The sequence below is a fragment of the Helianthus annuus genome, chromosome 14, assembly GCF_002127325.2.
Source record: "Helianthus annuus cultivar XRQ/B chromosome 14, HanXRQr2.0-SUNRISE, whole genome shotgun sequence".
Classification (NCBI taxonomy): domain Eukaryota; kingdom Viridiplantae; phylum Streptophyta; class Magnoliopsida; order Asterales; family Asteraceae; genus Helianthus; species Helianthus annuus.
In genome coordinates, this window is record NC_035446.2 from 117,618,226 (window position 1) to 117,690,314 (window position 72,089).

The window sequence follows — 72,089 nt, forward strand, 5'->3', positions numbered from 1 at the left end:
AGGAACATTCAAGAGCCATTTCAAAGCTGATCCTGTCAAGGTTAAACCAAAACCCTTGCACAAGCACGCTTCCTTGAGATCTGGAGGGATAGGGTTGATCTCCATCCTTTCCCTATACTGGGCAATATGCTCTTCAGGATCCGTGGTTCCGTCGTAAAGCTTCATGTTCAGAGTCTGAAATCTTTTTGGGATTTCAGCATCACATATAGGATGCACGAACCGAGATATCCTGTGGCTATCCTGGGATACTTCAGGAATTGGTTGCACCACCCCAGGTACACTGGATATCATATCCTTTAATTTCTGAAGCTCCCTGGATAATTCTGACGTTACAGTTGTATCCTGCAAAGATCCAACACTGTTAGTGGCAATAGCATTATTATTATTTGATACGTTACCCGTTAGAGGATTTTGCCCATATCCTGAAGCATATCCTGAGCTCCTCATGGTTGATATCCTGACCGAGGAGGGTATTTCAGGAGTATGATTCTGAGGAAGGCTGGGCACAATATTCCCCCTGTTATCCTCAGTATACACAGCTGAACTAAAGTTCAACGCTCTGGGGTGTAATGGAGTGACATTATCCTCAGCAGATCTGCTCGAGCCAGACTTCAGGAGTTGTATTTCCCTTAAAAGCATTTGGTTTGTTTCCTGTTGCTGCCTCATTTGTTCCTGCACACTTCCAAATAAGGTTAGAATTTCATCGTTAGAAGCTAAAACAGTAGCAGATCCCTGGACACTCCGAGTAGGGATAACATCTTGAGATTGTGTAGAGGCTGGCATCCATGGAGGAGGTGGTGGAAACACCGAACCGGTAGTGGCAGAAGTCACAGCAGACACAGTAGAGGAACTCATGTTTGATCTAGAGGCCATTACGGACAATGTGGCAAAGAGTTTTGAAAATAGAAAACCGATTAGCGATTTACCAAAAATTTTTAGCAAAGAGAGCACCACTTGCCCCACGGTGGGCGCCAAATTGTTTTGGTCAAAAATTACCGAAGCAATTAAGTGATCAAATTAGTTAAGTGAGGTAGTGTGCTGAAAAGTGTGTTGAAAATATGCTGGTTATGTTGTTTGGAAAAACAGTGTTCAGGATACGGCTCAGGATATTGAGTTGTATCTACGATCAAACAATGAGCAAAAAGTAAAGGGGTTGACACGAGATGTATGAGGAAAGCCCTTGATCAATCTAGATCGCCGGCACAAAACCTCGGGAGCTGACAATCGCAGCTGCCTTGTTCTTCTTATTGCTTTAAACTTCAGGATACAGTGCAGGATATAGATCAGATCGCTAAGTGTTACAATGAATTTGTATGAAAGTGAAAATTGCTAAAGAGCAAGTGTTAGAGTGTAGCGAGTGTGATTGTTGTTAGGGCTGGATTTTTATTATAGGCGATCCTTACACATGATCCTAACCAGTGATCCTTGTTTCTTTGGCAGACAGTGATCCTCCGCAGAACTTCAAGATCAGGATCATGGGGAATTATGGTGATCCTCATACTAACGGCCACTTCCACTCAATACAATATTGTTTTGCAGGAACATCTAGCAGGATATGCTCTAGACATCATGATCCAGGAACGCGTCTTCACAAATATGGCAAGAGCTTAATCGAAGAAAGACGTTGCACAGGATATGGAAACTAGGCTTGATTTATGGGCAGCAATTTAGGCTAGATTGTCTTTATTTCTAAAGGGGTAATGAGCTGATAATTAGTCATTTTACCTAAAATAGGTCACCTACACACATATAAGTACCACCCTTCTTCATTCGGAAGAACACACACGACATACGACACAACTCTCAAGCACTTAGACACTCAGTGATCCTTGTACTCAGCTCATTATCATCCAAAGTTGTAATCATATTTTTGTTATATTGAAGTTGGTGATCGGTAGTTGCCATCACCCGAGGTTTTTTATGCCGGAGATCATTCATTGATCAAGGGCTTTTTCCTCGTATAAATCATCGTGTCTTTGCATCTTTATCACAGAAGTGATCCCTTACTTTCATAATTAACCAAGCATCATACCCCGTTTTCATAAAGTTTGGTTACATTATCCTTGTGTGATTTTTGACCAAAACAGTTTGGCGCCCACCGTGGGGTAATTGGTGCTTCATTCATAAGAAAATCTCTTGTTCGAAATCATTTCAGAGAGTTACATGGCTTCATCATTGAAGAACACGTCCACAGCGATGTCTGCGGTCACTTCATCACAGATCACCTTGCCTCCTCCACCGGCAGGATCTCAGAGAAATACTGAGAAGAGATCAACTCCCACTTCCTCTAAACCTCTATCTTCTTCTGCTATGAATTCTTCTATTCCCAGTACTAGTGATGTATTTGCTTTAATTTTGCAGATGAAGGATCGTATGCAGCGACAAGATGAAACTAACGAAAGGATCCTCAGGGAAATCGGAGATCTCAAAAGACAAAAGAAAGCGGCAGAGGATCATTCTCCACTGATGCCCAAATCCTTGAGCTTTGATACTCCAATGATCACTTCCCAGCCATCAGGGATCCCGGACGTGCAGATTATAGGGGAGTCAAGAGGATCACATCTCAACTCGGCAGCAATGACTCAGACATCAGGCTCACATTTTCAGCCCGTAGGATCCTATCCTCAGTACATGGGATCCTTCGGGAATTCGGGAGCCTATCCGGAGACACAGCAGTTTCCAGGATCCTCCTTTGTTCCAGGATCATCCCAGGTTCAAGGATCCTCCTTTGTTCCAGGATCATCCCAGGTTCAAGGATCCTCCTTCGTTCCAGGATCATCCCAGATACCAGGATGCTTACAGATGCCAGGATCCCTAAAAAGTTTGCAAACAGGAAGTCTAGATGTCCATCAAGGGGACTTCATTCCAATGCAGACCATTGCTTCCACTGGTCCCTCCGTTGTTCCAGAATCCCAGCAATATGGATTCCCTAACTTGAACCCAATGGGAGGTAACACTTTAAATAATTATCCTACTACTAACCTTGGATTCATGCAGGATACAGGTACCAATCATGCTATAGCCAGGGAATTACAGAAACTAAAGGACATGATCTCAAGTGTTCCAGGGGTAGTCAAGCCTATCCCAGAGATTGCAGATGGAAGCCACAAGGTATCTCGTTTTGCACCACCAATTTGTGACGCAGAGGTACCCAAAAGGTTCCATATCCCTACCATGAAGTTGTATGATGGCACAACGGATCCGGAGGAGCATATAGCACAATACAGGGAGAGGATGGAGATCAATCCTATCCCAGAAAAATTGAAGGAAGCATGCCTATGTAAAGGATTTGGATCTACTCTTACTGGATCAGCTCTTAAGTGGCTGCTAAGTCTTCCCCCTTACTCTATTACTTCATTTGCCAATTTAGTTAATTTATTCAATAACCAATTCTCTTGTAGTAGAAAATTTGAAAAATTAACTAGTGATTTGTACAGGATAACTCAAAATCATAACGAATCATTAAGGGATTATATAACTAAATTTAGTAAAGAATCCTTGGACATTCCCAACTTGGATATGGCTACGGCTGTTGAAGCCTTCAAAATGGGACTGCTTAAGGATTCATTATTCTATGATGATCTTGTTATGACACCATGCAGGAATTTAGATGAAGTAAGAACTCGGGCACTCAGGTTTATCCGGCTAGAGGACGACAAGAGGATCCAGGAAAGACAAGTAGGATCCTCAAAACAAGATAAGCAAGGATCCTCCTTCAAAAGCAACAAGTTCAAATCCTACCATAGAAACGAGAACAAGAATGTGCATGCTGTTGACCAAGAAGAGGATGATGAAGAATACCCTCCAATCTCAGAATATTGTTTTTCCGTTGATAATCATGAACTGATCCTTGCAATGCAGAACCTAGGTGAAAAAGCCAGATGGCCCAGGAAGAATGATAAACCATCCGGGACTAAGGATAAGTCCAAATGGTGTGCATACCATGAGGATTTCGGGCATCTAACTGAAGATTGCATAGCCTTAAGAAAATAAATTGGATACCTGCTAAGCAAGGGGCATCTAAAAGAATTGTTGGGGAGAAAAAAGCAAAGGACCCAGGATCCTGAAAGGATCCCTGAAAAGGCTCCAGCACCTCCGGCAAACGCACAAGTGATTAACTTCATATCCGGAGGATCAGACATTTGTGGTACATCCTTTTCAGCGGCCAAAAGACATGCAAAAGAATCAAAAATGGATAATGGAGAAAGGCCTATTAGAACCTCAAGTATCTCAGAAGGGAAGATGATAACATTTGATGAGGATGATCGCATTAACGTTCAGGATCCTCACCATGATAGCTTAGTTATCACTCTCTTTATCTCTAATCATTTTGTCCGCAGGATCCTTATTGACGGAGGGAGCTCAGTGAACATTATCCAGCTTGATGTCTTGAAGAAGATGGGAATCCCAGAATCAGACATCATACCAAGATCCTCCGTGCTTGTTGGATTCAGTGGGGAAACGAAGAAAACTCTGGGGGACATCAAACTCCCAATCTACGTGGAAGGATTACATAATTACCAAAAATTTTGTGTTATTGACTGTTTATCCTGTTGCAACGTTATCCTTGGCAGGCCTTGGATACATGACATGAAAGCAGTTCCATCTACCTACCATCAATGTGTGAAGCTCCCTAGCCCATGGGGGATAATCAAGATCGACAGTGATCAGCAAGAGGCTAAGGATTGTTATACCTCATCTATGAAGCCAACCTCGAAGCCAAGGGAACAATAGCAATTACAGTATCCTCCAAGGAATGTCTTGGAGGCAAGGGAACAAGATGTAGATGAAATCCTCTTGGATCCTAGTGATCCTGAATCAAAAATCTATATCGGATCAGGGATCCTTGGCAACATGAAAGAAGACATGATATCCTTCCTCAAAAGAAGAAAATCTACCTTTGCTTGGAAACATGAAGATATGACAGGTATATCTAAGGATATTATTACTCACAAACTTGGCATTGACAGGTCTATCAAGCCAATCCATCAAAAAAGGAGGAAGTTTGCACCAGAAAGGAATGCCATTATCCAAGAAGAAGTAGAGAGACTACTTCGAGCAGGTATGATCAGAGAGGTAAAGTATCCAAAATGGTTAGCCAATGTGGTTGTTGTCCAAAAGAAAAACGGAAAGTGGAGGGTATGTGTCGATTTCACTGATTTGAATAAGGCATGTCCCAAGGATCCTTTCCCATTACCCCACATTGACTCTATGGTGGATGCAACAGCGGGGCATGAACTGTTAACTTTTATGGATGCATCATCTGGATACCATCTGACCAAGAGGATACAGCCTTTATGACCCCAACCGGTTTATATTGTTATATTGCCATGCCTTTTGGACTAAGAAATGCAGGTGCAACATATCAAAGGCTGGTAAATATGATGTTCAAGGATCAAATTGGAAAAACTATGGAGGTGTACATAGATGATATGGTGGTCAAGTCAAAGAAAGCTGAGGATCACCTAAGGGACTTGGAAGAAGCATTCGATATCCTTGATAGTTACAACATGAAACTTAATCCTTCAAAATGCCATTTTGGTGTTAAAGCAGGAAAGTTCTTAGGGTACATGGTAACCCAGAGGGGCATTGAAGCAAGCCCGGAACAAATCAAAGCATTAATAAATATCAAATCTCCTGCCAATGCCAAGGATGTTCAAAGACTGACAGGCAGGATAGCAGCTTTGAACAGATTCATATCGAAATCCTCAGAAAAATGCAGAGAATTTTACGATATCCTAAGGAAGAATAAGAAGTTCGAATGGACTGAGAAGCATGAGAATGCTTTACAAGCCCTAAAAGAGTATATGTCCTCAGCACCAGCATTAGCAAAACCGGAAAAAGGAGATGTGTTATCCTTATATCTAGCGGTATCCTCAACCGCTGTAAGTGCTGTCCTTGTTAAGGATCACGAAGGTACACAATATCCTATCTACTATGTAAGTAAAAGTCTACTTGATGCCGAATCCAGGTACTCACACCTCTTAAAACTTATCCTTGCATTAATCATGGCATCGACTAAGTTAAGGCATTATTTTGAAACCCATGCTATTGTTGTTAAAACTAATTTTCCAATTAAGAATGTCCTTAGGAAACCGGATATGTCAGGAAGAATGGCTAAGTGGGCAGTGAAACTTAGTGCCCATGATACAAGATACGAACCAAGAACAGCCATTAAATCTCAAGCATTAGCTGACTTTGTGGCTGATTTCAGTAGTGATCTACAAAAGGAAGCAGAATTGGAGGTCCAGCAGCTGGATGAGACCAAGGATCCTTGGATCCTACACACTGACGGATCCTCAAATATCAAAGGCACAGGGCTAGGGATCCTACTAAAATCGCCACAGGGGGACATAATACCCCACTCCATAGCTTGTGAGTTCCAAGCGACTAACAATGAGGCTGAGTATGAAGCCCTAATTGCTGGCTTACAAATCGCTAAGGATATGGGGGTAAAGTATCTTAACGTATATGTAGATTCATTATTGATCACTAATCACTTTAACGGATCCTATGCTGTTAAAGGTGAAAAACTAACCAAATATTTAGAGATAGTCAAAGAATTGGCACTCTCTTTTGTTTCTTTCAGCTTGACACAGGTACCAAGGGAGGAGAACACAGGGGCTGATGCATTGGCCAACCTAGGATCATCCTTGAAGATTCCAGAAGATATAAGTATCCCTATCATCCATATCCTGGCTCCTGCTATTGAAAATCAGGTGGCCATGGAAATAGTAGAGGATACTGCAGTAATCCCTAGTGAAGAAGCTCAACCTTATTCAGGATCATGGATCCCACCAATAATGAAATACTTGCAAAACGGAGAGATTCCAATGGGAGAAAATCCTAGAGCTTTCAGGATCAAGGTATCTCAATTCACAATCTTGAATAATGTGCTATATAAACGATCCCTTGCAGGACCATATTTAAGATGTATTGAGGATCCTGAAATTGAAGAAGTGTTGAGGGACTTCCATGAAGGAGATTGTGGAAACCACACTGGGGGCAGGGCATTATTCTCAAGGATCCTTAGAACAGGATACTACTGGCCAACCATGAAAAGGGATGCTATAGAGTATGCTAAGAGGTGTGATCCTTGCCAAAGACATAGCAATATCCTTCACCAACCAGCCGAATTACTACACCCCATACCATCCTCTTGGCCATTCATGAGATGGGGAATGGATATAGTTGGCAAGCTCCCTAAAGCACCTGGTGGAAAAGTATTTATGCTTGCCATGACTGACTATTTTTCCAAGTGGATAGAAGCTGAAGCCTTCGCTCAAGTCAGAGAAAAGGAAGTCATATCCTTCATTAAAAGAAACATTATAACTAGATTTGGCATTCCCTCTGAAATTGTATGTGATAATGGCTCCCAATTCATTGGAAGCAGAACCACTAACTTTTGTGACAGTTGGGGAATCAAGATGATCACATCAACACCAGTTCACCCACAAGCCAATGGTCAAGCAGAATCATCCAACAAGATCATCATCAACAATCTGAAGAAGAAGCTAGGATCCAAGAAAGGGAAATGGGCAGAAGAGTTACCTTATGTGCTATGGGCTGATAGAACAACTCCCAAGAATGCCACCGGTCAAACACCCTTCTCTTTAGTATTTGGGGCAGAAGCAGTGATCCCAACAGAGATGGTGATCCCAACTGCTAGAACAAGTGCTCGTGATCCTGAAGAAAATACTACAATCCTAACTCAGGATTTGGATACTATTGAGGAAAACAGGGATCTAGCTAGGATAAGGATGGCAAGTTACCAACAAAGGATGGCTGGTGCCTACAACAAGAATGTCAGGATAAGGAAGTTCCAAGTCGGAGATATGGTGTTGAGAAAAGCATTTCAAAATACTATCAATCCTGCTGACGGGAAGCTAGCACCAAAATGGGAAGGTCCCTACTTGATTGAAGCTGAAGCAGGAAAGGGGGCATACAGGTTGCTAACCATGGAAGGAAACTTGTTACCAAGAGCCTGGAATGCTGTTCACTTAAAGAAATATTTCATGTGAACATGATCCTTCCTGCATGTGATCCTTACATTGGAGTATCCTTGAAGGATCCTGGAGATATCGGTGATCCTTACTCTGGTAATATGCTTATCCTAAAACTATTGCATTTTCTTACTTTTTGCCTAAGGATGAGGATCATGTATCCTTCATCCTCTACTCACAAACCATTTGAGTTATGATAGTTCAGGTATCTTCAGCAAATCGTCAAAGATCTCCAAAAGCACCACAGATCCTTGGGTACAACCCCAGTTATCCTTGGGATTATCCCCAGTTTCCGCCAGCAGCGCACGATGATCCTGGTATAGTTCACGTCTTTGGGACCAGTACCCACTTTCGGGGCTGACAACCTCATCGTACTGGCTATATTTAGGATCCTACGTATAATGGTGGACGCACCATACATCCGTTCCTAAGGTTTCTAACGTTTTCACGTTAGCTAAGGTTTTGACATTTTCATGTCACTAAGTTTGGATAGTTGCCAGAAAGGGCCATACTCCAGTTTACATACGATCCTTTGGGCTTGTCCCCAGTTATCCTTTGGGCTTGTCCCCAGTTATCCTTTGGGCTTGTCCCCAATTATCCTATGGGCTTGTCCCCAGTGATCCTCTGGGATCATTCTCAGTTATACTTTGGGCATGTCCCCAGTTACTAATTTATCTTTTACATTGGCTTAGTCCCAAGTTATATCTCACTTTTCAGGTTTTGGAAGTCTAAACATATAAGGGTCCTTAATCCTTATTAACTATCAAAGTCTTATCTATGATTGTCTTGATTGAAGGATAGGATCCTAACGTGGATCCTCAGGTATGATCCTTGACTATTTTTGATTATACTCTTTATCCTAACCAACCCTGATACTTTGACAACCGAACCTATGATCCTTGAACTAAAACACTTTGAGAATTTTCAATATGAGGATATTTGATCCAGGATCATATCCTAAGTTTATTAAACACTTTGTCAACTCTTGTTATTTTAACAAATATAGCAATTGAGAAATAAGAGGATTATTGAAGGATAACAACACAAGATAAGCCAGAAAAGTTAAGTTATATTATTAAACAAAAGGATCATTAACCCTTTCAAAAAGTTGTCAAAATTGCCAACCCACATTTCTACCAGCAAAACGTGGCCCGTCCACATGGGTTGGCAAAGGGTGTCCATTGTCTATGCGGTCTTAGCATTTTGCAGGAAATAAAGGCGGCAGGATCACAAAGGCTTCATCCCCCAAACAGAGGATCCCTCCACCTTTTGTAATCCTACCTATTGTTCAAAGGATCCAGGATCCTTAACCCTAAGAAACTATTGTTCAGAGATTACAGACCATAATTGTTTCAAACATCAACAACCTCAAAAAACCACTACCAATCCTAAAAAATTGGGCTCCGGCCTAGTCTCGAAATATCCATCATCGCCCAATCATGCAGCCTACACCTTCGCTGCTTCATCGCCACCAGCATCTCCACCTTGATCCTTCTCAGCATCACCACCTTCCAGCATGGGGATCTCCTCAGCCTCATCCTCGTCCTCCAGGTCTGCCAGCCTTGCCTTCCAACCTTCAACATCCCACGAGCTTTTGTCAAAGGTAGGATCCTGAGCCTCCTCGGCCATCTGAAGTTGTATCTTATACATAGCAATTGCCGCGGAGACCTTAGCATCTTGGGTGATCTCCTGCTTCTCGTTATCCATATCAATCAACCTCTGAGCAGCCTCAGCCTTCATGACCCGGAGTTCCTTCTCAAGATCTCCTATCTTGAGATCCTTAAGCACGCCCATTTGTTGAAGGTCAGCAATCTGGCTCTCTTGGTCCTCAACATGGCCAAGATAGGTCTCAATCTCGGCAAGTTTCTGCAACAGGAGAAGAAAAAGATAAGCATAGGATCATATGATCCTCAAGAAAAGCAGGATATGCTAGGCGGATAACCTACAGGGGCAGTGATCCTTACCTCATTCACATAGTCAAGGAATTGCTGACGGAGGAGGGGAAATCCTTGTAGATCTTCAGTAGTCTTCCTCTTCTTCCCCTTGCCCCGGATAGACGCTTTGGGAGCTGATGCTGAAGGACTGGCAGCAGGAGCCTTCTTCTTTGAAGACGTAACATTGGCAAGATCACTTAACCCAAATTTAGAAGCTGATTTGACAGACCTGGCAGACTTTCCGGCACCTACACAATCAAAAAACAAGATAAGTTGCTTTATTAATCAAACAATCCTACATATAATTTATTTTCTGTAAGGATACTTACTTGACATAGTGGCAGATGCAGAGGATACTTCTTGAGAATCTTGGACGGTGACCTGGAAACTTCTGACTTCAGGATTAAGCTTTTTAAAAGCTAGAACTCTCTCTTTTGCAGCAGGACTTAATTTCAGATGAGCAATGGATATAGCTGCACAAGAAATAAAAAGAGATATTAGTGATCCTCATCATATGGGACAAGGCTGACAATGATCCTTAGAGGATCCTCTATCCTACCATGAGTGGCCCATTCTTTGGGCAGATCCTTCCCATCCGGGATGGAATCCCTTCTAACAAAGAAAAAACGACGCTTCCAGTTAGGATCATTCTTGGTGACCTTGAAGACAGGGTGATCCTCCCCGGCTTTCCGTTTCAGCAGATACCGGTAAGAGCCAAAAGTGGTAAGATCGTAAAACTCGGCCAACTCCGTCATCCCCAGATCAATCCCTCTCTGCTCAATGATCCTTTCGAAGGTATACAGAACCCTCCAGATCATCGGCATAGCTTGGATATAAGAGATGCCGGTTAAAGAAAAGAAGGATTGGGTGAAGGATGGAAAAGGATATGAATACCCTATGGTGAATGGAGTAGCAGGAAAGGCCACCCAGGTATCCGAAACAGAATCACTCAGAGCGGTAGGTGTGAAGGACTTGAAAACCGCATTCGCCGGAAAACAATGACGAATTCTGTCTATGTGAACATCAGTAAAACAACACCTCTCCGTAGGAGAATCCTTGATAATCCCCTGGCTTTTTAAAGGACTATCCTTCTTAGAATCCTTGTGTGGAGAATTCCGGAGCAACATGTTTATGACAAGACGGAAACAGAGTAGAAGCAAAAAACAGAGCAAAGGGAAGGAAGAAGGGAAAGAGAGAAGAAGAGGATACCTGATCAAGTCTTCGGTTGTGATTATAAAGGGAAGATACCTCGAATTTAAATACCGAATGATCCTAACCCTATCTCCTATTTATAATGATGATTTGCAGGGATTGTCACATCTGTGACGTAATTATCACAACGGCTAGTCCATGTGTAACGGCTAGTTATCCGGAATCGCCCGTTAGAGATAAGATCAAAACAAAATATAACTCGTCTATTTACAATTAACTCCTTATATTTTGGGGGCAATTGTTAGGGCTGGATTTTTATTATAGGCGATCCTTACACATGATCCTAACCAGTGATCCTTGTTTCTTTGGCAGACAGTGATCCTCCGCAGAACTTCAAGATCAGGATCATGGGGAATTATGGTGATCCTCATACTAACGGCCACTTCCACTCAATACAATATTGTTTTGCAGGAACATCTAGCAGGATATGCTCTAGACATCATGATCCAGGAACGCGTCTTCACAAATATGGCAAGAGCTTAATCGAAGAAAGACGTTGCACAGGATATGGAAACTAGGCTTGATTTATGGGCAGCAATTTAGGCTAGATTGTCTTTATTTCTAAAGGGGTAATGAGCTGATAATTAGTCATTTTACCTAAAATAGGTCACCTACACACATATAAGTACCACCCTTCTTCATTCGGAAGAACACACACGACATACGACACAACTCTCAAGCACTTAGACACTCAGTGATCCTTGTACTCAGCTCATTATCATCCAAAGTTGTAATCATATTTTTGTTATATTGAAGTTGGTGATCGGTAGTTGCCATCACCCGAGGTTTTTTATGCCGGAGATCATTCATTGATCAAGGGCTTTTTCCTCGTATAAATCATCGTGTCTTTGCATCTTTATCACAGAAGTGATCCCTTACTTTCATAATTAACCAAGCATCATACCTCGTTTTCATAAAGTTTGGTTACATTATCCTTGTGTGATTTTTGACCAAAACAATTGTGATGTCCTAGTTGATCTGATATACCCACCTATTTATAGTAATGAATTACAAACAATAATCCCTACAAATATGGGCTACTCCGAATATTCCATTATGAATGTTATGGACCGAGTAATACGGCTTCAACGTCTTCATTTGAACGACTTGGACCGAGTCTTCCGTGGAATAAGTCTTGTTAACGTTGCTAGCTTCTAACCCACGTACCTGCACATAATCCATTAGTAATCCCGAGGATACCATTCAGGATGTTACCAATATCCTGAACTAGCATCCCGGATGTAAACAGATACTACATAAACAAGATATATATCAAGATATTTTCCAGGATATGGGCTCAGAATTTCACCCATAACACAGAATATAATCGTTGACTCCCGACAAAGAAAAAGAATACCTAAGTTATGTAAATTGGTGTATATATAAAAATAAATTACTTATGTAAATTTGTGCAGACATTATAAAGTTACATAATTTCTATCTTTAACTATGTGTAATACACAGGTTTATAATCTTGTATTATAATAAAAATGTTGGAAATTTAGATATTATGAATGGATATTAATTTAGTGAGATTATAATTAATTGAAATTATGATTATTTACTAGACTATTCATATGAAACATAAACTCTTAAGTAGAGTTTTTATGTCAATTTGTTAGTTTTTATTACAGTTTATGTCTCTAATAAATCTCTAATTAAGTACTAGACTCTTCATATGGAACATAAACTCTTAAGTAGAGTTTTTATGTCAATTTATTAGTTTTTTATTAGAGTTTATGTCTCTAACAAATCTCTAATTAAGTGAGACTTTTCTCTACCCCATGTCTTTTGTATTAAAAGTAGGCTATGTGTCTAACTTGATGGGTTTTCATATATAAAACTACAAAAGTAAGAATACAAGAAGGTGACATAAAGTTATGCATGAAGAGTCCTTGAAGAAGAAGTACTTGATGACCCATATGTTGGGAACATATAGAGATAAGTTTCTCTACATGATTCAACTACAATTCTATTCTTAATTTCCAAAAGGTCTAACACTATGTTTTATCCTGTGTAACCTCGGGCGCGTGGCCTTCTCCGGCAGTACAAACTGCTTCGGCTGTTGTACCCTGTGAGACAGACGCGTCGTCTTTAGTAGAGACGCGAAATCTGTTTTAAGGGAAGCATGTTGAACACGTGCCTCAACCACAACCGTCAACATTTGTTTGTTCTTTTTGTAGGAAATTATTGTACAAGAAGACGTGGTTCAAGACCTCGTTGAAGCCTACACAACGGACTGAAAACACAACAAACCATACAAGTAGACGCGGTTAAAGATCAAGTTGAAGACTTTATCTTTTGAAGATATTGGTTTGAATCGATTGTTTTATTAAATATGTTGTAGTTCATATTTATTTTCGTTTGAATTTGTACACGGTTCATGTACTACAATTTCCCAAATGTTTAAAGAGAGTATCTTTATTTTTTTATTAGTTTTACTAATAAAACTGTGACCCATTTCCTACAAGCTTAAAACAGATTTCGTGAGATTGTTTCTACAATCTTAAAACCTTATTTATAAGAATTTTGGGTTCACGAAAAGATTTATAATAAAAAAAATATTTTTAGAGATTATGATCTTATAAATATTTTTTTTTGGGAAATATGTATGTAGTATAACTTGTTGTGTTTGGATTTCTTTAGATTGAGATACAATCTTAAATCCTATACCGTCGTACAAAACAGATAGTTTTGGTTCAAACGTTTGGTTTTGAAACGATTTTGGGAATCGTTAATTTTTCTAACTTTTGTGTTAGATCGGGTTTATTAGTGTAAACCATACGTTTTTTGTAAACGTTAAATTCTCTAACATGTGTGTTAGACCGTAATTATTGGTGTAAACCATACGTTTTTTGTAAACGTTAAATTATCTTAAGTAGAGTTATCTATGTCTTTAAATAAGAGTTTTATGTTACTTGATTAGAGTTTTATGTCTCTAATTAAGTCTTTATTTAAAGTAGACTCTTCATCCATGTAACACCCCGAAAACGGGTTTGGTAATCAAACTCCATTAATACTAAAAGACGGGTAAAGTACCGTTAGTGGTAAAAAGTAACCCGGTAAATATTAGGATTTTGTTGGTGCACTTGTGTCTGTACTTTGTCTGTATTCAGTCACGATGTAAACGATGTCCTTGTCAGTCCTGTAAGTTGACCAAGTCAACCGTCCTCCTGGTTTGACTTGGCCAACAGTTAGAATATGTTTGTATATGGTTGTCTGTCTCGAAGGATAAGAGATCGAAGGATGATGTGGATCCTTCGATCTCCTCGAAAGATATGCTTCGATTGATGGACCTCGAAAGATCATCCTTCGAGGTCTCTGTGAATCCTTCGAAGGCTTTGTGATCGATAGATGATCCTTTGACCATCTATCGGATCCTTCGGACAAGGCAACCTGTGCTGGGTATATATATACCCATGCATTGTGTGTTCACAAGCTAGGAGAGACTTGATAGAAGAAGATGCACACAGAAAGATAGAGAGACACTTGAGAGCATTCTGTCCGAAACACACACACACACTTTGAGAGTTTGCAAAACACATTTGTGAACATTGAGCTTGTAACCGGAACCTTTCATTCGTATTAATACAAGTGGTGTTAATCGGTGAATCTTTGTGTGTTTGTGTTTGTGCTTGTTTCATCCCGGTTTGCTCACTAGCTTGGATTCCGCACTTGCTAGTGGGTTAGTATAACAAGGTTAAGGTTGAATCTCATCCTCCGAGAGGGACCTACAAGTGGTATCAGAGCTAAGGCTCTTTACCTTGTTTAAAACCGGGTTTTGTTCAAGTCTTGGGTTAGTTTTCGTCAAATCTGGAAAACTAACAGTCGCTGTGTTCTTGATGTTCTTGGTGTGTTCATACTTCGAAGGATCAAACTGATTTCGAAAGATCAATCACAACCTCGAAGGATCAAAACAGTACTTCGAAGGATCATTTATCTTTTCGAAGGGTCATCTCACAAGATTTCGAAGGATCACCTTTTCCAGTCAACTACTTCGAAAGATCAAACCTGATTTCGAAAGGTCATCTTGAGATCTTCGAAAGATCAACAACTTCGAAAGATCAACATTATCCCAACAACTTCGAAAGATCAAGATATTTGTGGGATTCAGATCAGATATATTCGAAGGATAACTCTCACCCTCAACTTCGAAGGATCATCATATTCCCAACAACTTCGAAAGATCAAACAAGATTTCGAAGGGTCATCAACAACTTCGAAAGATCGGATCTGATATGTTCGAAAGATAGCAACTGATGTTTGTGAGATCCAGATCTGACATGTGCTCGAAAGATCTATGACATGTGCCCGAAAGATTTACGAAAGATCTGTTAATCATTTTTCGTTTGTATCAACTTACGAAAGATCATCTTTCGAGACCGGTTTGGTGTTTGTCTTTCGTGTGATCCTTCGGTTGATCCTTCGATAAGTTGATCCTTCGTCAATCATCTTTCAAGCTATTGATATAGAATTTATTTTTCTTATCAAAGATGAATCCGAGTTGGTGGGGAACTCCGGCTCCAGACAGTGGAAAATATACAAGTTCGGGTTCCACTCCCTCATGGTTGGGTACACCGACTCCAGACAGTGGAAAATACACGTGTACAAGTTTATCTCCATCATGGGCCGAATCTCCCACAACACCTCGAATTACAGCAGAAATGTGGGCATCGGTTACTAATCAAAAGCAAAGTGAACCGAAAATAACGACAGATTGGTTTGGCAATCCAATACAAGTTCCTGTAAAGCCAGCTCCAACCACAGACTTGTATGGAAATCCATTACCCCCAGTTGGTTTACAACACCATCGTTCTACTGTAGAACCATCATCTCTTGATCCAAAGAACAGTAGTCAGACAAAATCGGCGTTGTATGCTGAAATTGTCAAAGATGCAAGCATTGGTGAATCCTCGGGAAATGATGACAGTTCTGAACATGACAGAAATTCAGATGAAGATGTCTCAACTTCAGTTGAGGGTGATACAACTTCAAGTTCAAGTTCGAGCGAGGATGGATCTAAATGTGAATCATCAAGGGAGGTTATTAATTCTGATGCAGAAAGGCCAACACCTGAGAGTGATTCCAGTCAGGTATGTGCCGATAAACCCACTGCTGTAGATTGTGATAATTGTGCTAGATTAAGAGTTAAGTGTGCTGATCTAGAAGCAAACATGTCTGAGTTGCAAGGCAAACATGATGCTTTACAAGCTAGTTTGTTTGACTTGCAAGACAAACATGTTTCATTGAATGCCAAGTGGTGTGAATTGCAAAGCAAACACGAAGCTTTGCAAGAGAAATATGATGTGACATTTATCCACAACCAGAAGTTGACCGTGGATCTTTCAAAATGCACTGAAGCCAACATGTTTTATGAGAACCATGAAAAAGAGTTTAAGTCGGTAATTGAGAACTTGAAGAAAGATAAAACCGAATTAACAAAAATGGTTTCCAGAAAACAAACTGACATAAATTTGTATATATCTCGCCTTGAGACTATGCAAAAAGAGATGGCTTGTGTGAAAACCGAAAGTGAGGCGATCCAACTTAAGCTAGACAGTTATTTGAGCTCTAGCTATGTGTTGGATCACATCATTGACGTTCAGAAAGAAAAACGGGATGTCACATGCATAGGCTACAAGAAATGTCCACCACCAGTGAGACACAATTATGATGCATTGCCTGACGAGGAGGATAGAGTGTTCTTTGAACCATCTGTTCCTCTAGATGTAAAGGAGTTTGCAACAGGACTCGGATATAAGAAAGATGTGTCATCCAATTCAGATGTATCAGCAGATACATGTGTGTCTTCTGCTGAACTGAATCAGGATCCTCCAGTCATTACTGAGGATGCTGATTCTTCTGATGATGAATCTGATGATGCTGTCCCAGCAAAGTCTGATGCGGAAGTCAAAGATGGGGACATACCTCTCGAGAATTACATTCTATGTGATCCTCCTGCAAAACCCGCTAAGACTGTTGCAATCGAGTCCTCGTCTGCACAAGAGTCGGAGGGTGTGAACTTGCTGTACACTCTTGTTGGTGATGATAAAATTTATTCAGACAAAGATTTTCCGATTAAGAATGTTAATCAATCATTAATCAGTGAAGTCTTTCAAAATTCGACAAGTAAGTTTTTGGGAAAGACAGGATCACGTGTTACAGTTACACAGTGTCCTCCTATTCCAAAGGCTGAAATTCGAAAACAATATGGCAATCAGAAATTACCAACAGAGAAAAGGCAGCCAAATCATACCAAACCTAAAGGAAAAGCACCGACTCAGGGTCAGAAGAAACAGACCCAAAAGAAAAACAAGAATGTGAACTTTGTGAAATCTAAGGGACGGACAAAATCGAAACTTTTGAGAACAAATCTAATTTAGATTTTGTTAAACAAGCGACAGTGTTGAAAAGAAATGATCCAAACTGTTCAAAACCTAGTACCTCGGGATCACAAAGTTCATCATCGTCGGCAAGACGATCACATGATGCTTCGGGGATTGTTGAACGAAGATATTGTTTTGAATGTGGTACAATTGGACATATAATTCGAAATTGTCCATATCTTCATAAGTTGAAAGCAAAGGTTGATGATCCCCGTGAACAAAATCATGCCGCCCAAGAGAATAGAAAAGGCAAACAGGGCGAAAACAAGAAAAAGGATCGGAAGATAAACTTGGTGAAATCAAGAGGGACTGATAAAATTGATACTTTCAAAAGCAAATCCAATAAGGATTTTGTTAAACAAAGTAAAATTTTGAAAAGAAACAGTCAAAACAACTATACACAACACACAAACGGTTGTGATGTAGGACCAAGTACCTCAAGATCACGAAGTTCATCATCCAGCTATTACAGTTATGATACTCCGAGGTTTGTTGAGCGGAGATCATGCTTTGAATGCTGTGAGTATGGACACATCATTAAGAATTGTCCATATCTCACCAAGAGAAAGTCAAAAATTGATGCCCCCCATGGTAACAATTACCATAAAAGATCTGTTTCACCAAAACAGGACCCTCGTCTTGTTAAACAACGAGAAAAGAAACAGAAAAAGAAACAAAGAAAAGAAGCTGAAAAGGTTTTAAAACCGGAGGTCATCCAAACAAAATCTGTTAAATCGGATGTTAAACATGAAAAACAGAAACAGATTTGGATACCAAAACCGGTAACTGTTTCAGGGGGAGCTGCATCAATTCCGAATCATTGGGAAATGGATGTTACAATTCTCGATGATGACGGACGACCCAAGTCTGTGAAGGCTTGGGTCCCCCTCTCCAAATAATCTCTGAGTGAGTGTGCAGGCTGTTCCAGGAGGAACTATTGATAGTCTTACGATTGTTGATAGTGGAGCGTCCATGCACAAGATTGGCGACATAAGGCTCCGAAATATTGTTACAAACTAGGAGAATGTTGTTGCCATTGATGGAGAGAGAGGAAAGAAAAAGAAAAAGAAGAAGAATATGTTGGTGAAAAAGGAATGAAGTTGAAAAATTCGACCAGATGAAAAATGTGCCAAAATTTGGTTGTTATGGTTCTTGATCGGGTACTCAGGAAAGATTCGAATAAAATGTACGCACTAGAAGCACGTCTGAAGTTCACAATCAGCAAGATAAATGTGCAGTGTACATTTCTTCGCGGTGTGATTGAAGAAAATGTGTTTGTTGAACGAACTACACCGGATGTGCAAATGTCTTGGCGTGGATTGAACAACCACACACTACTTCTCAAGAGGAAGACAAAGACCTTCGCTGGTGCAATGTGGAAGACCAGCCGGAACCAAAGGTTTTTGATCATGTTGCTGTGAAAAGATTCTCCAGTAGCTACAAAATCGACTTTGAAGTCCACACCGGGTGGATATCCAGTTTGGGAGAGTGCTCAAATTCCTTGCAATGCACGAAACAGTTGCAGGATACGGTTTTTAAAATTTCTAATCTCTCCTATACTTGTTGATTTTTAAGCTGCTTTATGAATTATTATCATCTCATACAGCACTCTTTGACCTGACACTTTGATCTCGAATATCACCTCACACGTGATTGAAAGTTGTCATGGTCCGCACCGCTTACCGACATGCCAACTGATTTTTCCAAATTCAATAAAATCATTTCTGATTAAAATTAGTTTTGGTAAACGGCATTGAGGTAAAATAACTTTGTGTTTTAAATTTGTCTTAGTTTATTGATTTTAGGGGGAGTAAATCCAAAAATCTGAAAATCCAAAAACATCGAAAAATTTCAAAAACACAAAAACAATAGAAAAGCAAAAATGAGTTTCCTGGTGAGCAAAAGAGAAAATGATAGTACATCAGTGGTCTATCCAAACCTCTTTAAACCTTAAATGAAAAACGGTAAGCAGCTCTATATAAGATGTATCGGTAGGCTCACAATCATTTTAAAGTGTGCAGGGTGATATAAATCTTAATCGACTGAAGACCAGGTGGGAACCATTCATTGGCATATGGTCTTAGTACCGAAATTTCGTTTGATAGATTGCCGAGGTTCTGAGATATTCGGTCTTTATGCTGCTTATCATCTGGGTATCATGGTTGTATCTTTTACCGAAAAATAACGGGGACGCAAGTCTAGATCTTCCATGATACTATACATACGTGTACATATTACATATTACATACTGCATTCGACCTCAATAAGTGATAAACAATCACATGTCCAAACAAATAAGTGATAAAATATCACATTTATCCGGGAGTCAAGTTCGTCTCTCTGCTGTACGAAAGTACTGACCTGTTCACGGACTTGCTCCTGTGCCCTCATGCATATGAAAATCAAGTTCCTCATCAATAAGTGATTACATCACATAGGGCTTGTTTTCAAATAAAAATAAGTGAGAATCTCACATCATATACGGTCAAACAGATGATAATCGGTATACTCACCGGTAAGATGAATTCTCGTGCATACCTTGATACGGGAATGTGTCGTGATGTGGATGAACACCGGTCGGTAAGTATAAATCATACCTTAACGTATCCCTTCGCCATGATTACATCTGATAAGTTGAGCTTAAGTGGACAACAATACCGATAATTGTTATAGGATGCTTATCTTAATGTTAACTAACTAAACAACAAGAGCGTTTTGGCATGACCGTACACTGATATGATTCTCTTACCCTCGAAACTCGCAAAAAGAATGTCTGTATATATTTATTTATTGCTTTCAGTCTTTACATTTGAAAAATTCAAAAATACAAAAAGATTTTATTTCTGCTTTATTTTCGATCGTATGATGTTGGAACTCGAGTCTTCGTTACTTGAAACCTGAACGAAAACCGAATTGACTAAATCTTCATAAACGGTCGAAATTTGCAAATTTTGAAAGTTAGAATTTAAAATTGACAAATTTATTAAACTTTCAAACTGTCGGACGGTGTTTGATTGTGACATGGTCATTAGTGTGTCATTTGTTTATGTTAACTATATTCCAAGCAGTTGTTCTCATTACGCGTTTAGATTTCTTGCATGTGCAGATTCTAAAGGCTAGGAGAACATAGTCGATGACAAGCTTTGGGATGAAGACACGACGTGAAGGCACTCAAATGATGAAGTTGATCGAGTTGCCGCTGACCATCATCAACACCACAAGGATCTCACTTCATAAAGATCAAGTATTTCACGAGCATAACTCAAGGGGGAGCTTATGTTAAGGGGGAGTTTGTCAACACACTTCCTACATGATACGGGTAGTTTGTTGATACACTCTCTACTTTCAAGACGTGAAGACTTTAAAGATCCTCCGACATTGAAGACTTGAAAGGACATCAGAGTCTTGAAGGCATGAAGATCGAAGATGATCAAGATCGAGACAAATTTGCAAACATCGTAGATCGAGACAAAGCTACAGCCAAGGGGGAGTTTGTTGGTGCACTTGTGTATGTACTTTGTCTGTATTCAGTCACGATGTAAACGATGTCCTTGTCAGTCCTGTAAGTTGACCAAGTCAACCGTCCTCCTGGTTTGACTTGGCCAACAGTTAGAATATGTTTGTATATGGTTGTCTGTCTCGAAGGATAAGAGATCGAAGGATGATGTGGATCCTTCGATCTCCTCGAAAGATATGCTTCGATTGATGGACCTCGAAAGATCATCCTTCGAGGTCTCTGTGAATCCTTCGAAGGCTTTGTGATCGATAGATGATCCTTCGACCATCTATCGGATCCTTCGGACAAGGCAACCTGTGCTGGGTATATATATACCCATGCATTGTGTGTTCACAAGTTAGGAGAGACTTGATAGAAGAAGATGCACACAGAAAGATAGAGAGACACTTGAGAGCATTCTGTCCGAAACACACACACACTTTGAGAGTTTGCAAAACACATTTGTGAACATTGAGCTTGTAACCGGAACCTTTCATTCGTATTAATACAAGTGGTGTTAATCGGTGAATCTTTGTGTGTTTGTGTCTGTGCTTGTTTCATCCTGGTTTGCTCACTAGCTTGGATTCCGCACTTGCTAGTGGGTTAGTATAACAAGGTTAAGGTTGAATCTCATCCTCCGAGAGGGACCTACAGATTTAAATAACTAAAACTAATGTTAATTAAAAAGAAGAATAAACACTTTGAGAAACAAAAGTTTATTAGAGGCCCGGGTTAACGGGACTTAAAATAAAACGGGATATATACCCCGAAACTCACTAGGAAACTAGGAATATCAACCTAGTTAGTAAATTGTTTAGTAAAACAATAATGAGAAACATGAACTAATGATCCTCTTTAAAAATCCTTGAAACTACAAGGACCAAAAGGGTCCTAGTGTGAAAACATGATTTTAAGTAAAAGACTTAAAACACCAAAACACACACTCATGTGTGTGTTTGGTCGATTATCATCAGGAGCAAAAAAGGGGCTCTCACAAAAGCCCTAAAACTCACAAGAATCTAGCAAAATCGAAGATGAATCAAGCTAAAATTTGGGGCTTTTAATAAAATCGTGATCACCAAGCTTAGGGGATCACAAGGTATGTTGAATTTTGATGTTTAGTGATATTTTGAATTTTGTGATAAACATGCATGAACGAAATTCTTGTTTGAATGTTGAATGTTATAGTGATATTGGGTTGAATCTATGTCTAGAAACAAACCCTAGATGCAAACTTGTAAAATTGTGCCATAAACTAGTGATTAGTCAATTAACCAAGTATGAGCCAAGTGGGTTTTGACTAAATAGTGAAGATGATGATATGTATGTGCTTAGAATCATCATATTTAATAGTTGGAGCAAAATACTTGAACAATTTATAAGTTCGAGTGAATGCTCATATGTGACTTGAAATGGGTTTTTTTGTATATTATGATGAAATTAGTGTTTTTGTTCATATAAATAGGTGTTTGGAATCATGATGTCTACTAATTAATTTGTAGAAGTTGATTATATTAGATGTTCGGATGAATGTCTAATGCTATGATGAAACGGGTTTTTACATATAGATAGAAACCTTTAGTTCTTGCTTAACAAATGAATAATTAACTTTGATAATCAAGAGCTAAGCTAAATTGGTGTTAATAATAGCATGAACTTAGACTTGAAAAGTAGTTAAAACGGTGGCGTAAGAATAATGCCTATCGGATACTTGACAAAGTGCTTAAATGAATTGTCGAGGTTTATAATATAATCACTTATGTTAATAGGCAGTTTGACCTTTAAAAGTCAAACTGACCAAAATGAAATCAAATGGTGAATTTTGATGTAAAACCCGTAAGATGGAATAGTTATAATTAATGATGACTAATCTAACCGTCTTACGAATTACGATGATAGTTTGACGCTTGACAAGCTAGGTGGAGGCTTGGAAAGGAAGCGGGTCAAACGAAGCAAGCAAGAAGGAAAAGCGTAATTCGGATGCAAGGTATGAATATCTTACACTAGTCATATATTTTAGAATATTCTTTTGTCGTGTTACGAAAAAGACAATTATGACGTAAGCCATAGTAGGCCAAAAAGTTTTAAGAAATGGAATTATAAGTAAAGTGACCCCACGTTGTAAATCGGAGCGAGTCATATATACGAGGTGGTAATAAATGTCATCTCGCTAATATAATTGGTCATTTAGACCAAACGGGTCAAAAGGTGAAAGTATCACCCTTGACAATATCGACTAATGGGTTGTCGAGTTGTATGATTTTAGGGAATAAATAGCACATGGATGTTTGCAGCGCTATCATTTAGCAGCCACTAAGGCAAGGTATTGAAATGGGTCAATATATTGACCCCAGCCAGGTATGTATAATAACACAACTCATCATGTAGAATTTGGAGCTCTATAAGAGTTAGACAAAGTTAAAATATAGATATTCGGTTATCTTTTAGGTAAGCCGAATAAATTGAGTTATGATTATAGTGTTTTAGAAGCACATGGGTTTACAAACAAGAACTATAGTTAAAAGGTCGGATTTTGAGTCAAACAAGTATTTAAAGGTTCTTGTAGTAAAAGAAGGATGAAAATTTATCAAACTGCCCTTGTAAGCTAATTCGAAGGAACGACCCTTAAATGTGGTTCGGAAACGAGTCTTAGGATTAAATAAATGCTTAGAATGAGAATAGGTAGTGAAAGATGTAAATTCTTGGGTTGAAAGACTTTATATGAGTCCTTGCCGTAAAATGATAATTCGAGGGGTAAAACTCGGAATATATAGATCTCCACATTAAATCCACCACAAATATAGTTGTGGTGGAACATTACTTGGTAAGAAATGTGGAAATATAAGGCTAGATACAAATGAAAGCGAACCATGTTTAAAATATACTTAAATACCCTTACCGGGTCAAAATAAGTATACGAGCGAAAACGGATTAAAATATATAAGAAACCCGCAATTAGTACCTAACATGGTAGAAAATATTGAATTGAAGTGGTTCATGTGAAATAATGATCAAACAAATATGTTTGTTTGATAAATGCGTAAACGGGTCAAAATTTTGTAAAAAGGTAATAAGCCGAAGGCATAAAAGTCTCAAAATTTATTAAGCCGGATGTCGGATTTTAACTCCATATGATGGAGAATCAAATTACAAACACGTAGGAAGAAAAGGTAAGTCAAACGGACAAGCGGATTGAAAGATACGAAAGTTTTCGTGTCAAAAACGGAAAAATGGAAGAGTCTGATACAGGGGCCACCGTAACTTACGGTGGGCACCGTAAGTTACGGTGGGGACTGAAATTGCTACGGCAGTTATCTCCTGTCTTACGGTGGAGTATTTTAAAACAGGGGCTACCGTAAATTACGGTAGCCACCGTAATTTACGGTGGACCCTGTACAAAAATGTATTTTAATCATGTTTTGTTTTCCCGGACTCGTTTAGATACGTTTTAAACCCCGTATGAATAAAGCATTTCATGTTTATGAAATGTAGGTACTTTTTGGATGCCGGAAGACGATCAAAGCTCAACGAAGAACCGAACACGATAAAGATACATGCTTCCGCACATTGCCTCATCATAAATTTTTAACGACGAATCTGATCACGTTATGTCGAATAACTTATGATTTGTAAAAGTTTTAATAAATCCATACTTTTATAATATGTGTAGTCTTAACTACACATCTAATTGTTGGTATTTACATGTAAAACTGTTAAATAGCAACTAGGGTGTTACAATCCACCCATGGATTGATATGAACAAATAAGTCTTATACTGATTTTTGTAATCATTTGTCTTCTAACATGTGTGTTAGAAACGTTCATGAAAAGCGTTAGTTTGGAAGCAATTTTTTAATTGTTTAGTTTCTAACGTGTGTATTAGAAATGACTTATTTATTTGAACCATATATGTGTTTTTAGCAAGTCAAATTAACATTTTGTGGAAATGTTAATATTTCTAACGTGCAGGTTAGAATTTCTTTCATTTTAACATGATTGTTAAAAATGGTTAAAATACAAATGCTTTGAAATGTTTTATGTAAACATTTTATATAAGTAATTTGTTGTAGCATTGTTTTTAATGCTTTGTATGATTTAGAAATAAAAGGTCATACATTGAAGTTGATGTTTGATTGACTTCAAGAATTAAATCACCATAAAATGATGGTATAGTTGTGTGGGATTTATCACAAATTTTAATTTGTGATTTCTAAATCCATTTGAGTGAAATTATAATTACTAATTAAACTCTTCATATGGTGAAACTCTTGAGTAGAGTTTTAATGATGACACTTGATGAGTTTTATTAGAGTTTAAATCTATAACTATTGAGACTCTTAACTCTTCATATGGTGAGACTCTTGAGTAGAGTTTTATTGATGAAATTTGATGAGTTTTATTGATGAAATTTGATGAGTTTTATTAGAGTTTAAGTCTATAATTATTAAAACTCTTAACTCTTCATATGGTGAAACTCTTGAGAAGAGTTTTATTTTTGACATTTGATGAGTTTTAGTGATGACATTTAATTCTTTAATTTGGTCATATTTTGTATACATAAAATGACTTAAATTTTCTAACACGTGTGTTAGAAAATGTGTATCATGAATACAAGGTTAGAGATTGTTCATAATGAACAGGAATGTTTTATGTAAACATTTAATTGCATATGTGTGTATTAAAAATGATGAGAAATGGTTTATTTTATAAACTATATCTTTGGAAAACGTTTTATGTAAATGTTCGATTCTATAATGTGTTCGTTATAACATTTTTTTCTAACATGTGTGTTAGAAAATATTTAGTACATGTGTAGTAAGACTAAACACCATTTGATATTTTGGGTTTTGATCTATGTTTTCATAACCCTAATTGATATTATTAATATTGTGTATTGCAAAATTGTTTTGAATAATTTTTAAAACAAAGTTTTTCATAACATTGATAATTCAAATGGTCCGCTACTCTTACTAGAAGTAGCATGTGGTGAATAAAAGAGAAACTCTTGAGTAGAGCTTCTTGATGACACTTAATTAGTCATTTATTTGGTGAAAAAAAAAACAACATGGTGTTGTTGTGAACAAATTTAATTGTTCAAGTTTATTACTTAAATGTAGTCTTTGTAACAACTTGGTGTTGTTTTGAGCATAATTGTCCAAGTTTAAAGTTTCAAGATGAAATGGGGAACTTGTACTTACAAGTGCATGGAGTCTTATTGAGGGAGTACCTCAAGATATGCCATAGGATGATATCGTTGAGAAGTTTTCGGTCAGATTATAAAGTGTTGAGGATCAAAGAACTTTGATATTTGATGTCTATATATCGTCTATACTTCCGTTTAAATTTCAAAAGTGTTCGGCACTTATGATTTAATTTTCAATGTATTTTATTATTTTGTGTTCAATATCTTCGGATAACACATGCAATTTTTTACAAAGAAATAAATCACTAATGTTTGTGACGTATAAATTATTTTTGTGAAAATAATTATAACGCCAATTATACATTGTTTAACAGAATATGGTTTTAAACGGATAGTACATAAAAATTCTTGAACATAAACAACTTAAGAGTTGTTGCATTGACTAAATGTCAAAGACAAGACATCAAATGTGTAACCACATCATGAGAGAATAGTGAAAGAACGTACTGAGCGTATTGAGATGAAATACACAAACGAGATTCATGTCGACATACTTCGTTAGAAGTCATTGGAAAATTCACAAGTGTGAATAATAAAGCTTGCGAGATTTGTTCCAAGTGATCTACACGTAGATGCGTCTACCACTTGATTATTGTTAGAACTATATGGAGATTTTAGCTTCGTTTGGGAGAGCATCCTAAATATACATATCTCCTAATAAATAACAATAATTGTGTGCAAATCACTTATGGCAAAATTATGAATGCCATGTTGTTGAGTGTCAATCTAGTTGACTCTATGTCACACATAATAGTGATTGTAGACGAGGAACATTCATCTTGTTGGTGATGAATGTGTTCACCAACTGACTTGGATTAAGACTTATGTTTAAGTCCTTATGAGTCAATGGTAAAGTGTTGGAGATCAAAGGTAAACAAGTTATGTTCTTTAAATAAATGATAAAATTTAGTTATGTGTTATATACTATAATTTGTGAGACCTTCCTAAATATTGATGTTTTAGGATTATGAATAAGTCTCATTATTTTGTCTTAACAAGGGATGAATGTTGCAAAGTGATATTATGATATCCTTAGGGCTGTGAAGAATCAGAATGATGCATCTTTTATTCACATGCTAAAGTATTGTAGTCTAAAGCATGCTAGACTAGTACTTGGTTAATTATGGGTCTTGACGAAGACTAATTAACTCTAAACATTCAAATGTGTATGAACACAAAAAGAATTTGTGTATAGACAAAGTTGAGGGAGAATTTTCATTCATTATAAGGAAAAGACATGTAACTTTTTAAGAGTCTGTTCGAAAAGCTAATGAGGAGAACTCATGGTCTAAGCTTATTCTAGATGTTAAATTAGAATTATTTTAAGTTAGTGACAAACTTATGACAATGGCATGTGTTGCTTTGGTCAGCTCGGAAGCTTATGTAAACTAATGCAATATGAATTGAATTCACTGATACAATGAGGTTGATCTTGTTCAATCATATGTGTATAAATGTCGCCATAAGTGGTGTCACGGAAACGTTGATCAAATGGCAAGAAATGTGGGGGAGGATCCATTTAAGAAACAACCCTATAAGGGTATGTAAAAATGGTTCTCATTAACCCATCTAGATGTTATCCAATAACACTTCAATGTGGGGGTGTCTTGCATTTGTTTTTGGCAATAAGGGTTTTATAATCCAATCTAACATTGCAAATAGACGACTAAGTGGAGGACACAAATGTCGTAGTGCATAATGGAGATGTGTTTGCCTCAAATGATAAATGTATCATTCTAAGACAAATATTATAACCAAATTCAGGTGGCCACTGAGGCTATAGTCTTAGAAGTAGACATGGCCGGCCCTGGGGTGGGCGGGGAGGACCACTGGCCAGGGCCCGATATTTCGAGGGGCACGTTTTTTATAAAAAAAAACCCCGATATGTATATTTAAATATTTTTTTAAATCGGGTACATCCATACAAACACCAACATAGGTCCACTTACAAAACTGTTCTTATGTTTTAGATTAGTTATTAACCCCTTTGGCATTAGGTTTAGACCTTTAGTGAGCCAAATACCCAATTTCGTTAAGGCCTAAGGGCACATTTTTTCGAGCTCGAACAAGGTACACGAATTCACAGGGTCGGCCCTGGAAGTAGACAATAGGCAATGTTAACTTTTGAGTTACGAACACGTCATGACAATTGATCTCAACTGTAAAGTTATCTTTAGTGACTTGTCAAAGACAAAGATGATGTTATGTATCCAACAACCTAAGGGTTTATTAGAGATCAAGTTGTGGAATGAGACTAAAGCCCATGGAAAAAGGGTGTGTGAAGGAAACCTACCTTAGTTGACTGGAGATCCCAAGATCTTAGTTCAATAGGACAACGAATTCATATGCCTAAGGGTGGTCACTATGGGGGCATAGCTGATATGCATAAAAGCTAGTATATATGGTTATATATACTCCCTAAACGATAAAAGGGTGTTTAAATACGTCCTAGTTCATTCCTATGAAATTCAGTGACAAATTGTGAGGCTAAGCATATTATGTGGTAAATGATTTTGCGTAATCATGATAACCACGATGCTTTTAATGATTTAAGGAGAATCACCTATGTTAGAGAGAAGTGGGGTCGCTTCGAATGGAATTGGGGGGCACAATTCCTAGAGCTCTCGCAGAACCAGGAAAGTGTTCCACGACCATTATTGGACACGACTATGAGGGGATGACCCGGCTAAGGAGAGTATTGTGTGAAGTGTATTGTCGTCTACACAAATGGGGGTTTGTTCAAGGACATCGTGTCTACAAACCACTAGGAGGCTAAGTATGCTTCACAATAAAAAGTTCAAAGGGAAACCTACTTATTCGACAATACTCAACTGTCGAGGTTTTTTTTTGGGTAAAGAACTGTCGAGGTTCCATTGGAAACTTTGTATGTTTTGATCAATCTCCATTCATGTGGGGGATTGTTGGAAATTTAGATATTATGAATGGATATTAATTTAGTGAGATTATAATTTATTGAAATTATAATTATTTACTAGACTATTCATATGAACCATAAACTCTTAAGTAGAGTTTTTTTTGTCAATTTATTAGTTTTTATTAGAATTTATGTCTCTAATAAATCTCTAATTAATTACTAGACTTTTCTATGGAACATGAACTCTTAAGTAGAGTTTTTATGTCAATTTATTAATTTTTTATTAGAGTTTATGTCTCTAATAAATCTCTAATTAAGTGAGACTTTTCTCTACCCAATGTCTTTTGTATTAAAAGTAGGCTATGTGTCTAACTTGATGGGTTTTCATATATAAAACTACAAAAGTAAGAATACAAGAAGGTGACATAAAGTTATGCATGAAGAGTCCTTGAAGAAGAAGTACTTGATGACTCATATGTTGGGAACATATAGAGATAAGTTTCTCTACATGATTCAACTACAATTCTATTCTTAATTTCCAAAAGGTCTAACACTATGTTTTATCCTGTGTAACCTCGGGCGCGTGGCCTTCTCCGGCAGTACAAACTGCTTCGGCTGTTGTACCCTGTGAGACAGACGCGTCGTCTTTAGTAGAGACGCGAAATCTGTTTTAAGGGAAGCATGTTGAACACGTGCCTCAACCACAACCGTCAACATTTGTTTGTTCTTTTTGTAGGAAATTATTGTATAAGAAGACGTGGTTCAAGACCTCGTTGAAGCCTACACAACGGACTGAAAACACAACAAACCATACAAGTAGACGCGGTTAAAGATCAAGTTGAAGACTTTATCTTTCGAAGATATTGGTTTGAATCGATTGTTTTATTAAATATGTTGTAGTTCATATTTATTTTCGTTTGAATTTGTACACGGTTCATGTACTACAATTTCCCAAATGTTTAAAGGGAGTATCTTTTTTTTTATTAGTTTTACTAATAAAATTGTGACCCATTTTCTAATATATATATATATATATATATATATATATATATATATATATATATATATATATATATATATATATATATATAAATATTATAGCGCTCAGTTTGTACCAACTTTATAACATATTTATACATGCAATTATAACAAAATAACTATCTTAGATTATAACACAACTATATATGTAATTTTAAAAAATAAATAAATAATAACACTGTGTGCTTGTAATAAAAAAAATCTATTCTCATAGAGCTTGTTTTAAGAAAAGCATGGTTTGAATATGCAATTATAAAAAGGGAAAATTAAAATATGATCATTGACCGAAACTACTTTCAGATTTGGTCATCTCCCACATCTTTGTAGCGACGCATCATGCACGGGATTTGGAAGGCTGAAGCGTATTTCAGACTCCTCCGGCAGGTTTATTACGTCTCCGGCAAGGTTTCAGACGTCTCCTGTGAGATTAGGTCGTCTCCGGCAAACCTCCATAGTTTCCGGCTACCTCTACAACAGTTTTCAGCTGCCTCTACATGTCATTGCTCTCACAAACGGCTACCTCCCAACAGCATCTCAGTGTCCGCTTCTCTTATTCACCAATACGCGCCAATAACAAAAAAAGTTGTCCTGAAAAGATTGGGTCGTCTCCGGCGAACCTCCATAGACTTCCCTTTGATGCGTCTGAGACCTTGTGCATCTGAGACCCCACTTGCAAGTTTTGAAAACGCCATGTGTCCATTTTTTCCAACACTTGCAGATTGACAAAAAATGGCCGTGACCAAAATCAATTTCAAATTGGTACCAAGAAGCCAATCCATTTTCCAACATCATTGAACAGAGTTTTCAAACAAATATACTATAATCCAATAAGAAGGATTGTGTTGTCCGGCACTTAGGATTTTATATACTCATCTTGTGAAAATTAAAGGAAGAAGAAAAAGATTTAAGTTTTAAACTTGTTTGAATGAGGTCGTAAGTAAATATATTAGATGTTTAATAAGTTTTTTCTTTATTCTTGTCTATTTTTCCAGTTTGTAGTTTGGATGTTTCTAACTTAATTCTAAGATGCTAAAATATGAACATAGTTACTTCCTTTTGGCCATTCGATCCCCGTGGAAGACATCAATCCTAACTTACACACACTTACGACGTGTTTGAAATGCTTGGCTATTCGATCCCCGTCATTCCATTTTAGCTTGGCGATGATATTTTCCAAGAATACATCCTTCAAATATGGTTAAACACGCCGTGCATTTCAAACACGACTTAAGTGTGTGTAAGTTAGGATTGATGTCTTCCACGTAAACATGCAGATCATGTTAGGGTTTAATGATTCAACGCGCCAACACAAAATGAACTGACACTGCTGGTTTGATGTCTGATTAGGTTAAAAATAATGACATGACATGATGCAGATGAACACAATACAGAGACATAGAAGCCATGTGTATAAGCGGACCCGACATAGAGTTCAGTTACAAACAAGGGTCCATATATGTGTGTCAAAATTGAGTGTATAGATCAATCTACTTTCCTAATTTCAAACTCAAAAGTAAAACAACATAAGAACAAACATATTAAACATCATTTTATCTTATTGACCTAATAAAACATGATTGGGAATCCGACAGTTTCAACACTCTTCAGCATCCTGGCCAAACGTAATTCGATACTTGCTGCCTTTATGCTTCCAAATTCAGCAGTAGCAGAAGCAGCTCCTGAGACAGCACGTAAAACATATACTATAACACTATATATATATATCATATGTATCACACACACGTGTGTCGGTGTGTGTATGTATATATAAAACATGTTACCTGACTGAGCATGAAACGTTGAGCTTCTATTCACACTTGATGGAGCGGTATATGTGTCGAACAAAGAACAAAGCAGCACGAAAACCGACCGTCCCAAGCATGAGAAAGAAACCGTAACAGATGCAAGCCATGTAACCAAAGAAAAACGATGTTTGCATGAATCCCGACATGTCAGAGCGCTCATAGTAATAATACAAGCAATACCCGTAGATGAAAACACCCGTCGAACCACCACATAGAAAAGATCTGAAAATATTATTTACAAAACAAGTCAAAAGGTCAAAGTCAAAAGAAATTGATACATACTGGATCATACATTCATACATACCTCCACCACCATTCATGGTCTTCAGCGGCAAGTTGGAAATAAGTCAACGCCACAGTTATAAAGGCGGTAACAATGAGAAGAATGATAAAGACTATAAATAAGATGCTGTAAATGGTATAAATCCTGTGGCCCCACACACTGGCAAAGATGTAATAAAGCTCAATGTAGATTGCACTGAACGGAAGAAAGCCGGCCATGGCCATTTGAGGGACGGTTTTACGGTACCACGGTAACGGTGGGATCTCTCTGGGATATTTCGTGGTACGAACGGGTGCTTGAAATTCAGCCTTGCTGTTTTTGCCAGCAATACCACCCAATACTAACAACGGTGAAGTCACCAGTGTCCATATTAGCACAATCACGACTATTGTCCCGAAGGGTAGAGCAGCAGTAGCAGTGTACGCGATTGCAACAGTGTTTAGAAAGCAGAATGTAAGAAAGAGGGGCCCACAGAACAAGCAGCCGGTCAATAGCAAGTTCCTCACCTGTCGATTAAAATCAAATTATTAGATTAACAATGATTATTAACATTGATTTAAGAATAAAATGCAATTTTCGTCCCTGGGGTTTGGCTACTTTGCGACTTCGTCCAAAGGTTTGTTTTTCGCATCTGGTTCCAAAAGGTTTGAAGTCTTGCCATTTTCATCCAGCTCTTTAACTCCATCTATTTTTCTCCATTAAGTCAGGGGTATTTCCGTCTTTTTTTTGTTAACTTATATAGCAATTCGGTCTTTTTCACTTTATGTACAAGCATTTAGCATAATCACATAATGTACAAGCATTCAAACAACCAAATTGCCCTTAAAGCCAACAAAAAAAGACGAAAATACCCCCGACTTAACGGAGAAAAATGGATGGAGTTAACGAGACGATGAAAATGACAAGATTTCAAACCTTTTGGATCCAGATATGAAAAAACAAACCTTTGGACGAAAGTCGCAAAACTGGCCAAACCTCTGAACGAAAATGGCATTTTACTCTTGGTTTAAAATAAAACAAGTAGAGTAACATATGACATATTACATACCCAGTTAGTTCCTTCTAGCTGGTGATAAAATGAGGCTGCGGTATAGCCTGCAATCCCGGACGTAAGAGCGTATATGACAACTAGTGCGGTAAAGAGGGCTCCGCGATTATATGGATAAAATACACCAACTAGAGCGAGTATGAAGATAAAAAGTGCGCTGAGAAAAACAAAAGGTAGTAAATGTTAATCTTAACTAATAAACTGAAGATGAAAGGTGTGAATATTTAGTTTACAACGGTTTTACTTACAGAGCAAATAGCTGGGTACCGGAACCAAGTGCAGCGGCAAACAGAGACTTGTACTTCGGATACCTGAAAACGTCACCGTGAATGTACTTCCACCCGGTTTCCTCTTGATCATCCGCTGCCTCTTCATCATGCGCGTACCTTTTTCAAATAATCGTACGTTAAACGATTGATGGATCATTCATTAAGGAATAAATGTGTTCACGAACTGTTCATGAACACTTACCAAACAAGATTTTTTGTTCGTGTTTGTTCATTAAGAAAATGAACGTGTTCGTGTTCGTGCGTTAACTTTAAGTAACGAACACAAACGAACGTTCATGAACGCAAATGAAAACAAAAAAAATACAAACAAGCGTTCATGAACAATAACAGACACAAACGGACATATATATAAAATTTCGGATAAAACTGGCATCTTTCATCACATATGTTACGTGGATCCCGCTAAGATATACCAACCTAATATTTATTAAATATTTAAATAGAATAACATCTATTAAATATTTATTTGTAGAAAGTTAGAAGTAAATATATAAAGTATAAAAATTAAAAATATTAATGAATTATCTTACACAAACGAACATGTTACCAAACGTTCACGAACATAAATGAACGAAATTTCTTGTTCTGGTTCATGTTCGTTCATTTATTAAACGAATGAACACAAACGAACTTCCCGCCGAACTGTTCACGAACAGTTCACTGAACGTTCAGTTCGTTTGCAACCCTAGGAAGAGGGAAATATACCATAAATAATAATTGGATTTTAATAACTAAATTACTTACTTGACAAAATCATTCTTTAGGACTCGCATAAGAATGGTGGCAAGGAAACCAGTTAAGAGAAGAACCGTGACACACGAGTTAATAATCGAAAACCAATGAATTTCAAGGTGATGCGGTTGTGAAGAAGATTGCGAGTATTTCTCCATCCGACTCTCATACGGAACGTTAGTTTCTTTCCACCTTACAGTGTACATAAACTCCACCTCGACTTCTTTGTCTTCTGTGAGATCCACGACAGCACTAGGATCGGCTTTTGCGTTTATCTCGATCACGCGGTCTTTGTTGTAGTGGATCTCGAAGTGAATATGCTTGAACAGGTAATATTTTTCCTCACTAGGGTCATTTTTGTCTTTTTCAACCTTCCCTAAAAATCCCCAGAAAGGTAAGTCGTCATAGTACATTTGGAAATAGTAATCTTTGGTAACGGCTTTTCGGAATTTAGATACTTCGTCTTTTGTAAGTGTTTTTTTGCAAACGATTTCCGAGTCTTTTTCGACCATGAAGTCAAGCTTATAAGGAGCGCTGACTAAACGGTCTCCGTTAAGTACTTCACCAAGAGCTTCTGGTTTCTCCTTCAAACGAGCTGCAAACAACATTTGCATAAATTACGATAAAGCTTGAATTAACGAAAATAATTAATAACAAACAAGAGACTAAAGACGAGCAAGCATACCTGGTAAACAGAATGGTAGATCATAATATCGGTATGTTTCACTGTAGAAGAAGACATATACATGAAAATGAGTTTCTAACAACTTGTAGGTTTTTAAAGTTTAAACAAAATATGACAATCAAGCGCATTATGTGTGTGATTTTAAACTAAGGCCAATCACCCAAGAAACGTATTTTTTTCCTACAAAAAGGCATCGTACTTCCAGAATTAAAATTATGCTATTACATATAACTGTTAACGATCTCAGATCAAAGACTTATGGCATTTAGTTCTTTGGCAAAACACATAAAAAAAGTCAAATGGCTTATAAACGACATTTACAACTTGTTGTAATTTAGCGTTTCATAGATGCTCAATACAGGCTAAAAACAGCCTTTACATCTTTGCTTAATGGCTCTTCTAACTCTTCCTAGTTGTCAGTTTAAACTATACACATAATTGTCGCTCACAAAGTGCACATCAAAATCCATAAAAGATGATGATTATTAACAACTAAATAATCTAGTCAAACCAAGTTTAAGTTTTTGGTAACACAAAACCAACATATATAGATCACGAACAGGTTATAACATCATGTGGTGACCTACAACTAAAAACCATAAATTCTTAACTTTAATGTACGGCATACCGAGCAAAAAGAATTATCTATACTCCCACCTGTACCATAGTTGTTAATAGCGAATAGCGACAAGGGACCTATATGCTACATAGCGAATAGCGACAAATAGCGACCGCTATTTTATGTATAGCGATACACAAGAAAAAGAATTTTGAAACTTTTTATATGTATATTATATCAAAATACCTTGGTATATATGCTATTTTACATGTATATTTAACAAAAACCTATAAATCCAGCTATTTTATAGCTATATCTAATTGCTATTTACATCAAAAAGAAACTAACTGTCGCTATTCACGTTATTGGTCACTATGACCCAAAGAGCGACACTTGGTCGCTTCGCTACATAGCGCGCTATAGCGGTCGCTATAGCCGCTATTGACAACTATGACCTGTACAAGAATATCAACCTCATAAATAAAAAACGGACTCAATTCGAGCCCAGTGCTCCGCCCGTTCATAGTTGTTAAAAGCCATTGCCTCTTGCACCAAGGCCCATTTTCCAGGCGAGGCAAGGAAATTGCGCTTTAAGTCGAGGCGATTGTGCTTTAGTTCTCCAGGTGATGGTTTAAGCGCACATTCCGTCGAGATTCCTTGATTCCAGATAGTTTCCAGCAAAATTCTCTAAATTCCAATTATATTAAAACCAAAGCAACAATTCATCCTACATCTAAATTAAGCTGAAACAACATCAAACAACAATTCAAACTAAGCAGATAAACCCTAATTAACATTATCAAAAGCATGAAACAAAGATCCAGCAAATACAAACACAAAAACCGAAATTTTATCAAATCAGATCCACTAGTTAATGACTAGCAGTATAAAGAACCAAATGTAGAAACAAAAAGCGCATAAAACAGAGATCTAACAGGCATATGAAGAAGATGGGATACCTAGGGTTATGAAAGGGGCCAACTTTGTTGGCGTATATAGGTACTTCATCAGCGGGTTTGTATTTGTGATCTGAGGCATCGGAATGAACTTTGTTAGTGCAAAATGCGAGTAGCAGGGCCACCGTCAACCACCGTATCACCGACATTTTGACGTGTTTGGTAAGTTGGATTGGATACCAATAGATCCGATCTTGTTACATGTTTGTGGATTTATGATAGGGGCTTTATATAGTCTGGTAATCTTACTTCAAGGTTATACAAATGGTCCTTCATGTTTAGTTTATTTTCTTCGGCTAATAAACTACTAACAATTTTTTGTTTATTTTTATTTATTTATTTGCTAGCTTAGAACCCCGTGTATTACACGGGTTGAATAAATGTAATTTTATATACCAAATAATAAAAAAAATATATCTTTAAAAATCTCATTTATTATACGAGTTGAATAAATTTAATTTTATATACCAAATAATAAAACTATATATTTTAAAAATCTCGTTTATTACATGGCTTCAATAAATTTAATTTTATATATATATCTTTAAGAACCCCGTGTATTGTATGGGTTGACTAAATTTAATTTTATATATTAAATAGAAAAAAAGTTACATTTTTAAGAACCTCATTTGTTACACGGGTTGAGCATATGTAATTTTATATACCAAACAATAAAAAGTTATATCTTTTATAAACCCTATGTATTATGTGGATTGAATAAATTTAATTTTATATATTACATAATAAAAAAAGTTATATTTTTAAAAACCCTGTGTATTACACGAGTTGCATAAATGTAATTTTGTATAGTAAAAAATATAATTGATATTAATTATCTATAAAAAATAGATGGCTTCAATGAATGACACGTGTGCTCCAATTGATTTCTTTTATTATAGAATGGCAAAAAAAATCGGAAGCTAACACTCTAATAGGTATACCCGAAATTCGAAGTATCCGGGACGAATGCTCGATGGGTATGGGACTAGGTATGAGATTGGGAAAAAAAAATATTACACGTGTATGGGATGAGTATGGAGTTAGGTGATACCTGATCCGCTGACCCAAAACTAAATACCCGTTTACCTGAACCATATACACGAAAATTTTTAACTTTTATTTATATAATCCCTTTACTAAATGTTTCATTCTACCAGTTTCATTACTTTAAAATAAACTTTTCATTTAGAACATATACATTTTTACGAGATTATTTATATTTTATCTATATTATATTATAATGTATAGGGGCATTTGAGATACCTAAAAATAAAAACTTTTCTCCTTTTAGTTTAGAAATATACCCCTAAATTGAGGGTAAATTGGTCATTTAAACAATAATTATAATTTAGCCTCTAATCTTATTACACTTAAATCTCTGAGTTTTAACATAATTATAGAAAATTAGTTACATATTCCTCCTCCACAACAAACTTAAAATTGTTTTAAGTATTCTTGTCATACCATATAAACTATAATGTTTAAAAAAAATCCAAAAGTACTGTGAAAGCCTACGCATTTTTGTCGACGTTTCGATAGTTGTCTTGGTCAGTATTGACATGTGGATAAAAATGTACAAGTAGATGACGCTTTAGTGTACAAGTGATTAAAGCCCAACATACTTAGTCATTATCTCAGAATGTTTAATAGCTACAGAATGTCAAGTGATTAAATAACATAAACTTAATCATCTCATCTAGATTACACTTTAATCCCTCATCTTTAACAAAATTATAGATAACTAGTTAGTAGTTACACTTTATCCTTTTACAAAAAAACTAACACCCTCTACGATTTTTAAACGGTCGTAGCCTTTTGGTACTTTAATATTTTTTTTTAAACTAGCCCACGTTCACTTTCATTTTATTTGTGTTGATAATAAAATGTAACAATAACCACATAATCCTTTTTTTTTTTGAAAATCACCCAAAGCCAAAAGTACAACTTACCTAAGCTAAAACTTGTTGTTTATTTATATTGTTTAATGTTTAATGTTTAATTACATCATATAAACGAGTATCTTATTCTCTTTAATTTGAGTAGTATTGTTATAGTTTTTTTATTTAAAAATTCGATAGGTTAGGTGATTAACAGTGTCTAAGGATGAGTAATAACTAAATCGTTAACCGAAATCAACCAAAAACTGAATTCACTGAAAACTGATTAATAAAAATCCGAACTGACCAAAAACGGTTATCGGTTTTTTTGTACCATCATTTAACCAAAATTAATTAAACTGAACTATTCATATTTTCATATATTTCTAGCTTTTATACCTTCAGTTCATGTATTTCATGTTTATACCCCATTTTATATATTTATATCTTCATTTCATGTACCTATACATCCATTTCATGTATTTATACCTAAATTTCATGTATTTCTGATCAAATTTTTTAGCCCAAGTTTGGTTTTGGCTATTAACCGAAATTAAATTAATCAAACCAAAAAGCGTCAATCTAATTGAATAAACCAAGCTGATTAACTGAAAACGGATTGGTTAATAAAATAGAGTAATCGATGACCTCAATTTCGGTTGAGAATTATAATCTAACCAACTAAACAACTCTTCGTATCGTGCGCGCACCTATCGGTTAAAACCAAAACCGGGTATCGGTGAGCAATAACTAAATCATTAACCTAAACCAAACCAAAAACATACGAAACTGAACCGGAATCAACCAAAAACCGAATTAACTAAAAATTGAAAACCAAATTAACCTAAACCTGTTATCATTTTTTTGTACTCTCGTTTAACCAAAATTAGCTGAACCGGACCGAATCATTCATTTTTTTTCATATATTTCTAGCAATTTCATATTTTATATCTCCATTTAATATATTTATACTTTTACTTCACGTGTTTATACCTCAATTTCATATATTTCTCAGCAAAAGTTTTAACTGATGTTTAGTTTTTGCTATTAACTGAAATTAAATGAACCAAACCAAAAAACCGCCAATCTAACCGAATAAACCAAAGTGAATAACCGAAAACCGATTGGTTAATAAATAGACTAATCGATGACTTTGGTTTCGGCTTTGGTTGAGGGTAATAACCGAACCGGCCGAACTATACACAACACAATGAAATGGATAACTCGATTACTTCGCTTTTGATGTAATGCTACAATAAATCTTACATGAATAACAAAACTATCAAAAACGAGTATCGCAATGCGATGTGTCGTATCGCGTGGGCATCTTGCTAATGCTATGAAATACAAATTAATTTTTTAGGTCAATAATATATTTACATTTTCAAATTATATTTATGGTGACATTGACATATATATATATTTTATGGATTTAGAAGACATAAAATTATAACGAAAAGTAAAAATATATACATACATGAAAATCCCAATGGACGTTCTTTACAAAGGTTAGAACCTGGGTCTTCTCCAAAGAGGCTTTAACTCTTTACCTGTGGGCTACAACCCAAATGACATGTTTCGTATATCTAGTTTGATGAATAGCAACGAGGCCAGGGTTAGGGTTCGGTTCGCTTTATCGAATACGGTAATGGGATCAACAGAGTTTCTGTTAGTGATGGTTGAAGATGAGTCTCTTGGTATAGGACTAGAAGTCTATCATTTTCAGGTTTTTGGAAATAAATATTACCAAAGTCAGGTATATCACTTTTGTGAGTTGGTATTTTAGTGCCTAAAGAACTTTTATGAATCATAACTGATGGTGATTTAGTAGTTCTTGCCCCTACCATTTGTGAAGCACGACCGATTTTCCATGCTTTCGGTTTTCTCTATGCCTTGGGATAGCATCTGCTCACCCAACTGCCAAACCAGTTGTTGAGTAAGATGAAGGTGACTCATGGGCCATGGCTCATGGGCAGGAGGGGAGATAAGAGATTGTTCTAAAAAGGCCAAGGGTGGCACTCAAAATCTACAACCTCAAGTGTGTAGGTTTGGCTTTAGGAAATAAATAAGAGGATCAGATTTGATTGCTGGCCTTCTTCAGTGATTGGAACCGTAACTGATGTCTGGTGGTGCAATCAAATGTGGGATCCTTTTGGGATACAAGGTTATTTGTAAGAGCCGGTTTAGAAGATGGTGCAGATGAAGTATGCACATACTTCTGAAGATTTAACTATAACAGAAGCTACATATAAGATTAGAAGATAGATCATTTGAAAAAGAAATAATAACTAGTATTAAGCACCCCCCCCCCCCCCCCCCCCGTGTTGCGGCGGGGGCGAACACCAATGCCACACGCGACCTCCAACACTGAAGTTGCAGCGTGTTAATGCTAAGAAATTAAACCGAAACGTAAAACATATAAAGAAATAACTAAATCGATCTAGGACCCGAGCGTTACGATGAACATGTCAAACGGAAAAAAAATAGACAATGTAAAAACGTTTAACCACACACACGTTGCGTCGTGTTAACTCGCAAAATTTTTTGTAGTATTTAAATGAAATAAAAATTTGCCTTTGTGTTAATGCGAAGAAATTAAACCGAAACGTAAATACATAAAAAATAACTAAGTCGATTTAGGACCCCGAACGTTAAGATGAACCTGTCAAATGGAAAAAAAAATAGACGACGTAAAAACGTTTAACCACACACGCACGTTACGTTGTGTTAACTCGCAAAATTATTTATAGTGTTTAAATGAAAGACAAGTTTGTCTTTAGTGGATACAAGTCACTAAGCATTATGGTACAAACCATAATGCATATATGTGTTGCAAATTAGATTTATATTTATATATAATGTAAAATGATTTTTGTGTGCATCAAAACAACAAAAATGTGAACATTTTTTTTAAATAATCACACGAATGATCCCAAAACTTACAGATATGGTCTTCAGTGTTTAACGATCGGTAACACATTTCATTAAGAAACATGAGTCGTAATCCAATTTTCAACAGAAAGTATACTTCTGTGCACTCAGTCCTGGAGGAGATCAAGGATACAGGTTTTTGGTGGATGCAGAAGAGGGGTTAATGTCACACCCCCAAAATACCACCTAGGGAAATGTCCCTGTTAAGTGTGTGACGTACCAATAACGAGCCACTAATTACATTGAACGCATACAAGTTGCAAAATAAAATCGTTAATTATTAATATAAAATACCATCAACGAGTTTAAATAAAAACCAACATGTTCAACGGAAGCAAATAGTAAACCAATGTTAAACTGTTAAAAAAAAACCCAATGTATGATATCAATAGTTCCATCACTTGAATCCCTCCAGTCGACCCATGACCACTCCAACTACTCCAGACAGCAAGTTCCAATCCAAGACATCTAACGACCTACAAGCATGCAGACAAGTGTGTCAGACGACGCTGGTGAGTTCAAAGTTTTTGTTAACGCGTTTAGTTACCAGGTATGTGTATAACACAGTTCAACAGTTCAATAGTTCAATAATTTGATTTGATGTTGTTATTACTCGATTACCGTATGTGGCGACTAGATGTGAATGCCCAACCCCAATGCCTGCATTTAGGCATTGGTCATGAGGTCAAGGTATCAAACAACCTTGAATAGATGTAAGGGGTCTTATATGTACACGATGAGAATGCCCAACCCCAATGCCTCTAACTAGGCATTGGTCATGAAGTCCAGGTAATTAGTTCACGCCCGTCCTTTCGGCCCGGTGTGAGGGTGCCAATCCTAATAGCGCTATCAACTAAATACCTCGCTGCTTCTTCAGCAACACGGTAGATGTATGGGGTCTTACATGATTTATACTGTGTTCAATAACCAACATCCCAAATAAATAGTTTACCCAGTGTTCCCTTTAGAAACGTTTACCAGATGTCCCAAACCACCGGGACGCATGCTTAGAAAAGTGCAGTGAACTCACCTTGATTTTGCTCGGTAAGACTAGTTACGTGTTCGAGGTGCTCAAAACAATCCTAACATGGTTTATCAATAACAATCAGTTTCGCATACGTATTGAACCACGTATTTTGTCACATATTGCACAAGTTACACTTATGAAATACACACATAATTATACACGTTCTAACAGTTAGCTTCGTCATATATTATCCAAGTTAATGTCATTTATTCACACAGCAGATGTTCGTGCCAAATACCCGTTTGCTTTACGAGCCCAAAGTTAAAATTAACACTCCACAGTCCATAATAACTTTATTAAACAGATGCGGCCCAATGTAACAAGCCCAATAGAATCGCATGGCTGCTCCATATGCAACCGTGCGGCCCAGACATCATTGGGTGGGTTGCGGTTTGGAGTTGGCTCGATTAATCAGTTGATAATACCCCCGTGCTTAGCAATTTTTTTCAATCAACATGGCTATGTAATGTAAATTACCAACTCATCTATGTTACCAGTTACAGATGTGATTACCCTAAATCATTCAACTCACACATTACACCAACATACATTAGTCAATTCACCATCAATTAACCACCTCATAAGGACTCGGGTCAAGTATCAATCATTCGAGACTCTTGTTTCAAATAGGCCGACAATATTAATGCTTTTCAGCTTCTGATTGGGCCGTTAGTAATGGAACAAATCATGATTGGGCCAACAAATCATTGAAGGCATGTGATGACAAACAATTAAAGGATTCAAAGTTCTTATATTCAATTTCAATAAATGGCCGACAACACCTAGTCACCTTGTTCCAACACATGCTCACAATTCTATTGATCTAAAACTCATACATATGTGTCTATATAGCATCGAGTATCTAACCAGGATAACCATCATAGCATTAATTACTACTCAACATTCCCTAAGCTATCAATGACATCTTAATGATTAGATTTAGACTTCACATGACCTCCACTTTATTCAAGGTTATCATAACATGATAACAACTTGTCAGGCCACTTTCCTTCAAGTGTATTGGACCACTAGAATAGTTGATCATCTATCTCACACAATCACCTTATAAGTTTAATTATCCATGTGCACAATCCAAGGATACCCTATCATCTTAACAATCAGTTGCTAACCACTGGAATCTCAAAGACATCAAATATCAGTTATTATTATAACAAAATCATCCATTGTTATATAACACCTAGTACCCAATAATTACCTAAGAACTAATCATGCACCACAAGAGCAGTCATGTCAAGCACGGAATCATATCCAAACTTATGTCACGTTTCCAATCATAAAACGAGATTATATATTAATATCATTTGTTTCTCACAAGACATCATGTAACGATTACTTTCACATCTTCATTCGTTGATTATTACTAATTGTTCAAAACAAGTTTCATTATCATATGTCACCCTACCATTCCTTAACATGCTATACAACCATGATCACATAACATATACAATCAAGATAACTAACTAATATTAATCTAAGGGAGAGGAAAGTAAACTAACCGAAGATCAGAAAAGATGTACGGGAGAGAAGGGGCTGCCACAAGTCCGAAGCTATTAGGGTTTGGGTGTGTGTGTATACGTTTAGGAATTATGAGTGCAACATCCCATGCACAAACATATATGCGTGTGGACTGTGGGCTGGCTTATTATGTGTATGTGGGCCAAGATCTAATACCCTTAATGTTGGACTATAACCACCCCTCCCTTAACCAATTCAGTAATCTAGTTCTATAAATGTGCAAAGTCCATAAAGATGTTGGGTTAAGAATTGGGTTCAAGTGGTTCGGGCCTGACAGTGTGGGCCGAGATGGTTTTAAAAGTGCTTACGACCCAAGGATATGTGCGGCCCATGCCCAAACACACACAATGATCATAACCAATTACATTTACGTTTAATAAGTTTAACATAGGGTGAAACGTTTAGCAAATAACGTTTAGCAAATTTAACGTAGGATGAAGCGTTGGAGAGCAATAATGAGAAGTTAAGATCACGGGCAATGAAACGACACTAACCTTAAAAGTTCGGGTTGTCACATCATCCCAAACTTGAAAGAAATTTCGTCCCGAAATTTGACAAGTAAGCACAGAGGAATGAAGTGAGAAATCAAGATTGCTACGGATTTTGCTCAGGTGCCACATCATCCCCAACTTGAAACGGAATTTCGTCCCGAAATTCGCCAATGATATCCGAGGTTGATACAACCGTTTGAGGGTACTAGGACTCACTCCAATCAGTGCGTTCCCATGTGAACTCCGGTCTACGTCTTAAGTTCCAACGAACTCTCGTGATTGAAATTCGACTATGCTTACTGATCTTGACTTCCTGGTTCATGTTTTCGTTGGATTCCTCGATAAGCTGCAACTTGTTGTTAATCTATAGATTTGAAACGTAAATGACATCGTGAACGTCACCAGGACTCCAAATGTCCCAGCGTATCGCAAACTAAAGTTGCCACATTTTTCCATAGCATACCGCACCCTCCCAGGGTGAAATTTTTGGTTATGACACGTTCTCCTACAACGAACTCCCAGTGCTTCCTAAGTTCATCAGCTTTTCCTGATGGTCACGCGTTACAGCCAAACGATTTTCGATCTAAACAATCTTCCCAAGTGGGTTGAGTACAAATCCTGAATCTGTGATTAGGTCGTCACCCACCTTAGTCCAACAAGGAAATCAACATTATCGTCCACGCAATGCCTCAAACAAAGCTGTCTAAATACCGAACCGGTGACTGTTGTAGTGGAACTCAACCAAAAGTAGGTGTCCTTTTTACTCTTACTAAAGGCAATCACTCACATGCTCACAGCATGCCTCCAAGTGTCTGGATGGTTCGTTTACTTTGACCGTTTGACCAATGCTCATGCCTAGACGTGAGCCAAGGGTGTTATGTATTGTCCGTCATAAATCAACCATAGATCAAAATCAGAGGTAACAGGAGTTGGCACCTCGTGCCTAAAAGCCGCCTCTCTCAGAGGAACATCCACAGCTGTGAAGACTCGTCAGTTTCCTTGGTTGCGAGAAAGCATGCTAGTTACATGGGACAATCATCGATCACCCAGGTGATACTCCACCTTGACTTTCCCACAAGTCAAACATCATACACATGCTTTGCTAAGTGGGTCTTCATGCCCGATCACCAGTACAAGATTTATAGGTCCTAATATCTCACATCAAAATCCAGACATCTAGAATATCGAAGTCGGTGTGCTTTGCTCAATACGAGTTCCCTTGGATTGCCATATAGTAAAACCCATGCTCGTTCCGCGAAGTAGCGAATATCGTCGGACTTACCAAAAATCACGTCTCCGTGCCCCGCATGGACCTAACTTGAAAATTTTCTTCCTTCAGTGCCTCGGTTTGAGCAGGGCAAATCTGATCAGGTAGGTCAAAGTCGATGGTGTGCTGCGAGACTCGTACACGTCTAGGTGTCACAGTTGAAATCATTCAAGGGTTCCATCCAACGATGTCATTACATGCTTTAGCTCCTTCGAAACAACGGTACACGGGAGGCCCTTGTGATCGGTCTAAATAGCGCATTTGGTACCATCTAAGTAATGCCTCCATCTTAAATCCAAAGACCATGGTTTCCATTGCAGGTTGTGATTTGTGCAACTCTTCTTGTAATTCCACTACGTAAGCCATCACTTTCTCGTGTTGCATCGGCACCTGGGATTCTGATTCGAATCATCATGATATACCACTAAATCACCCGTACCCTCGGGTGAAGACTATGCTCAGTGTATTGCAGAGTTGGGATTCGAAAGCTAGAAAGACGTTCTCCTGTTTTGTCTCCCACGAACACAGCACCCTGTTGTGCCTAAGGGAGTTAAGCTACGCGATCTTCGAAAATCCTGCGATGAATCTACAACAACATCCACCGAAACCAAGATATTGTTGTACCCCCGAAGGAATCTTTGGTGTCAATCAGTTTCTAATAAAATGGATCCTAGCACGATCCCCGCGTATTTCCACTTCGTTGGTTACATGATCAAAATGCATCTCTCGAATCTAGATGTTACGTTTAACAAGACTTCACACGTAGTGACTCCTCCCTCGGGAGCTCTAAGATAAGATACATATGTCGTCCATGATGTCCCTTCCTCCAGGAAATGAACCAAAACGTCATCAATAAACACGGTCGATTCCGGTGGTCCATAAGCTGCTGGTGTGTTGATTATCTCGATGGTCATGGTGTACAAAGTCGCGCTGGCCGCATTGCGTTCGATATGCCGTTTTAAGAGCATTCTCCCCTTGGACTTCCATCTGATGATAGCTCGTTTGTTAGCCAATCCTCGAATGGGAGCTTGACTCTCGCTACCAGTCGACAGGTTGTCAATCCATAGTCGGGGCAAACGGTTTCTGACTGCCACTTTGTTAAGTCCTCGATAATCAGTATGCATACGAAAAGGCTTATCTTCATGAATATAAATGGGGCTCCCGGGGGCGAAAACTAGGTCCGACAAAACTTCTGTCCCACAGTCTCTGTAGTTGATTTGACAGTTCTTGCATCCCTCCTGGCGCAAGACAGTAAGAAGTACGAAGAATTAAGGTTGCCTCTGGCGTGAGATCAAACGGAGATTTTGCCTAACAGGTGTGGAAGTAAACCCGAAAGTTCCTCGAGTAGCACGCCGAGAGGAATCACGAACCATTGGTGGATCCTCGATCCTCTCCTCCTTAGTCTTAACATCAGTAACGTGTGCTAACATAGGGTTAATCCTTCCGTAGACACTTCTAGGCCTTCTTTGCTGATATGATGCTAACCTTTACACCACTCTGACACTTCAAAATATAATGCGACGCAGATTTCCTTCCCACAGGGTATATCTACGCGACATCCAATTAACCAATCTACACAACTGCTACATCGAAACCATCAAAGATAGCAGGAGGAAAGTCGATGCCAAACACTTGTCCCACAAGGTCGGGTTCGAATCCCAACGAACATATGACATTTCAATTGACTTGCCATCGGCCAGTTTCCACAACAGGTTCGGTTTCGAGAAGCATCAGAGTTAAACAGATCCGAGACGAAGCGATTTGCTACCCATTCAAGCTACCATGTTGCTATTATCCTGTCGTCACCCATGTCAATCCTAAATGTCCTTTCGCGAGCACCACTACCAGTGTTGTTGTTACGATCACGTGGATTCCCAATACTATCACCATTCCCTTGGGTGTTGTCGTCTAGAATTATCAACGGCCAATCCATGCCGTAGGCACCTTCATTTCCATACTGTAGGCTACTATTACAAGTACCTTGGTGTTGCCGTGACTGTTGTTTCTAACGTCGTCGCTTGAAACAAAGCCCTACGATTTTTCACACTATGTGCCACGTCCTAATGCGCTACCCACTGTGCTGGCAGTTACATATACCATACTATAGTCAATTGTCATTGCTTATGCCCCGTTGAACTCGTAAGAGTTGACTCCCGTAAGTCGCTGACTAGGGTTAAAGATTCGATTGGAGTCAAATTGCTGATGTTCGTTGCTGGTAGTCAGGGTCGTTCAAATACTGAAGTCGGTAAAGTACTACGCTCATCCTCTTGTCCATCGTTCTTGCAAGCTGATGGAGTAATACACGATATGTTGCTAGAGTGTTACAGAAGTGATCGCACTTCGGGATCTAAGGCGCCAATACACTGAGTTCTAACCGATTAAGAGGAGTGAGAAGGGTATCGACCAAACATTCGACGCTGCGACATCCAACTCAGGGATGTTCGTACAAGCACCTAACATTCTATCCAGTTTGCTAGGTGTTCAGATAGGTGTTCAGGTAATACTCGATAGCATCGAGATTCGAAAGAATTCAGAGAGGAGTGAAAAGATCATGTTCAAGTAAAAGACAATCACTTCTATGACTCTTATAGACTGTTGTGTTTCACATCGATCAAATAACGGAACAGAACCCCTTTTTCACTTGTTAAGGCTCACTGGGACTCGCATGCACCTCACATTATTATTATGTGTGCACCCACAATAATATTGTGATTTGCATGCTCATCTCAGCTCCTCCTAACTCATGTCAAATGGTTCCTCTAACTCAGATGTCAAACAGAGGTTATCAAAACGATAAAATCACAAGAATGTAAGGACAATGACATGCTATCCACACATCATAATGTAAGCAAGCAATTCATGCAATCATGCTATAGTGACGAGTGTGTGTTTGTACGCTACACCATACACAAATGTACACTACTCATGTAATGTATACCACCGATGAAAATACGAACCTTGCAATCTGGAGCTGAGTGTCATGGTCGTATTCACGTGTTCGGAACTGTTCGGTTATAGTCTGGTTTTATAAAAACGTTTTTAAAACCAAGTTCACTATAACCAGTGGCTCTGATACCAAACTGTCACACCCCCAAAATACCACCTAGGGAATGTCCCTGTTAAGTGTGTGACGTACCAATAACGAGCCACTAATTACATTGAACGCATACAAGTTGCAAAATAAAATCGTTAATTATTAATATAAAATACCATCAACGAGTTTAAATAAAAACCAACATGTTCAACGGAAGCAAATAGTAAACCAATGTTAAACTGTTAAAAAAAACCCAATGTATGATATCAATAGTTCCATCACTTGAATCCCTCCAGTCGACCCATGACCACTCCAACTACTCCAGACAGCAAGTTCCAATCCAAGACATTTAACGACCTACAAGCATGCAGACAAGTGTGTCAGACGACGCTGGTGAGTTCAAAGTTTTTGTTAACGCGTTTAGTTACCAGGTATGTGTATAACACAGTTCAACAGTTCAATAGTTCAATAATTTGATTTGATGTTGTTATTACTCGATTACCGTATGTGGCGACTAGATGTGAATGCCCAACCCCAATGCCTCCATTTAGGCATTGGTCATGAGGTCAAGGTATCAAACAACCTTGAATAGATGTAAGGGGTTTATATGTACACGATGAGAATGCCCAACCCCAATGCCTCTAACTAGGCATTGGTCATGAAGTCCAGGTAATTAGTTCACGCCCGTCCTTTCGGCCCGGTGTGAGGGTGCCAATCCTAATAGCGCTATCAACTAAATACCTCGCTGCTTCTTCAGCAACACGGTAGATGTATGGGGTCTTACATGATTTATACTGTGTTCAATAACCAACATCCCAAATAAATAGTTTACCCAGTGTTCCCTTTAGAAACGTTTACCAGATGTCCCAAACCACCAGGACGCATGCTTAGAAAAGTGCAGTGAACTCACCTTGATTTTGCTCGGTAAGACTAGTTACGTGTTCGAGGTGCTCAAAACAATCCTAACATGGTTTATCAATAACAATCAGTTTCGCATACGTATTGAACCACGTATTTTGTCACATATTGCACAAGTTACACTTATGAAATACACACATAATTATACACGTTCTAACAGTTAGCTTCGTCATATATTATCCAAGTTAATGTCATTTATTCACACAGCAGATGTTCGTGCCAAATACCCGTTTGCTTTACGAGCCCAAAGTTAAAATTAACACTCCACAGTCCATAATAACTTTATTAATCAGATGCGGCCCAATGTAACAAGCCCAATAGAATCGCATGGCTGCTCCATATGCAACCGTGCGGCCCAGACATCATTGGGTGGGTTGCGGTTTGGAGTTGGCTCGATTAATCAGTTGATAATACCCCCGTGCTTAGCAATTTTTTTTCAATCAACATGGCTATGTAATGTAAATTACCAACTCATCTATGTTACCAGTTACAGATGTGATTACCCTAAATCATTCAACTCACACATTACACCAACATACATTAGTCAATTCACCATCAATTAACCACCTCATAAGGACTCGGGTCAAGTATCAATCATTCGAGACTCTTGTTTCAAATAGGCCGACAATATTAATGCTTTTCAGCTTCTGATTGGGCCGTTAGTAATGGAACAAATCATGATTGGGCCAACAAATCATTGAAGGCATGTGATGACAAACAATTAAAGGATTCAAAGTTCTTATATTCAATTTCAATAAATGGCCGACAACACCTAGTCACCTTGTTCTAACACATGCTCACAATTCTTTTTTTTTTTGAAAGACCAACCAAAAATTTTATTCATCTCTACCAGCCAACCAAATCAGTTGACCAGAAGGTTACATACACCAATGCTTTCTACTTAAACATCTAAACATAACAAGTTAAAATCACACCAGTTATCCCATGACAAGCATTCCAGTTTCACCCTGCTTTTTAACCACATATATCCATACATTTTCACTTCCTCCTTCATTCTGTTAACATTTGATCGTTTATCGTTAAAAACCGCATCATTCCGGCTCCTCCATATCACCCAAATTGCTGCTTGCGTTACCATAGAGACCACCTTTTTCCATCGCTTTGAGCCCCTGTTTCTTTTGTGAATATTCGCCAGATCCTCTAATTCCAAAATAAAAATGGGGTGAATCCTACACCATTTTGAGATGAAATCCCATAATTCAATCGCCACGTGACAGGAACCGAATAAATGGAGAGCCGATTCGTACTCTTCTTCACATAGCTTGCATCGGCTATTGGCCACAAAAACATTTCTTCGAGCAAGAGCCGAAACCGTTGGTACTTTATCTTGGATCAATCTCCACACTAAGAAATTTACTTTGATTGGGGACCAGTTATTCCACTCAAACTCCAAACCGAGGTTCGAATAAATCGTATGATTTACTTCATTCCTCACGCTACTAACCGAATACACTCCCGAGTTCCCCAACGTCCAGGTCCACCTATCCGAACCCAGCCCGAAATCATAATTCATAATGGCAGTTGAGAGGCTATCAAGCTCAGCTTTTTCAGCTTCACTCGTTGGGAGTCTGACCCACGAAAACCTCAGCTCTCTACCGTCTTCCCCGTCCACTACCCGCTCCTTTATTAAAACCTTTTTGTGCGATTCAAGCTGGAAAATGAGTGGATATTTTACACTTAATGGTTCATTAAATAACCATCCCTCTTTCCAGAACGCCACTTCCTTTTCAGCGCCCGGACACCCCCTGAACCAAGTTTCCAAATTGATACCCATGGCTTCGAAATCTCTATCCACATTATGTATTTGTTTCCATATTCCGGCAACCGACATCTTTGCTGGAATAAAACTCCATGTTCTTGAGCTATTATGCAGCGCCCATACCACTTTCCTCCATAAATTTCTTTTGTCCACCTTGAACCTCCACCACCACTTTGACAACATAGCTAAATTTGCGACTCTAAGGGAACCAAGACCCATCCCTCCAAGATCCTTCGGAGTCATCATACTCTTCCATGCGACCCACTTCATTTTTTCTTTTTCCGGAATCGAATCCCAAAGAAAATCTCTACGGATTTGTTCTAGTCGTTTTATCACCCCCAAAGGAGCCTTGTAAAGAGAGAAATAGTACAAAGGTAAGGCGTTAAGGACAGCCCTAATAAGAGTAATCCGCCCCCCGAAAGAAAGAGTGCGGGCCTTCCATACCGACAATCTTTTCTTGAATATCTCTATCATCGGATCCCAATTTTTGACCAAATTCATATTGGCCCCTACTTGTAGACCTAAGTACTTAAAAGGAAACGACCCTCTAATGCACCCCAACATATTGGCCATGAGTTGTACATGCGTGTCTTCCACCCCCACCCCGTATAAACTACTTTTCTTAAGGTTTACCTTTAGCCCCGTGGTAAGAAAGAAACATCTGAGAATTCGTTTCAGGCTTACCAAATTGTCAAAAGACCACTCCCCCACAAATATGACATCATCGGCGTATAAAAAATGGGACAAAGGGAAACCATTTTGTGATAGAGGTATACCTTGAAACACCCCAATTTCGCACGCTTTTTTCATCACCCCGGTCAAAGATTCCATAGCGAGGACGAAAAGTAACGGAGATAGCGGATCGCCTTGTCGCAAACCTCTCGAACAATTGAATTCTTGCGTAGGGGAGCCGTTTACAAGGACCGAGGCCCTAGCTGATTTCACAATTGCCATGACCCAATTCCTCCATTTCGAAGGAAAATTCATCTGGCAAAGCATAGAGCTTAAGAAATCCCAACTTAGGGAATCATAAGCCTTTTCGATATCTATTTTTAGAATCATCCCTTCCTTTTTGTTTCTTTTCATCCATGGTATAATCTCATTTAAAATTATGACCCCGTCAAGAATACTACGGTTTGCCAAAAATGCCGTTTGTTCTTCCGAAACCAGTTTATGAATGATCGCCTTCAATCTATTCAATAGTACCTTTGACACAACTTTGTTTATACATCCAATTAGGCTTATTGGACGATATTCATGTAACCCGCCTGGGTCAGCGCGCTTTGGAATAAGGGCCAAAAAAGATGACATGCACCCACTATTTAATTGTTCAGTCAAGAAGAATTGTTCAAATACTTTAACAAAATCCACTTCCAATCTGTGCCAAAACTTTTTTATGAAATGCAAATTTATCCCATCTGGGCCCGGGGCTCGATCTCCATCGCAATCCCACACCGCCCGTTTTATCTCTACGGGCGTAAAGGGGCATACCAGAGCTTGGGCGTCCTCAATTGACACCGTTGAGATGTTTGGACAACAAAGAGCTGGTCTCGAGACTACTGGTTCTTCGAATTTTCTTGCAAAAAAAGAGTAAACATGGTCTTTTACCAAGGTTGGCGACGTCTCCCATACTCCATCGATGTATAAGCCATGTATCATGTTGTTACTCGTGTTTCCATTCACTACCCCGTGGAAGTACTTTGTGTTCTCGTCCCCGTCCTTAGCCCATCGTACCGAGATTTTTGTCTCATATCCATGGACTTTAATCTATCCATCTCCGATATAAGATCCTTGCACTCTGCCCTTTCCTCCAATTCCACTTGATTTAGGAGTCTCTGTTCAGCTACCACTTCGATTTCCTCCAGTCTTTTCACCTTTGCATTATACTCACTGTTCATCTCAGACTTTCGGCTATACACCCATTCCTTAAGCCGCTTCTTAACCCACTTTAACTTTACATCTAACGCCAAATCAGCCGGCCCTTGAAATCGGAACACTGCCATAAGGTTTTCTACATATTCAACCGCTCCCGGGATTTCGAACCAGGAGTTGAACAAACGAATCGGGATCTTTCCGTAATCTATTTCCACCGTGGATAGAAGTATAGGACAATGGTCAGAGACCAGGTTTGATAAAGCCGTAACCGAAGCCAACGGCCATTTACCCATGAAATCTCTACTTACCAAGAACCTGTCCAATTTACTCATGTTTGTACCATTATCCGACCTGTATGTATATTTTTTTCGCCCATTTGATATTCGACTAGATCCGCATCTTCAATAAATTGATTAAAAAAATGAGCATTCATGCTATTAAATTCAGAATTGAACCTCTCTTCAGGTCTCCTTACGTCGTTGAAATCACCGAGAAACACCCACATCCCTGGTTGTGATCTCCTGAGCTGCACCAATTCCCCCCACAACGCACGTCTTTCGATCGGATCGTTCTGTGCGTATATGTTAACAACTAACACAACATCCCCGGTTATTCGGAGTTTGCCGGCGACCGCTAAAAAATTACGGTTCTTTATCACCCCGAATTTTTCGAACACAGTGGGATCCCAAATCGTTAGAAGACCCCCAGATCTACCAATCGCCTCCACCGTTTCATAGTCCAGTAATGTTCTGCCCCAAAAACGGTTAATCGAAAAATTGAAATTACCTGCCATCTTTGTTTCCTGAATCGCGACAAAATGTGCCCCATGAGTTGTCTTCAGGCCTCTTATCCACTCCACCTTCCTGGAGTCCCGGACTCCCCTTAGATTCACCGATAGAAAATTCATTTGGGAAACGATTGTCCACCCTCTCCTTCAATTATCGCTTCCATCATAGCTTGTGAATCTCTTAGTTGAAAACCCACTTTTGAACCTAGCGATATTGTCTCCTCGGCCTCTAATATGTTACTCGTGTTCACATTTACCGTACATGACAGTTTTGGGACATGGTCGCTAGCCGCCTGAGCTTCACTCTGACCAACCTCCTCGTTAGCACCGAACATCTGAGCTGCTTCTAGGTTTTCAGAAACTCCTAAACGTGTTTGACCTGCATTCTCAGTAAACTCATCCTCTTCTTGATTCTCCTGTACCGAGAGCCCAGGGGAATTATTGTCACCAGATAGAAGTTCTACTGGGTTATTTAAGTCAAAACCACTAGGAGGGAAAGGAAATCTATTGGCCCAATCATTAAGACTTTCTTCCTTTGGACTTTGTGGGCTTCTGGTACATCGTGGTCTTTTTCTGGACCTAGTGTCTTGGCAACGGCCCAAATCAGTGTGGCAGCCCAAATTAAAAAATAAACCACCTATCTGATTCCCATCTTTTTCAGGTCCCACATCATTAAAACCAGCCGCCTCCCTTGGAGATTGTTCCTCGATAACCATGTCTACGTCTGCCCCATGCACTCCTTTCGACTTCCCATGCAGCATGCTCGCCCCTGACCTTTCGTTTTCCATCGGAAAAGTCCCTACAACTTCCGGTTGGTCCCCAATTTCGTCTGGTTCCTTTTATGGTAACTCTGGTCCCATTTTCGGTGCCGGCGTCGTCGAGGCTGGTCGGTACTCTCCTTCTTCCTCCTGTTCATTTTTACTTGCTATTGATTCTGTAGATTTCGACGTTTCAGCCGTGGCTGCTGAAATATAGCTCACAATTCTATTGATCTAAAACTCATACATATGTGTCTATATAGCATCGAGTATCTAACCAGGATAACCATCATAGCATTAATTACTACTCAACATTCCCTAAGCTATCAATGACATCTTAATGATTAGATTTAGACTTCACATGACCTCCACTTTATTCAAGGTTATCATAACATGATAACAACTTGTCAGGCCACTTTCCTTCAAGTGTATTGGACCACTAGAATAGTTGATCATCTATCTCACACAATCACCTTATAAGTTTAATTATCCATGTGCACAATCCAAGGATACCCTATCATCTTAACAATCAGTTGCTAACCACTGGAATCTCAAAGACATCAAATATCAGTTATTATTATAACAAAATCATCCATTGTTATATAACACCTAGTACCCAATAATTACCTAAGAACTAATCATGCACCACAAGAGCAGTCATGTCAAGCACGGAATCATATCCAAACTTATGTCACGTTTCCAATCATAAAACGAGATTATATATTAATATCATTTGTTTCTCACAAGACATCATGTAACGATTACTTTCACATCTTCATTCGTTGATTATTACTAATTGTTCAAAACAAGTTTCATTATCATATGTCACCCTACCATTCCTTAACATGCTATACAACCATGATCACATAACATATACAATCAAGATAACTAACTAATATTAATCTAAGGGAGAGGAAAGTAAACTAACCGAAGATCAGAAAAGATGTACGGGAGAGAAGGGCTGCCAGAAGTCCGAAGCTATTAGGGTTTGGGTGTGTGTGTATACGTTTAGGAATTATGAGTGCAACATCCCATGCACAAACATATATGTGTGTGGACTGTGGGCTGGCTTATTATGTGTATGTGGGCCAAGATCTAATACCCTTAATGTTGGACTATAACCACCCCCCCTTAACCAATTCAGTAATCTAGTTCTATAAATGTGCAAAGTCCATAAAGATGTTGGGTTAAGAATTGGGTTCAAGTGGTTCGGGCCTGACAGTGTGGGCCGAGATGGTTTTAAAAGTGCTTACGACCCAAGGATATGTGCGGCCCATGCCCAAACACACACAATGATCATAACCAATTACATTTACGTTTAATAAGTTTAACATAGGGTGAAACGTTTAGCAAATAACGTTTAGCAAATTTAACGTAGGATGAAGCGTTGGAGAGCAATAATGAGAAGTTAAGATCACGGGCAATGAAACGACACTAACCTTAAAAGTTCGGGTTGTCACATCATCCCAAACTTGAAAGAAATTTCGTCCCGAAATTTGACAAGTAAGCACAGAGGAATGAAGTGAGAAATCAAGATTGCTACGGATTTTGCTCAGGTGCCACATCATCCCCAACTTGAAACGGAATTTCGTCCCGAAATTCGCCAATGATATCCGAGGTTGATACAACCGTTTGAGGGTACTAGGACTCACTCCAATCAGTGCGTTCCCATGTGAACTCCGGTCTACGTCTTGAGTTCCAACGAACTCTCGTGATTGAAATTCGACTATGCTTACTGACCTTGACTTCCTGGTTCATGTTTTCGTTGGATTCCTCGATAAGCTGCAACTTGTTGTTAATCTATAGATTTGAAACGTAAATGACATCGTGAACGTCACCAGGACTCCAAATGTCCCAGCGTATCGCAAACTAAAGTTGCCACATTTTTCCATAGCGTACCGCACCCTCCCAGGGTGAAATTTTTGGTTATGACACGTTCTCCTACAACGAACTCCCAGTGCTTCCTAAGTTCATCAGCTTTTCCTGATGGTCACGCGTTACAGCCAAACGATTTTCGATCTAAACAATCTTCCCAAGTGGGTTGAGTACAAATCCTGAATCTGTGATTAGGTCGTCACCCACCTTAGTCCAACAAGGAAATCAACATTATCGTCCACGCAATGCCTCAAACAGAGCTGTCTAAATACCGAACCGGTGACTGTTGTAGTGGAACTCAACCAAAAGTAGGTGTCCTTTTACTCTTACTAAAGGCAATCACTCACATGCTCACAGCATGCCTCCAAGTGTCTGGATGGTTCGTTTACTTTGACCGTTTGACCAATGCTCATGCCTAGACGTGAGCCAAGGGTGTTATGTGTTGTCCGTCATAAATCAACCATAGATCAAAATCAGAGGTAACAGGAGTTGGCACTGATGTGTGTAAAATGCAACATATAAAACACATCATTTAAGGCATAAAACTAACCCTTTTTAAGTACTAATGTTGGAAAAAGAGTGTTTTTGTCTTCCTTTTGTATTTTCAGGATAAAATGAGCTCAAAATCACAAAAGAAGCAAAAAGACCACTAATTCTACCATAAATACAAGAAAAGGAACAAAAGTAAACTGCCCGGACCCTCAACGGCACCTCCCAAGACAAAGAGAAGAGAACAGAGCCTGAACACGCCCCGTGTCCAGTGAACACGGGGGCGTGCCCAGGAAGCAGCAGAAAAGACAAACCAGTAGAAGCTTCCATTGCTCACCACGGGGCCGTGCCCAGCGGACACGGGGGCGTGTTGAAAGTACAGCAGGCGCATTAATTGTAATTCGCAATTACAATTAATGAAGAGAGAGAATGTCAGACGGGCACGGGGCCGTGTTCAGCGAACACGGGGCCGTGTCCAGCGTTCTGTTCAGCCTATAAATAGAGGAGCTTGGCTTCATTCTCTCTCATCCCTTGGCACACCACCTCTCTCACACTTCATCCACCACCCACCACCACCATAACACCATCATCCACCACCATCATCCATTGTCCATCATAGAGTGTGTGAGTCGTCTCGGGATCCAAGATTGATCGTAAGAGTTCTTGACAATCAAGGCCATGTTTGCCTAAGTCTCTTACATCACTTGGTGAAGACAAGTGTTTAGTATAATACTTTTTATTTTTAATCTTTTGCACTTTTTATTTGGTTTTGTATTAATGACTTTAATAACTAGTTACTTATGTTGAAGGTGATCTTTCCTTATCGTTTGTCCGTGGTGTCTTGGCATTATTTTACTGTCTATATAAAATAAAAGATTTTCACCATTCATATCTCCACGGTCTATATGGAGGTATGTTGGCTACCTGGTCGGGGGTTAAGGGAACGGTTTGGTAAAGGTCTTGCCCTTGTTCAGCGTTTAGAGGTCCTGCTTGGGACCTGGGTCAAATTTAGTAGGATCTCCTTCAATGCCCATAGGTATTGGATGGCGGGGATCCAAACTCTTTGACCCCCTCATAAGCTAACTACTATTAATACTATAACCCGGCTATTTAGGACTGTATCCCTGCTGACTCAGACTACTTAGCCGAGGGTAACGTCACCGCCAAAAGCGGGGCCTACCATAATTTGCATTAATAACTTAATTCATTATCTTTCAATAATCCGACCCTTTAGGATTGTATCCTTGCTGACTCAAACTACTGGGTTGAGGGTAACGTCGCCTTCAAAAGAGGGGCCTACTACAATAACTAAGATAATCTCTTAAACAAGTGCAAAAGTGCGAAAATAATCAAAGGTTATACTAATACACGTGTCGGATCCAAGTGATTCATCTTGTCTATCTGTTTTTATTTTATTTTCTTTTTCAGCATTTAGTTAGTTTTTATTTTTCTTAGTTTAAAACATTTTCCTAACTTTTTGATTTGATTAGACGTTGAGGATAAACCGGTATTAAAAGCTCTTGTGTCCTTGGACGACCTCGGTATCTTACCAACACTATACTACGTCCACGATGGGTGCACTTGCCCATATGTGTGTTTAGTGTTAGTAAATATCGTGTTTTATAAATTTAAAACTTGGCTAAAAGTGTAAAAAGGGCTTAAATATATATCTAAAAATATAACACACTTCACGCACATCAAGTTTTTGGCGCCGTTGCCGGGGACACAAGGATTTTAAGAAAGCTTAAAATCGACGGCCTAATCAGTTTTTCAAAACCTTTTCAAAACGCGCGCATTTTTTTGCATTTTAGCTTAGTTTTGCATTTACAGTAGCTTGAACACGGGGCCGTGCTCGCTGAACACGCCCCCGTGCTGCATATTTTTAGAGTAGACACCCAGATACAGAGTCTGACCACGGGGCCGTGTTCACTCAACACGCCCCCGTGCTCAACGTGACCAGTTAATTTAATTAAAACGCCCAGATACAGTCCCTGAACACGGGGCCGTGCTCACCCAACACGGGGCCGTGTCCAGCTTCTGTTTCCGTCTTATTTTTGTTTTCTGGTCCCGAGACTCAGTTGTGGTCTGTTGAGTGATTCTTATGGATCAATACTCAAGAGATTACAACTACACCTATGATGAGGATGATTATAGAGGTAATTATTGCACTAATTGTCGTAATGCACACTCGGTTCAATATAATACTTCATATCAACCATCCAATTCATACAACCATTATGAGGAGCCCAGGTACGAGCCATCAACTTCATACACATCCTATGAAGACCAAAGGTATGAACCTCCTTCCTCATACTCATATTTTGATGAACCAAGGTATGAGCCTTCATACTCATACTTTGAAGATTCAACATATGAGCCACCACCTTCATACACTTATTATGAGGAACCATGGCGTGAACAACCCACCTCATATGAGTACTATGAAGAACAAAGTTTCGACCCTTATCCATCATATACTTATAATGAAGAACAATGGTGTGAACCATCTACTTCATATGAGTACTATGAGGAACCAAGGATCGAACAACCGGATTCAAGCTTAGAGGATCCAAATTCTTTCAATCTCACCGAAGTGACCAATAGGATATTAGAACACATTAAAACTATCGAACGTTGCATGAAAGAATCTCGCGCAAGGGAAGAGGAATCCCGCGCGAGAGAAGAGTTAAAAAGTAATAATAACGTAGAGATAGTTGAAAATGTAAAAATGGAAGAACAAGAAAGTGAAAAACAGACGCATGAGTTAAACAACGAAAATGGTGAGTCCGATAATGTTAAAATTCAAGAAGAGTCTAATTTAGATGAAATTATTCTCTTGTCACCTACTTTCGAAAACCATTGTTTAATGACCCCTCATGCCAAGTTTTTAAAAGAGTTAAACACTAGTGCTAAAATCAAAGAAATGGTAAGTGTTAAGTTAACTAATGATCAAACCTCGCTAATAAAAGAAGATCCTTTTGAAATTAACATCACACCGGTTCCATGTTTCTTTCAAAATTCGTTTATTAGTAATATCACTATTGATAAAGATCTTTGTGTTAACATAATGCCCAACTACATTTTTGAAAAGTTAAGTATTAGTGATTTTACTCCACTTCAAATACCCATTTTTCTATCAGACCGAAAAGTAATGAAATCAATCGGTGTAGTCGAAGATATTTTGGTTCAAACAAATCAAATGGTAATCCCAACCGACTTCGTCATCTTAGATGATGCCCCCTAGTCTTGGGAAAACCTTTTGTACAAACTCACAAAGCTTTGAAAAACCGGAAATTCAACAATCTAACTCTTCAATTAGGGGCATTCAAAAGGAGCATAGATCTTGAGCGCTCAATGAAATATCCTTTTGGCAACAATGACCCCCTAATTGAAGATGAAGCTGAACCACCTGATACAAACCACGAGGAAGACCACTTTGTCGACGAAGAGGTAGCCATAGAACAAACTTTTAAAGTTCTTGATCTAGATGAGCCACAAAATAAGGTGTCTCCTAAAGACCCACCCATCGAGCTCAAAGAACTCCCTAAGGGTTTGGAATATGCTTTTCTAGGCAAAGATGGTAGTCTACCTGTAATTATTTCGTCTAAATTAACTAGCATAGAAAAAGAAAAATTAGTTAACCTACTTAAAAAACACAAAAATGCGATCGCTTGGAAGCTTGTAGATATTAAGGGAATAAGTCCTTCCATGTGCACGCACAAAATTTTAATGAATGATGACTACAAAACGGTGATTCAACCACAACGAAGAGTGAACCCCAATGTTCAAGAAGTGGTTAAAAATGAAGTCATCAAACTACTCGACGCCGGACTAATCTACCCTATCTCCGATAGCCCGTGGGTAAGTCCCGTCCAAGTAGTCCCAAAGAAAGGAGGTATGACGGTAATAACTAACGAGAAAAATGAATTAATACCCACAAGAACCGTCACAGGATGGAGAGTCTGTATAGACTATAGGAGATTAAATGAAGCAACAAGGAAAGACCACTTTCCTTTGCCCTTCATTGATCAAATGTTGGAAAGATTATCCGGTCATAAATATTATTGTTTCTTAGATGGTTTTTCAGGTTACTTTCAAATACCGATAGCACCAGAAGACCAAGAGAAAACAACTTTCACATGCCCCTACGGAACTATTGCATATCGACGCATGCCATTCGGTCTATGTAATGCGCCTGCAACATTCCAACGTTGTATGGTCGCCATTTTCCATGATATGATTGAAAAAACCATGGAAGTCTTCATGGATGACTTTTCCATCTTTGGAGACTCATATGATCAATGCCTCGATAATCTTGAACGAATGCTATCCCGATGTGAGGAAACTAACCTCGCCCTTAACTGGGAAAAATGCCATTTCATGGTAACAGAGGGAATAGTACTCGGACATAAAATCTCAAGCGAAGGAATGGAAGTTGATCGAGCAAAAATTGAGACTATATCTCGATTACCTCCTCCATCCTCCGTGCGAGCAATCAGAAGTTTCCTAGGGCATGCCGGATTCTATAGAAGGTTTATCAAAGACTTTTCGAAAATTTCAAGACCTCTAACAAAATTGCTTGAAAAAGATGCACCCTTCATCTTTGACAAGGAATGCAATCAAGCATTTCTGACCCTCAAGGAAATGCTAGTCAATGCACCTATCATGATAGCACCAGATTGGAAATTTCCTTTCGAAATCATGTGCGATGCAAGCGACTTTGCTGTTGGAGCAGTATTGGGACAAAGAAAAGAAAAACATTTCCACCCAATTTATTATGCTAGTAAAACTCTAAATGATGCACAAGAAAATTATACAACTACAGAAAAAGAGTTACTAGCGGTGGTGTTTGCTTTTGATAAATTTCGTTCTTATCTTGTTCTTTCTAAAACAATAGTTTATACAGACCATGCAGCCATCAGGTACCTCTTCAAGAAGCAAGACGCAAAACCCCGTTTGATAAGGTGGATTCTACTCCTCCAAGAATTCGACATTGAAATCAAGGACAAGAGAGGAGCAGAAAACACTGCTGCAGATCACCTCTCACGCTTAGAAGACCCAGCTTTGGAGACAACCAGGGACGAGCAAATCAACGAAAAATTTCCCACAGAGTCCCTGGAAATGATGGAAAGCAGACAAGAACCATGGTATGCCGACTACGCTAATTTCTTAGCCAGCGGTATAGTCACCAAAGGATGGCCACATCATCAAAGGAAAAAATTCTTTGCTGATGTAAAGCATTACTTTTGGGAAGACCCCTATCTTTTCAAAATGTGTGCCGATCAACTCATCCGAAGGTGTGTCCATGGTAATGAGGCACGAAGAATACTCCGTCATTGTCATGAAAGTCCATACGGAGGACATCATGGTGCCGCAAGTACCGCAAGAAAGGTATTTGATTCGGGATTTTACTGGCCAACCATTTACAAGGATGCACAAAACCTTGTAAAGACATGTGATGCCTGCCAAAGATCGGGTAATATTTCTTCCAAAAACGAAATGCCTCAAAATGGCATTCTCGTTTGTGAAATCTTTGATGTGTGGGGACTTGATTTCATGGGACCTTTCCCACCTTCAAAAGGAAACAAATATATACTTGTGGCGGTCGATTACTTGTCTAAATGGGCAGAGGCCGAAGCTCTTCCAACAAATGATGGAAGAGTAGTAGTAAAATTCCTAAAAAAATTGTTCTCTCGTTTCGGCACACCAAAGGCATTAATAAGTGATAGAGGTACCCATTTTTGTAATCATCAACTCGAAAAGATCTTAACAAGATATGGGGTCTATCACCGGGTCTCAACAGCATATCATCCTCAAACAAATGGGCAAGCCGAAGTGACTAATCGAGGTTTAAAAAGAATACTTGAGAAAACCGTAGGGATAAATAAAAAAGAATGGGCTGACAAACTAGACGACGCTTTATGGGCTTTTCGAACCGCTTATAAAACCACTATAGGCACAACCCCATATAAACTAGTCTATGGAAAAAGTTGTCACTTGCCAGTAGAAATTGCTCACAAAGCCTACTGGGCAATTAAAAACGTAAACTTAGACTTAGAAGTTGCCGGTAAGAATCGATTTTGTCAAATAAACGAATTAGAAGAACTTAGGAATTATGCATATTCTAACTCCGAAATTTATAAAGAAAGAATGAAAAATTTGCATGATAAATATATTAAATCTAATGAATTTCGGATTGGAGACCAAGTTCTACTGTTCAATTCGCGACTTCGATTGTTTCCTGGTAAGTTAAAATCTAGGTGGTCGGGACCTTTTTCAGTCACCCATGTTTTTCCACACGGTGCAGTAGAAATTAAAACTCGAAATGGGACACCATTTAAAGTCAATGGCCAACGGCTGAAACTCTACAGAGGATCCATTGAGGATGAGGAAGAGGAAATCGCACTTCAAACGGTCAACGAATAAACTCATACCCGACATATTACAGGTAAGTATACATTCGAAACCGGTAAAATCGTCTAACCACTATTCGGAGATAAGGGGCATGCACACGAACACGAAAAAAAAAAAAAATTAAAAATTTCACCCGGCACGGGGCCGTGTTCGCTGAACACGGGGCCGTGTCGAGGCGACTGTCGGGATAAAACCCTCTTTTTCTATCAGTTACACCATTCCACACGCCCCGTTTCGCCGAGAACTCTCTGGTTTAGAGCGATTTTCTGCCGATTTCGAACGTTACCACCAAGCCTAACAACGTCAAGGTATGATTCTATCCTTCTTAGTAGTTAGATTAGTTACTTGCATGTAGTTAAAACATCAAAAAATTGGGGGAAATCTAGGGTTCTTCATGTTCATCCGGATCGAACTTAAAATTTTTGATGAAAATTGTTAGTAGTAGTTTAGAGTAGAGTAGTAGGGAGTAAAAAGACATGTATTGTTGATGGATTCGTCCGATTTCCAACTAAAAACACAAACCCTTGTTCTTGAACCGAAAAACACAAAATCGAAGGGGTAAATGGTTTGATGTTGGAAAAATGACACTTAGGGTTTCATTTTCGGGGGAAACCGCTGCTATTAGGCTAAAAATTTTCAGATTTTCGAAACCGGGACGAAAAAATGAAAATTAGGTGTTACAGACGCCTGAACACGGGGCCGTGTTCGCTGAACACGGGGCCGTGTCCAGCCCACTGTTTGCAGTTTTCAACCCGAATTTCCATGTTTCGCACTAACTTTTGTTGTATTCTTTTCAGATGTCCAAATTCACACGGTTCAATGCCAGCGAACTTGACGCCAGGGCTCGCTATGAGGTCCTACAAACAAGACCCGAAGAATATCCAAGGCGGGCATGTACCGATCTTCTGACAATGGTAAACCAACTGGACCGCTTCAACAACATAGTGACAGGTCCACTGCACGTAGCATTGACTACCCGACTTCGGTCGGTCCATCAATGCACATTGGAGTTCTATAGCACGTTCATCTTCAACTCGAGACGCGACCCGTTTGATCACGAGGCGGTCGAGTTTCGATGTGGGGGTACGACCTATAGAACATCCATGGCGCAGTTCGGATCGATCATTGGGCTGTACAAAGACGAAGAAGCGGGGAACGAAGAGAATACCGGGGGATTGCGAGACTTGGACGCAACAGAACGCCAAGCCGCATGGGCTCAAATCGGTGAGGGGATCTACAACTCCAGCAGCACAAAGAGTACCAAACTGAGAGACCCGTTATATCGCTACATCCACAGGCTCCTCACGTACTCGCTGAACCAACGCCATGACAGTAGTGGCGTTGTTGGGGTTAGAGATTTGGTTGTCCTTCACTGCATCCACAACCGGAGGCCTCTCGATGTTCCTTACCTCCTACTGCGGAACATGCACTTGAACCGCCTTGCCTCTGCTCCTACACCAATCTTCTTCGGGGGATGGGTGTACCGTCTTTTCAAGCACTTCGCGAACATCCCGAAGTCCTTCGAAAGGAGCCCATGGTCGGGACGGGTTGATTACCATATCTGCCGGGCCATGAACTTGCTCTATGAAGCGGAGGACGGGACGGTGAGCTTTCAGAGGACGCAAGGCTACGCATGGAACCCGCAAGAGGCTCTAGTTCTTCATGCACCACCTCCACAGTACCAATACCCTACCCAAGGCGAACAGGGTCAATCCTCCTCTCAAGGAGGCGGTTTTCCTAATTTCCAAAGTTTGCATGATCTTTTGCAGGAAAACCTCATGTGCACCCGGAACACCTACAACCTCGCCAACAACACACACCTCCGGGTAGGAGCTATCGAACGCAGCGTCAACGATATACAAGATGATATCGGTAGCATCCGGGAGTACATGGCGAGGCAGGGAGGCGGAGGTGAAGACAGTGATGAAGATATGGAGTAGGAGGCTGGGAGGAGCAAAGGGCTAGCTGGTGATGAGCCCACAGGTTTGATTACCCTTCTTATCCATCGAACAATTCATGGCCTGCGTGCCATTTGTCAAGACAATTTACTTTCCTTAACTACTTTTTATCTTTATTTTGTTTTTACTTTATGTTTGGATAATATTTGACTATGGTAAGATTAGGATGGTTTGTGCTTGGTTGGATGGTATTGAATGCTTGAACAGGTGCAATGCAAGGGTTAGAATGCTGAACATTAGCACTCGCAGCCCTAGGAGGAAGAAACCGGGAGAAAACCCTATTTTTTTCGGCTAACAGACTGTCACCACGGGGACGTGTTCACCCAACACGCCCCCGTGTCCATCTCCCAGTTCTGCTGTTTGGCTACTGATCTGCAGATTTTTGTCGAACACGTGGCCGTGTTCACCCAACACGCCCCCGTGTTCACCCTCTGTAAGTTTTTCGTTACTGGCAGTTCTCCACGGGGCCGTGTTCAATGGACACGGGGCCGTGTCCAGAGCGCCAGTAACACAAATCTTTGTTTTTAAACACACTTTTACATATTCTAATCAACCAAAAACTCTATTTTTGGACACATTGAGGACAATGTGTAATTTAAGTGTGGGGGGGATGCTAAAACCTTGGAATTTTGCAAAATCCTAAAACAAGCCTTACACAAAACTCTATTGGAACCGCTAAACACCCCAATTTTTTTCAAAAACTTTTTCAATTTTTTATTTTATTTACTTGTCTTAGTTTAAGTTGGGAATAACAAGTTATAAAAGGGTTATATTTTTACAAACTTACAACCGATAGCGTCGTGATAAAAAGAACTAACATAAGAAAATTATGAAACGGTATAACAAGTCTAGCTAAAATTCGATTATATATGCTTGATCACATTAAAAACCCATTCCCACAAAAAGTGAGTTTTGAGCCTTTATTGAGCATAAAAATACACATACTTAGATTAAATGCTCATTTTTCGTTTCTTGTGTGAATAGCCGCTCGGTCTTTACAAATCTAGAACTTGCCACGACGATACATTCCCGGTCCTTACCAACTTAAACCCAAGTAAGTAAATGATGGAGGCATTAGGACTAACTATTTTTCTTTCAAAACCATTATTTTTCATTTTTTTTACCTACCCAAAACCCCCCTAGAAAACCCCTTTGAGCCTAAACCTTTCATTTCATTACCCCCAAAACAATTTTCTACCCACCAAAAACCTTTTTCATTTTTTCACCTTTATTTTAGTGACAAACTCGGTTTTTCATAAACATACCTTTACGTGACAAAAAAAAATATATATATATATATATATATATATATATATATGAAGTCAAAAACAAACATAAGCTACAAAAAGCTTGTTTGGAGAAATACTTCAAAAATAAATGTCACCAAAAAAATAAGGTATTTCACGAAAACCGACATTTGTTACGATTTTCGCCCTTTTTACTAACCACTAACCAACCACCCACCTTTAAACCCAAGCCTTCACCCCAAAAGACCTCTTGATATTTACAAAGGTAAAAAGTTAAAAAGGAGGAGGATTGATCGCTTGGCAAGCATATGGAAAATGTAAATCCGTGCCGCTCTCGAGCGATTCACTTAAATATACACCCTCGGCCGAGTGATTGAGTGATCTCCCGTGAGGTATGTGAACTTGTATATAAATGGAATTTTAATAAGGCATGCTATGCCCAAATAAGTAGTTTATCTTATGAAAAGTTCAAAATAAACCATGACGAATAAGATTGTAAATAAGGTAAAAATAGAACCTATACAAACCTTGGATTCCCGACACTCTAGGACAAGTTAAAAGAAACTTCTCTTCTACCTATTCCATTTGGGAGTGTAAGCCACATTAAAAGAGTTTTGCTTGAGGACAAGCAAAAGTTCAAGTGTGGGGGTATTTGATGTGTGTAAAATGCAACATATAAAACACATCATTTAAGGCATAAAACTAACCCTTTTTAAGTACTAATGTTGGAAAAAGAGTGTTTTTGTCTTCCTTTTGTATTTTCAGGATAAAATGAGCTCAAAATCACAAAAGAAGCAAAAAGACCACTAATTCTACCATAAATACAAGAAAAGGAACAAAAGTAAACTGCCCAGACCCTCAACGGCACCTCCCAAGACAAAGAGAAGAGAACAGAGCCTGAACACGCCCCGTGTCCAGTGAACACGGGGGCGTGCCCAGGAAGCAGCAGAAAAGACAAACCAGTAGAAGCTTCCATTGCTCACCACGGGGCCGTGCCCAGCGGACACGGGGGCGTGTTGAAAGTACAGCAGGCGCATTAATTGTAATTCGCAATTACAATTAATGAAGAGAGAGAATGTCAGACGGGCACGGGGCCGTGTTCAGCGAACACGGGGCCGTGTCCAGCGTTCTGTTCAGCCTATAAATAGAGGAGCTTGGCTTCATTCTCTCTCATCCCTTGGCACACCACCTCTCTCACACTTCATCCACCACCCACCACCACCATAACACCATCATCCACCACCATCATCCATTGTCCATCATAGAGTGTGTGAGTCGTCTCGGGATCCAAGATTGATCGTAAGAGTTCTTGACAATCAAGGCCATGTTTGCCTAAGTCTCTTACATCACTTGGTGAAGACAAGTGTTTAGTATAATACTTTTTATTTTTAATCTTTTGCACTTTTTATTTGGTTTTGTATTAATGACTTTAATAACTAGTTACTTATGTTGAAGGTGATCTTTCCTTATCGTTTGTCCGTGGTGTCTTGGCATTATTTTACTGTCTATATAAAATAAAAGATTTTCACCATTCATATCTCCACGGTCTATATGGAGGTATGTTGGCTACCTGGTCGGGGGTTAAGGGAACGGTTTGGTAAAGGTCTTGCCCTTGTTCAGCGTTTAGAGGTCCTGCTTGGGACCTGGGTCAAATTTAGTAGGATCTCCTTCAATGCCCATAGGTATTGGATGGCGGGGATCCAAACTCTTTGACCCCCTCATAAGCTAACTACTATTAATACTATAACCCGGCTATTTAGGACTGTATCCCTGCTGACTCAGACTACTTAGCCGAGGGTAACGTCACCGCCAAAAGCGGGGCCTACCATAATTTGCATTAATAACTTAATTCATTATCTTTCAATAATCCGACCCTTTAGGATTGTATCCTTGCTGACTCAAACTACTGGGTTGAGGGTAACGTCGCCTTCAAAAGAGGGGCCTACTACAATAACTAAGATAATCTCTTAAACAAGTGCAAAAGTGCGAAAATAATCAAAGGTTATACTAATACACGTGTCGGATCCAAGTGATTCATCTTGTCTATCTGTTTTTATTTTATTTTCTTTTTCAGCATTTAGTTAGTTTTTATTTTTCTTAGTTTAAAACATTTTCCTAACTTTTTGATTTGATTAGACGTTGAGGATAAACCGGTATTAAAAGCTCTTGTGTCCTTGGACGACCTCGGTATCTTACCAACACTATACTACGTCCACGATGGGTGCACTTGCCCATATGTGTGTTTAGTGTTAGTAAATATCGTGTTTTATAAATTTAAAACTTGGCTAAAAGTGTAAAAAGGGCTTAAATATATATCTAAAAATATAACACACTTCACGCACATCAGCACCTCGTGCCTAAAAGCCGCCTCTCTCAAAGGAACATCCACAGCTGTGAAGACTCGTCAGTTTCCTTGGTTGCGAGAAAGCATGCTAGTTACATGGGACAATGATCGATCACCCAGGTGATACTCCACCTTGACTTTCCCACAAGTCAAACATCATACACATGCTTTGCTAAGTGGGTCTTCATGCCCGATCACCAGTACAAGATTTATAGGTCCTAATATCTCACATCAAAATCCAGACATCTAGAATATCGAAGTCGGTGTGCTTTGCTCAATACGAGTTCCCTTGGATTGCCATATAGTAAAATCCATGCTCGTTCCGCGAAGTAGCGAATATCGTCGGACTTACCAAAAATCACGTCTCCATGCCCCGCATGGACCTAACTTGAAAATTTTCTTCCTTCAGTGCCTCGGTTTGAGCAGGGCAAATCTGATCAGGTAGGTCAAAGTCGATGGTGTGCTGCGAGACTCGTACACGTCTAGGTGTCACAGTTGAAATCATTCAAGGGTTCCATCCAACGATGTCATTACATGCTTTAGCTCCTTCGAAACAACGGTACACGGGAGGCCCTTGTGATCGGTCTAAATAGCGCATTTGGTACCGTCTAAGTAATGCCTCCATCTTAAATCCAAAGACCATGGTTTCCATTGCAGGTTGTGATTCGTGCAACTCTTCTTGTAATTCCACTACGTAAGCCATCACTTTCTCGTGTTGCATCGGCACCTGGGATTCTGATTCGAATCATCATGATATACCACTAAATCACCCGTACCCTCGGGTGAAGACTATGCTCAGTGTATTGCAGAGTTGGGATTCGAAAGCTAGAAAGACGTTCTCCTGTTTTGTCTCCCACGAACACAGCACCCTGTTGTGCCTAAGGGAGTTAAGCTACGCGATCTTCGAAAATCCTGCGATGAATCTACAACAACATCCACCGAAACCAAGATATTGTTGTACCCCCGAAGGAATCTTTGGTGTCAATCAGTTTCTAATAAAATGGATCCTAGCACGATCCCCGCGTATTTCCACTTCGTTGGTTACATGATCAAAATGCATCTCTCGAATCTAGATGTTACGTTTAACAAGACTTCACACGTAGTGACTCCTCCCTCGGGAGCTCTAAGATAAGATACAGATGTCGTCCATGATGTCCCTTCCTCCAGGAAATGAACCAAAACGTCATCAATAAACACGGTCGATTCTGGTGGTCCATAAGCTGCTGGTGTGTTGATTATCTCGATGGTCATGGTGTACAAAGTCGCGCTGGCCGCATTGCGTTCGATATGCCGTTTTAAGAGCATTCTCCCCTTGGACTTCCATCTGATGATAGCTCGTTTGTTAGCCAATCCTCGAATGGGAGCTTGACTCTCGCTACCAGTCGACAGGTTGTCAATCCATGGTCGGGGCAAACGGTTTCTGACTGCCACTTTGTTAAGTCCTCGATAATCAGTATGCATACGAAAAGGCTTATCTTCATGAATATAAATGGGGCTCCCGGGGGCGAAAACTAGGTCCGACAAAACTTCTGTCCCACAGTCTCTGTAGTTGATTTGACAGTTCTTGCATCCCTCCTGGCGCAAGACAGTAAGAAGTACGAAGAATTAAGGTTGCCTCTGGCGTGAGATCAAACGGAGATTTTGCCTAACAGGTGTGGAAGTAAACCCGAAAGTTCCTCGAGTAGCACGCCGAGAGGAATCAAGAACCATTGGTGGATCCTCGATCCTCTCCTCCTTAGTCTTAACATCAGTAACGTGTGCTAACATAGGGTTAATCCTTCCGTAGACACTTCTGGGCCTTCTTTGCTGATATGATGCTAACCTTTACACCACTCTGACACTTCAAAATATAATGCGACGCAGATTTCCTTCCCACAGGGTATATCTACGCGACATCCAATTAACCAATCTACACAACTGCTACATCGAAACCATCAAAGATAGCAGGAGGAAAGTCGATGCCAAACACTTGTCCCACAAGGTCGGGTTCGAATCCCAACGAACATATGACATTTCAATTGACTTGCCATCGGCCGGTTTCCACAACAGGTTCGGTTTCGAGAAGCATCAGAGTTAAACAGATCCGAGACGAAGCGATTTGCTACCCATTCAAGCTACCATGTTGCTATTATCCTGTCGTCACCCATGTCAATCCTAAATGTCCTTTCGCGAGCACCACTACCAGTGTTGTTGTTACGATCACGTGGATTCCCAATACTATCACCATTCCCTTGGGTGTTGTCGTCTAGAATTATCAACGGCCAATCCATGCCGTAGGCACCTTCATTTCCATACTGTAGGCTACTATTACAAGTACCTTGGTGTTGCCGTGACTGTTGTTTCTAACGTCGTCGCTTGAAACAAAGCCCTACGATTTTTCACACTATGTGCCACGTCCTAATGCGCTACCCACTGTGCTGGCAGTTACATATACCATACTATAGTCAATTGTCATTGCTTATGCCCCGTTGAACTCGTAAGAGTTGACTCCCGTAAGTCGCTGACTAGGGTTAAAGATTCGATTGGAGTCAAATTGCTGATGTTCGTTGCTGGTAGTCAGGGTCGTTCAAATACTGAAGTCGGTAAAGTACTACGCTCATCCTCTTGTCCATCGTTCTTGCAAGCTGATGGAGTAATACACGATATGTTGCTAGAGTGTTACAGAAGTGATCGCACTTCGGGATCTAAGGCGCCAATACACTGAGTTCTAACCGATTAAGAGGAGTGAGAAGGGTATCGACCAAACATTCGACGCTGCGACATCCAACTCAGGGATGTTCGTACAAGCACCTAACATTCTATCCAGTTTGCTAGGTGTTCAGATAGGTGTTCAGGTAATACTCGATAGCATCGAGATTCGAAAGAATTCAGAGAGGAGTGAAAAGATCATGTTCAAGTAAAAGACAATCACTTCTATGACTCTTATAGACTGTTGTGTTTCACATCGATCAAATAACGGAACAGAACCCCTTTTTC

General features: G+C 39.1%; 2 protein-coding genes across 2 annotated transcripts; both read right to left on the minus strand.

The window, feature by feature from the left end:
- Positions 1-31,539: 31,539 nt before the first annotated feature.
- LOC110909158 (transmembrane 9 superfamily member 2) lies at positions 31,540-36,752 on the minus strand. Its single transcript, XM_022154177.2, has 8 exons — positions 36,509-36,752; positions 34,991-35,031; positions 34,318-34,900; positions 33,532-33,669; positions 33,284-33,440; positions 32,257-32,741; positions 31,929-32,174; positions 31,540-31,826 (listed from the first exon to the last, which is right to left on the minus strand). The coding sequence occupies exons 1-7, from the start codon at positions 36,652-36,654 to the stop codon at positions 31,955-31,957; spliced, it is 1,770 nt and encodes a 589-aa protein (XP_022009869.1). The 5' UTR covers positions 36,655-36,752; the 3' UTR covers positions 31,540-31,826; positions 31,929-31,954.
- A 16,296-nt stretch (positions 36,753-53,048) lies between these two features.
- Positions 53,049-54,034, minus strand: LOC110876434. The gene is made up of 2 exons (XM_022124609.1): positions 53,697-54,034; positions 53,049-53,640 (listed from the first exon to the last, which is right to left on the minus strand). Exons 1-2 carry the CDS (start codon positions 54,032-54,034, stop codon positions 53,049-53,051), a joined length of 930 nt encoding a protein of 309 aa, XP_021980301.1.
- Between the last annotated feature and the right edge of the window lie 18,055 nt (positions 54,035-72,089).

Bases quoted from the DNA above. Each gene is read 5' to 3' on its own strand.
- LOC110909158 (XM_022154177.2), bottom strand. From the start codon at position 36,654: ATGTCGGTGATACGGTGGTTGACGGTGGCCCTGCTACTCGCATTTTGC. The intron at 34,901-34,990 runs GTATGCTTGCTC...TGTTGTTTGCAG, and splicing joins TCTACCATTCTGTTTACCAG to CTCGTTTGAAGGAGAAACCA. The intron at 33,441-33,531 runs GTAAGTAAAACC...TGTTTTTCTCAG, and splicing joins GGTACCCAGCTATTTGCTCT to CGCACTTTTTATCTTCATAC.
- LOC110876434 (XM_022124609.1), bottom strand. From the start codon at position 54,034: ATGGCAGGTAATTTCAATTTTTCGATTAACCGTTTTTGGGGCAGAACA. The intron at 53,641-53,696 runs GTTCAATTCTGA...AATTTATTGAAG, and splicing joins GTAAGGAGACCTGAAGAGAG to ATGCGGATCTAGTCGAATAT.